Below are 72,089 nucleotides of genomic sequence, written 5' to 3' on the forward strand. Positions count from 1 at the left end.
TTTTACCTTGATCGGTTCGACATTCGATACGCTCGTACGCTTGCACAAGTCAAGCCTTTTCAGTGCAAATCGGGTTCTTGATTAAGTACGAGTTTCTTTAAACTGCATGTTTAAGTTTTTGAATCATTTTAGTATGTGAGATGAGTAGTTCAGTTATGCATGTTGGTTACGTGTTGGGTCAAATTGTGGAACAATATGCCTCCTAGACATGTGATTGACCGAGAGGGCCGTTAGGTTCGTGATGAGCAGCCAGTTTCCCCTTCATGTCCACCACCAGACCTTCAGGCTCAGATGCTTGCGGGCATGACCCAGTTCTTTATGCAGTTTGCGAGGAACAATGCTGAGGTAGATAAGAAGAGGATACTTGAGGCATTATATGAGCGATTTCGTAAGATGAACCCTAACGATTTTGGGGGTACGACTGATCCTAGGGTGTTGGAGGGATGAATTAAGTCCATAGAGGTGATCTTTACCTTAATGGAGCTGCAGGATGCTGACAGAGTTAGGTGTGCAACTTACTTGCTGAAGAATGATGCTCGATTATGGTGGGAAGGAGCATCTGTGTCGGTGAATCTACAGACTCTGACTTGGGAAGGCTTTAGGGAGGTATTCTACTCCAAGTGCTTTCACTGATGAGGTACGCTCCTGAATGACTAGGAAGCTTATAACGTTGAGGCAGGGAAACCGCAGTGCGGCGGAGTTCGCAAGGAAGTTTGAACAGGGGTGTCATTTTATGTCCCTGATAGCTAATGACACAAGGGAGAAGCTGATACACTTCATGGATGGATTACGACCAATCTTGCGTCGTGATGTTCGTATAGCTGGTCCTCCTACTTATGTCATTGCAGTGACTAGAGCTTTGGCGGACGAACAAGATCAGAAGGACATTGAGATTTACAGGTAAGGCAAGAGGCCTTTACAGGCACCTCAGAGACAGTTTCAACAGCCAGCTAAGAGGTCGTTTCAAACGCATAACAATGGCAAAGAACAACAATCACCACATAATAAGGTTGCTCCAAAGCCTGCTGAATATCCAGTATGCCCAAACTGCAGCCGCAAGTATGAAGGAGAGTGTCTATGGGGTTCAGGAAAGTGCTTCAAGTGTGGACCGCTGATCACATGCTTAAGAATTGTCCACAGTGGATGCAGCCGACTCAGGGCCGAGTCTTTGCGGTGTATGTTGAGGAGGCAGACCAGAAACTACACTCTTGATAGGTAATATAACTTATTTAGCACCATATTATTTGTTGGAATCTATTGTGCATGGTTCGAATTTTGAGTATACTAGTAGGATATTTTCAAAATTTATATGAGAACTTTAGGATGATGGATTTGACCTGTGCATGAGATTAAGTTTAGCCCTTTTCGTGAATTGTTGGGTTGAGTGTATGTTCATATTATCTCAGAGATGATCTATATAGCGGGAGTAGCCACAAATGCTCTATTAGATTCCGAAGCTACTCATTCTTTTATATCGAATGGCTTTGTGACTTATTTGGGCGTCAAGCCCACTAGGCTGGATGTGAGTTATTCTGTGACCATTCCATCTGAAGAGAAATTGTCTACTTCTAGTGTGGTCAGAGACTTGAGCTCGAGCTACAAGGCCACATAATCTACGCTGAACTTATTGAATTGTCGATGCCCAAGTTTGACATCATTCTAGGAATGGATTAGTTGTCAAAGAATGGAGTGTCAATCGATTTCGAATGAAAGTCAGCGAGGGCCAGACCTCTAGGTGAGGAGGAGTTTGTATTCGAGCCAAGTGGACGCAACATTATGCCGCGGATGATATCATGTCTCCAGGCGAGGGAGCTTATGCTTAAGGGATGCTAGGCATTCTTAACGAGCATTATATCAGCCCCTGATGCTACCAGTCAGACAATAGCAGACGTCTCAATTGTCAGAGATTTTCTCGATTATTCCCTGACGACATTGCGGGTATCCCACCTGAGCACGATGTGGAGTTTTCCATTAATCTTATGCCAGGTACCGTGCCAATCTCCAAGGCACCGTATTGATTAGCCCCAACAGAGATGAAGGCGATCAAATAACATATACATGAGCTATTGGATAAAGGATCCATACACCCTAATTGCTCACCTTGGGGCACACCAGTTCTCTTCGTGAAGAATAAGGATGGAAGCATGAGGCTTTGCCTCGACTACCGGGAGCTGAATAGAGTTACAGTGAAGAATAAGTACCCTTTGCCTAGGATCCAGGATATATTCGATCAATTGCAAGGAGCTTCGGTGATTTCTAAGATAGATCTTCACTCCGGATATCACCAGCTTAGGTGAAGGATGCAAATGTACACAAGACATCCTTCAAAACTCGCTATGGGCATTACGAGTTTTTAGTTATGATGTTTGGATTGACAAATGCTACAACGATCTTCATGGATATCATGAATCGCATATTTCAGCCTTACTTGGACCTGTCATCATATTCATAGATGACATCCTCATTTATTTGAAGAACCAGGAGGAGCATGGCCAGCATCTGCGTACCGCATTGCAAGTATTGCATAAGTTGTTTGCATAATTCAGTAAGTGTGAATGTTGGTTAGAGAATGTGGTATTTTTGGGACACATTATTTCTAAAAGTGGCATTGAAGTTGACATGTTCAAGGTAGAAACAAGTGAAGGAATGGGTCGAGCCAAAAAATGCATCAGAGATCCGCAGTTTCTTGAGCTGGTACTATAGAAAATTCATTCAGGGATTTTCCTCTATTGCATTGTCGTTCACCTCATTGACGAAGAAGAATGCCAAGTTCTTATGGAGTGCTGACTACCAGAAGAGTTTCGACAATTTGAATCAAGCTCTTATAACATCGCCAGTTTTAGCCATGTCATCAGGGCAAGACAATTTTGTGCAGCATTGCTGAGTCATCACATATGGATCCAGACATTTGAAGGTGCATGAAAAGAATTATCCGACTCATGATCTAACATTCGTTGCCGTAGTCTTTACTTTGAAAATATGAATACACTACTTGTTCGGTGACAAATGTCAGATATTTACTGACCACAAGTGTAGTAGCCCGAATTCCAAATTGGGTAATTAACGGAGTAATGGTGATTAAGAAGGTTTAAGGTGTAATTTTGGCTATGGTCATGATCGGACGGACCGAAGAGGGTTCGGAAGCACCGAAGAGTTCGGACGATCCGAAGTGTAGTTCGGTGAATCCGATCATAGGTGTCAAGTGTTGATCGACACGTCATTTTTCCATGCATGTTCGGACGGTCCGAAGTGTATGATCGGAGGATCCGATCATGAGCTGTCAAGAGCCAATGGACACGTAGCGTTCGGACGTTCCGGAGTGTTGTTCGGAGGATCCGAACATGGCCTATAAATAGTGCTCGGATTTCTCATTTGTGACTTGCCAATTCATGATTTTTGCCTCATAGTTGAGAGGATTTGGAAGGTTTCTAGGGTTAGTTGTTGGTCGAGCGATAGCCAAGAGCTGCCAGGAGTAGTAGCGTAGCGGCGCCTGAGTTTCAAGGCAATCGACATCAAAGGGCTGTCGACGGACGAAGGTAAACCCTAAACCTTTGGTAGTACTAGGGAGTACTGGTTTTGCTAGTCGAGCATGGTAGTATTGATTGAGTATGCTTTTGATGCGTAGGCTTGTGCTAGACCTGATTAGCGGTGTTGCGTAAGGCTAGGCTTGCTGTGATAGAGGTACGAAAGTACTATCCGAGATATCCTGGTTGAGTATACATTCATATATGTGTTGCATGAGTATTTGCTGCATTGTTATATGTCATATGATGCATGCTATTATGTCACGAGTTATGATGCATATTGCATATCATGTTGAGCCGTATCTCCTTCGAGATAGCCTTTACTGTTGAGCTGTATCTCTTTCGAGATAAGCTATATCTTGGGGCCGCTCAGCCCTGTCTTGTGGACGCATGGACACCGAGAGTACACAGTGGCCGACGGGTCGGGAGGGCTTCGGTGGTCCGGGACATTTTAGGTCCACGTCTGTCTTGTAGTGGATGCAGTGACCCAGAGGTTGGACCGCGCGGCACTATCCACTTGGCGCCTCTAGACTGAGCATTTTGAGATCCTTTGTGATTCCTGTTTCTTGACTACCCTGGTATCATATCATAGCATGTGCATTTCATATAGGTTTGTATACTCATACTTTAGTACTGGGCGTTCTTATCGCTCACGTCCTCGGTTTTGTTTATTCTTGGACACCCCATTCCCACGGGGCAGGCCTCAGGTTGGATGGCTCAGGAGGAGCAGGAGGAGGACGTTGAGTAGCTGGTTGGTTTAGTTTTCAGTGTTTTCCATTTGATTCGATATGGTTGTACTGGATATTTCATTTTGAGTTAGTCTAGACTTCGATTTCGATTGGGTTGTATAACTATTGTTGTTGGCCATATTTCCGCTGTTATCTCTGATTATAATTAATTAGGTTAATTGCATGCTTAGTTTTTGATTAGTAGGTGATTCTGGAACGGGTCACTACATTTATGGTATCAGAGCATGCGTATGATTTTGGGATATAGATTCTGTTTTGGGATTTCCGTTGACCATTTTACCATTTCCCTATTCTATCTTGTAGCGATGGCTGACCATTTTGATGACGGGAGTAGTCAGGGGAGTGTAGGTCGATGGGGTGATCAGGACGATCGTAGGCGTTACCGTGAACATCGTCATCGTCGGGACGGTCCTAGGCGTTTTGATTTGCATCGTTTTATTCAGATGGGGCCTAAGCCTTTAGTTGGTGGTGAGACTCCCGATGATGCTGAGGACTGGTTAGAGCGCATGGAGAGTTGTTTCCGTGCATTTCAGTGCACCGAGGAGCAGAAGATAGAGACCCTTAGCTTTCTTCTCGAGGGCCGTGCGCGCAAGTGGTGGCGATCGACTTCTGCGCCGATAGTCCAGTCCCAAGGTAGGGTGACTTGGGTCGATTTCCGTGCAGCTTTCATGCAGCTGTACTTTCCTCCAGCCCTTCGCCAGGCCAAGACGATTGAGCTCCTGAACCTTAAGCAGGGGAGTATGTCTGTTGATGAGTATCAGCAGAAATTCTTTGAGTTGTTACCCTTCGCTCCTCATATCAGTGGCAGTTCTGAGGCCAAGTATGATCATTTCCTCCAGGGCCTTAATCAGGAGATCTTTGATCGAGTCACTGTCTGTGATAATCCTACTTCTTATGATGGGTTAGTGAACCGGTGTCGCCAGGCAGAGATCAGTCTCCAGCGTGGTAGGGCTATTCTTTCTTCTTCTAGACCTCCGAGTACTTTGAGGCCTCGATCTCAGTCATTCAAGAAATCTGGTTCATCTTCTTCTGGATCTGGATCTCGATCTAGTGGTGTTTTCCGCTTTGGTAAGAAGAAGGAGTCTTGTGCGCATTGTGGGAAGAACCATCCATCGGAGCAATGCCGAGTAGCCGCAGGAGCTTGTTATCAGTGCGGAGAGATGGGGCATATTAAGAAGAATTGTCCTCAGTTGCGAGGTGGAGCAGGATCCAGTTCTGGATCTCAGACGACTGTTCAGCAGAGGAGGCAGGGTCAGGCAGTGGGTAGTTCGAATCTTCGACCTCGTGCCCAGGGTCAGGTTTTTGCGCTGAACCAGGATCAGGCTGCAGATGAGACGGAGAGAGTCATAGCAGGTACTTTTCATTTATGCGGTATTCCTGCTTTTGTTCTTATTGATACAGGAGCCTCTCATTCCTTCATTTCTGCACGATTTGTTAAGCGTCATAGGTTACCCTATGTTTCTCTAGACGTCATTCTTTCTGTTTCTACCCCGATGGGTCATTCGGTGTTAGCGAAGCGTCTAGTGATGGGTTGTCCCTTAGATTTTGAGGGTAACGAGTTGACTGCGAATCTTATGATCCTAGAGATGGAAGATTTTGATTGTATCTTGGGTATAGACTTATTGACTACCTACCGAGCTACTGTGGATTGTTACCAGAAGCTTGTTCAGTTTCGTACGACTGAAAGCTCTAGTTGGTTTTTCTATGGTGAGGGAGCGCGACCTCCGATGCCAGTGGTATCTGCTCTGAAAGCCTGTCGTGCTTTAGAGTCGGGCGGGGAAGGTTACCTCATCTATGCGATTGATTCATCCACAGGTAGTGTTGGTCTAGAGGATATTCCAGTAGTTTGTGAATTTCCTGATGTTTTCCCAGATGAGATTCCTGGTTTTCCTCCGGTTAGAGAGGTGGAATTTGGCATAGATTTAATGCCAGGGACTGCACCGATTTCTCGTGCCCCCTATCGTCTTGCTCCGTCAGAGATTAGAGAGCTGAAGCAGCAATTGCAGGATCTTCTTGATAAGGGTTATATTCGCCCGAGTGTTTCGCCTTGGGGAGCTCCAGTCTTGTTTGTCAAGAAGAAGGATGGATCGATGCGGTTGTGCATTGATTATCGCCAGCTGAATCGGGTGACGATCAAAAACAAGTACCCTTTACCCCGTATTGATGACTTGTTCGATCAGCTTCAGGGTACTTCTGTTTACTCCAAGATCGACTTGCGATCGGGTTATCATCAGATGAGAGTCAGAGATGATGATATTTCCAAGACTGCATTTCGTACTCGTTATGGGCATTACGAGTTTCTAGTTATGCCATTCGGATTGACGAATGCGCCAGCGGTGTTCATGGATCTGATGAACCGAGTCTTCCGAGATTTTCTGGATCAGTTTGTGGTGGTTTTCATTGACGATATCTTGATCTATTCCCACAGTGTGGAAGAGCATGCCCAACACTTGAGGATTGTGTTGAAGATTCTTCGCGAGAAGCAATTGTATGCTAAGCTGAGTAAGTGCGAGTTCTGGATTGATCGTGTGGTATTCCTTGGTCATGTGATTTCCAAGGAAGGAGTTTCTGTGGATCCCAGCAAGATTGAAGCAGTGCTGAATTGGTCACGTCCGACGACGGTGGCTGAGATCCGTAGTTTTCTAGGTCTGGCAGGGTATTATCGTCGCTTCATCGTGAATTTCTCTCAGATAGCCAGACCATTGACGCAACTTACTCGGAGGGATGTTCCATTTGAGTGGTCATCCAAGTGCGAAGATAGTTTCAGAGAGCTTCGTCGACTTCTGACTTCTGCACCTGTTTTGGCGTTACCGTCAGGATCTGATGGTTTCAGTGTTTACACCGATGCCTCCACTCAAGGCTTAGGGTGTGTGTTGACGCAAAACGGTCATGTGATTGCTTATGCTTCCAGACAGCTGAAATCTCACGAGGAGAAGTATCCCACTCATGATCTGGAATTGGCAGCTATTGTGTTTGCGCTGAAGATTTGGCGTCATTATTTGTACGGTGTTCAGTTTGAAATCTTTACTGATCATAAGAGTCTGAAATATCTGTTCACTCAGGCTGAGTTGAACATGAGGCAACGTCGTTGGATGGATTTGCTGAAGGATTATGATTGCGAGATCAAGTACCATCCAGGTTCTGCAAATCTCACAGCTGATGCGCTTAGTCGCAAGGTGAGAGCCTCTGCACTTCAGATTTGTGCTATGACTAGTGCCATCCAGGATAGTTGCTCGTTGGGGTTTAACTTCAAGCATCGGAAAGGTATGGAAAGCATTCGTGTTGCTACCATTTTATCTGAGCCCAATTTGTTCACTCGGATTCGAGAAGCTCAGATGTCTGATCTCAAGACTCAGAGATTAGCTCGGTTAGTTGGTGGTGATAGCAATTTCCATTATCAGTCCAATGGTCTTCTGTGCTTATCTAATCGGGTTGTAGTACCAGAGGATGACACTTTGAGGGACGAGATATTGTCTCAGGCGCATCGAAGCAAGTTAAGTGTTCATCCAGGAAGCAACAAGATGTATAGAGACTTGAGGATGCGGTTTTGGTGGAAAGGGATGAAGCGCAGCGTGTATCAGTTTGTCTCCAAGTGTCTAGTTTGCCAGCAGGTTAAGGCAGAGCACCGTCGACCGGGAGGATTGTTGTTGAACTTACCTATTCCAGAATGGAAGTGGGAGCATATTACGATGGATTTCATTACTCACTTGCCATTATCTTCGAGGAACAGCGATGCTATCTGGGTAGTGGTGGATCGACTCACCAAGTCTGCTCATTTTCTGCCGTATAATCGTGACTTCACTTTCGATCGTATGGCTCGATTGTACATTCAGGAGATTGTACGTTTGCATGGAGTGCCTGTCAGTATTGTTAGTGACAGAGATCCTCGTTTTACCTCACGGTTTTGGGGTAGTTTCCAGTCAGCTTTGGGTACTACACTGAGTCTGAGTACTGCTTATCATCCGGAGACTGACGGTCAATCAGAGAGGACTATCCGTACGCTTGAGGATATGTTGCGAGCCTGTGTTATGGATTTCGGACCCGCTTGGCAGGATCATTTGCCTTTGATTGAGTTCGCGTACAACAACAGCTATCATCGTAGTATTGGTATGGCACCATTTGAGGCGTTGTACGGGCGACGTTGTCGTACTCCATTATTCTGGGATGAAGTCGGGGAACGACAGGTAGAGGGACCGGAGTTAGTCCAGCAGGCTATAGATAAGGTTGCAGTAATCAAGAAGCGGATTAAGACTGCTCAGGATCGACAGGCTAGTTATGCGAACACAAAGCGTCGACCTCTTCATTTTCAGCCAGGTGAGAAGGTGTTTCTCCGAGTTTCGCCTTTTCGCAGGATTTTGAGATTTGGTCTCAAGGGTAAGCTGTCTCCGAGATTTATTGGTCCATTCGAGATACTGGAATGTGTGGGAGATTTAGCTTACAGACTTGCGTTGCCGCCGTACCTATCAAGTATTCATGATGTGTTCCACGTATCCTTGTTGAGACGTTATGTAGCAGATGAGTCGCACATCTTACATCCATCTGAAGTTCAACTTGATACGGATTTGTCTTACGTGGAGCGACCAGTTCAGATTCTAGATCGCAAAGATAAGGTGTTGCGGAATAAGATCATTCCTCTTGTCTTAGTGCAGTGGCAGCGTCGAGGCACTGAAGAAGCCACTTGGGAGTTAGAGAGTCGTATGCGTTCGGAGCATCCAGAGCTCTTTTGAGTTGTGCTTTGTATAAGTTTGTGTTTTCAGTTGTAATCATAGTATCAGTTGTATTCAACAACAATTGAGATGTATTAATGATGTTGTTATTTTGTTTTGTTCATTCTCTAAGCCTGATTTCGAGGACGAAATCTTTTAAGGGGGGGAGAATGTAGTAGCCCGAATTCCAAATTGGGTAATTAACGGAGTAATGGTGATTAAGAAGGTTTAAGGTGTAATTTTGGCTATGGTCATGATCGGACGGACCGAAGAGGGTTCGGAAGCACCGAAGAGTTCGGACGATCCGAAGTGTAGTTCGGTGAATCCGATCATAGGTGTCAAGTGTTGATCGACACGTCATTTTTCCATGCATGTTCGGACGGTCCGAAGTGTATGATCGGAGGATCCGATCATGAGCTGTCAAGAGCCAATGGACACGTAGCGTTCGGACGTTCCGGAGTGTTGTTCGGAGGATCCGAACATGGCCTATAAATAGTGCTCGGATTTCTCATTTGTGACTTGCCAATTCATGATTTTTGCCTCATAGTTGAGAGGATTTGGAAGGTTTCTAGGGTTAGTTGTTGGTCGAGCGATAGCCAAGAGCTGCCAGGAGTAGTAGCGTAGCGGCGCCTGAGTTTCAAGGCAATCGACATCAAAGGGCTGTCGACGGACGAAGGTAAACCCTAAACCTTTGGTAGTACTAGGGAGTACTGGTTTTGCTAGTCGAGCATGGTAGTATTGATTGAGTATGCTTTTGATGCGTAGGCTTGTGCTAGACCTGATTAGCGGTGTTGCGTAAGGCTAGGCTTGCTGTGATAGAGGTACGAAAGTACTATCCGAGATATCCTGGTTGAGTATACATTCATATATGTGTTGCATGAGTATTTGCTGCATTGTTATATGTCATATGATGCATGCTATTATGTCACGAGTTATGATGCATATTGCATATCATGTTGAGCCGTATCTCCTTCGAGATAGCCTTTACTGTTGAGCTGTATCTCTTTCGAGATAAGCTATATCTTGGGGCCGCTCAGCCCTGTCTTGTGGACGCATGGACACCGAGAGTACACAGTGGCCGACGGGTCGGGAGGGCTTCGGTGGTCCGGGACATTTTAGGTCCACGTCTGTCTTGTAGTGGATGCAGTGACCCAGAGGTTGGACCGCGCGGCACTATCCACTTGGCGCCTCTAGACTGAGCATTTTGAGATCCTTTGTGATTCCTGTTTCTTGACTACCCTGGTATCATATCATAGCATGTGCATTTCATATAGGTTTGTATACTCATACTTTAGTACTGGGCGTTCTTATCGCTCACGTCCTCGGTTTTGTTTATTCTTGGACACCCCATTCCCACGGGGCAGGCCTCAGGTTGGATGGCTCAGGAGGAGCAGGAGGAGGACGTTGAGTAGCTGGTTGGTTTAGTTTTCAGTGTTTTCCATTTGATTCGATATGGTTGTACTGGATATTTCATTTTGAGTTAGTCTAGACTTCGATTTCGATTGGGTTGTATAACTATTGTTGTTGGCCATATTTCCGCTGTTATCTCTGATTATAATTAATTAGGTTAATTGCATGCTTAGTTTTTGATTAGTAGGTGATTCTGGAACGGGTCACTACAACAAGAGTCTCAAATATTTCTTCACTCACAGAGCATTGTCATGCGAGAGATGGAATTGAACATGCACCAGAATGCCCAAAATAAGCTCCCTAACGCTAGACTAGACATGGAACGCCCAACCCCCTGAGGTGGATCCACAGGGGGCCGGTAGTTATGGTTGCCCACCAAATGGTGGGTAATGTAAACTTCCTCTTCATATAGATATAGTTTTGATTTGCTCCACATCATATGTGTACACCTACTATGGGTGCCGCTCACGTGGAACCCATGTTAATGTTTTTCAATTTTATTTTAAAATTTTAATTTTCTTTTTGAGTCTTCTTTGGGAGAGCTGGAAAAGGTTGATGACCAAGGAAGTTGAAATATTGAAAAGGGATTGTGAAATGTGGCGACGACGAGGGAGAGGGTGGCAGTCACAGAGAATGATATCGTCAACATATTTACCATATAACTCTAAGGTGAATGGACAAAACTTTAGAGCATCGCTTGCGAACTTTTAGTATCCCAAGGCATCTAGTGTTTGGGTTGGTACTTTCAGCTTATTTAATATTAGGCTCATGCTAATAAATGGTCCAGCAACACTGACCGTCATACACACATTTCTGAAGCAAAATTATATTGTCTCCTTGCCCAACTTTTTAAAATTGAAACAAAGACATTATTATTTGTCATCTTCTTTTTTATACAATGAATCTTATTAACTTATCAATTCACTCTATATCATTAATTATCATATCATTCACTTCAAACGATAACTTAATAAAAAATACTTTCGCGAAGATAATAAATATTCAAACACAAGATGAATCCATAAATAAAAATACTATTTTATTATATAATATTCGTATTAAAATTTAAATACTTCAAATCAGATAATTTAAAAATGGGTATTCTTCATGAGTGAGACAGTACCACATGACCTCTACTCCAGGTGCAACACAACCCTCGGATCAGTGCGAGCTCCACATGCTTTCATATAAGACTCACTCGTCTAAAAGCCGGCGGAACATAGTCTCACCCGTTATTCATAAATAAATTAAATCAAATCGAACCGGAAAAATGTCATTCCCATTTATGTGCTTGGCCCAACTTGGATTAAATCTAGTCGATTGACAAGAATTTTAGACCAAAATGGACAAGACTTTTGGGCCAGGCTAAAGTTTGATTCGGCCCATTTACATCAAACTCAGTACACCCAGCGCAGAGAATCTTTCCTCTCCTACACCGTCCATCTTTCTTAACCCCCGATCTCACCCACATCAACCCTAAACCTAAAATCTAATTTTCATATCCAAGTGTGAATTACCTTAATTTACTCGCGAATTCGTAATCTTCACCACCAATAATCGTACGTATATTGTTTTTGGTTAGAGCAGCGGGTCATGGATTCGCAGACGAACAATCTTTACGAGACCGCGTCCCAGCCGGATGAGGGGAACGATGCGTATACGTTCTTAGAATTCCACACGCAAGGCGAGGAAGATTTTGCTTACCCTGAATTTCAGGAGCTCTCGCAGCCTATTCGATTGTCTTCCTCTCTGTGGCCTGCAACGTCCGATTCTATTGCTGCTGCGGATACTGCTTTCTCCACTGAGTCCTCTCCGACAAACAAACTCCGCGGTGGAATTAGCAACAGCAACAACAATAATAGCGCTGCCAGCGGTAGTGGGAGTAGTGGTAATAATGGTAGTAAGGAGGGAGTGGTGGAGGCATTGGCCGCAGGGATGAGCGGGCTGAACTTTGAAGATACCGGTGATGACGAGGTTTTTGATTATGGGAAGGGTGATTTTGCTGAACATGCTTGCAAGTACTGTGGGATCACCAACCCTGCATGTGTTGCACGGTGCAATGTGCCATCATGTAGGAAATGGTTCTGTAATTCACGAGGGAATACATCTGGTTCTCACATTGTAAATCATCTGGTGAGTTGAAAAAAAATGTTGATTTTTTTTTTTCTGTGGTAGTGTTTGCTTATGTACAAGATCATATTAGGTCTCTGGTGTCAATTTTTTTTTTTTTTTTTGGAAATATCATGTGATAAGCTGTCTGGAGATGAAAGATTGCTGGATTGGTGTGGTTAGTGGTTTTGTAAATGAAATTATTGTTCGAATGACGGTTACGAAAGAAATTATAGGTATTAGCATGAATTGATGGAATTGTGCCAGGTGAATCGCTGCATTCAGTTTTTAAAGTTTCCCACTTGTATCTAAGATTGCAATGACTTTGCTTGCTTTATATTATCATGGTATATCTTGTAATCTATGTGTGTGGGTGGTGATCATTGAAAAACGTAAATCTATTGGGATATAATATTTGTAATGCAACTTGTTTCTTTGAAGGTGTTTGAATAATGTTGTTTGGTCACTTGGTGTTGGATAATACTCTGCTACACCTGCTTTATATTTGAAATATGAGATTCTATTTGGTTTAATTGACTGTAACCACATCTTAGAGTACCCACCCATATCTGAATCCAGGTATAAATTGTTGTTTTATTTCCTGGAAATTTTCATGGCCTGGGTAGTTGATAGTACATGTGCAGAAACATAAAATAGAATCATGATCAATGTATATTGGGTTTGAGCAGTGATATTTATTTTACTTGTTCTGTTTTTTTATGGGTTCTTGGTGGAGAGACATTTTTTAATTTATTGTTAAACAATACATGTACTTTTTCGGTATGTTGAGGGTGAATATAGTTTTTTTTAGCACAAATATAAACAGTTAACGACTATCAACTTCGGAGAAGCATTTAGAAACAATTTGCTATCTTTGAAATGATTGCAAAATAACAGTAGTGAGAAGTATTTATTTTTTGTGTATATTAATATTTTCATTTAATGAAATAGTCAATACATTTAGTTTTTTTTAAAAATCAATACATTTTATTAAAGTAATAAAACTTGTATTCATAAACTTCAACTTGTGTACAAAAGTAATAAAAAGTAGAATCAATAGTAGCCATAAATACCATTCATAAAAATCATGCAGAAATGAATATTTCTTGCACGCTTTGGCATGAAAATAAATTCGATAATATAAATCATAAACTAATCCAAATTTTTATATTTATAATAAATATTTAAAGAACCGGTGCAGAATAAAAGGCTGAAAAATGGTGGAATTTTGGTAAGATGTGAAAAATAAGAAATATATTTTAGCTGACTATCAAACAACAGAAACAACAGAAACTGGAAAAATTTATTTATCTTTTTGGGGTGCTTTTATTTTTTATTTATTTAGAAATATATGCTACAAAATGAGATTGTGTCTAATATTTATAGTGAATATAAAAATGGGTACTATCTAAGTGTTCTAATCAAACAATATATATAACCCTTAAAAGTAAGGATTTTTAATTTTGTGCTTGGTTGTCCGCAAATAATTGTTCCTTTGGCTTAATTTCCTTCCGTTCTTTTAGGTGAGAGCAAAGCACAAGGAAGTGTGTCTTCATAAAGATAGTCCTTTGGGAGAAACAATTCTTGAGTGTTACAACTGTGGATGCCGGAATGTCTTCCTTCTTGGATTCATATCTGCAAAGACAGAGAGTGTGGTGGTTCTTCTTTGCAGAGAACCTTGCCTTAGTTCTAATGCTTTGAAGGACATGAATTGGGATCTCAGTCAGTGGTGCCCGCTTATTGATGACAGATGTTTCTTGCAATGGCTGTTGAAAGTAGGACATATTTATTAATTGTGCTACGGGTTATGAACTAAAATAAACTGTTCAATTGTTTGTAAAACAGGTCCCATCTGAACAAGAGCAGTTGAGGGCAAGACAAATTAGTGCCCAACAGATAAATAAAATCGAAGAGCTTTGGAAGACAAATCCTGATGCTACCTTGGAAGATCTTGAGAAACCTGGTGTGGATGAGGAACCTCAACCTGTAGTGCTCAAGTACGAGGATGCATACCAGGTGATCTTGAGTAGATTGACTATATTTTTTTTCAGTTGATGATCTGAAATGGATGTTACTTGCTGTCGATGAAATGCCATGTATTTTTTTTGTCTCCACCTAATTCATTGCTATTAATTTTTCTGTCCAGTATCAAAATGTCTTTGCACCACTCATTAAGCTTGAAGCGGACTATGACAAGGTATTGTTACACATTTAATTTTTTCTCATTTTAGCTATCTACAAGCAATCTTACAAAGTGTGCAATTGAAAACTTTTTTCTGTCATGTATTGATTTTTCCCCTCCATGCATCATTTATATAAGGGTCTGAGGTTCGACTCTATTATACATCACCGATTGTGCTGTTTCTTTTTTTTTTTGTATGGGAATTAATTTCCTAAAGTGAAGAGGCAAAATTCAGGAAGAGGATTCTTTAAACATGTTCTCATAAAAAGAAATAAATTAGAAAAATTTGTTTGTAATGGTATGTCACGACTGATATAAATGTATCATCTAGCAAATATAATTAAATTGTTTTTAACACCATTATTCCATGTTTTCTTTTAATAAATCAGGAAAAAATTTGTGTTGTATATTTTCTTAAGTGGAACAAAGACACCAAAAACACAACTTACTGTTGGTTGATGGCAGATGATGAAAGAGTCTCAAAGCAAAGATAACATCACAGTTCGATGGGATATTGGCCTAAATAAGAAGCGTATTGCTTACTTTGTCTTTCCAAAGGTAACTTATTTTTTCAAAATAATTTTTTTATATACTGTTTTTTTATATTTATGCGAAGAATGCATTATTTTCTGTAGGAAGACAATGAGTTACGGCTAGTTCCTGGTGATGAATTAAGGCTGCGTTATCCAGGAGATGCATCTCATCCCTCATGGCAGTCCGTGGGTCATGTGGTTCGTAATTTTTGCCTAAACCCTCCTGCTTTTAATTTGTTTAACCTTTTTTGCCGAGTCTGTTGAAATAATTAGCATAAGATGCTATGCTGAAAACCCGCTTTGCTGTGTGGTTTTCGTTCTATTCAGTGATCAGTGGTATGACTTGATTTAATCACCCATTGGCATTGACATATATTTTCTTCATTATGCTGAAACTTCATATTTTCAGATAAAATTAACTTCACAAGAGGAGGTTGCTCTTGAGCTTCGTGTTAGTCAGGTATTTGTTGACTGTGGTCATAGTTATTTATTTTCACTATCAAATCCTTCTACAAGAGTTTGATAAAATTTGCTCTAGCAGGGTGTTTCTGTTGATGTGAACCATGGTTTTAGTGTCGACTTTGTTTGGAAAAGCACTAGTTTTGATCGAATGCAAGGGGCCATGAAAACATTTGCGCTGGATGAAACAAGTGTCAGTGGGTAAGAGAACACCATTCATCTGGTTGATAAGCTCCTTTGGTTGTATGCATGTTACACGTATAATATAATACAAGATACTAAAAGGAATTTCTATTCTTGTCTTCTGCAAAAACTGCCTAATAGGGAAAAGTTCGTACTTCAATTTGTTAATGTGCTGGGGTAAACTTGGAGGTGCACGGTATCAGATTCCCCTTCTGGGAACAACCATCCTTTTTGATGTTGAAAATTGGATTAAAGAGCAGCAATACATGTCAAGTGTCTGGAATTTATTGTCTTCTTTAAACTATTAGTTGTACCCTTCAAGTGTTTATACACGAATTTGATTTACAAAGCGACTCAATAATTTCTTCTTCTACCTATCAATTATGTAACAATATACTTCCGAGAGTGATCTGCTTTGATTTTATGCAAAATGATCATATATATCTTATCATTTTCAAGTAGCCAACTTGACGTTGGCTTTATTACCTTTAAGTTTTCCTATTTGTTTCACTTTAAATTTTGTTGATTTTTCTAGAGTGTTGATGTTGGCCTGATTGGAGATAGATTGCACATAAATTTAACTTTGATGAGATTTTCTTGAGATCAATTGGTGTTTCAGTACTACATGGATGATCCACGTCATTTTTTGTGGTCTCTAATTAGTTTTCTGAACCGCCGCACACCTTGCAGGTACATTTATCATCATTTACTGGGCCATGAAGTAGATATGCAGATCGTTCGAAATGCGTTGCCTCGCCGATTTGGTGCACCGGGTCTTCCAGAACTTAATGCATCTCAGGTATTGTCTCGTTGTTGCTAATTTATCTTTATATATAATTCTTTGCCCTACTGAACTTGGTTTTGTTCGATTTTCTTTTTATTCTTGGTTTTGGTTGCTTGATCGGTGATACCTATTAAATTACAGAATGGAGTGTTGATACGACCTCAATACAATATACGAAGAATAAAAACAAATGAAGGAAGAAGAATGCTGTAACTCAATGTATACTGAAGTTACAATTTAAAATCCAAATGAGAACACTCAACAAGACACTATAATCTGAGTGTTTCTACCCAGCCAAGGAAATAATTCCTTTTGCAAGAAGAAAGATCTCCTTGCCCTAGATAATAGATATAGCTAGCCCGAAACAGAAAATAATTCGTGAAATACTGCTCCAACAAACTCTAGTCTGGTGTATATAGTTTCTCCTACTTGTAATCCTTTCCCCTTACCCAAGTTAGCGCCTCTAAAATATTCTGGGCCAAATGATGATATTGACCATCGAAGCCCAACATCTAAAATATTATGGGCCGCCCCCTTGAGAAATATCAAGGATATAGCTAGAAACTTGAAATTATGTGGTTTCAGCATCCTTCCCAGTTGATTCTGTCAGCTCTATAGTCCTTGAAAACCCAATAACCTTCATCCTCGCTTGGGTTTGCATTCAAGCCCTGTTTGAAACTAGAAGAGTCGAACAAGTTGGTTATGTTCTTAGTTCTTATAGGAGACTGTTACGGACCTATTATCAGTGGGCCTAGATCCAAATAGCCCAAGAGTCATTAACCTTAGAAGAGTCTAGAAAGATAACAATAAATTATAATTGTGAGGTAGGGCAGTAAATGTTTTATTCTGTTTATTTCTTTGCTTGAGTGTCAAGTAGCTTGTGATGGGGACTAGCTTTAGCTAGGTTACAATGATTATCTCTGGGATATTTTTCACTGTAAATCTCCTTTACCGTTATATATAAATCGTGGTTGCAACAATTGGTCCGACATGCCTGATGTCGATTGAAGAGGAAGAAAAGATGGCAACCACAGAGCTAGACACGAGAATCAATGCATTGGAAGATAAGATGTTGAAGATAGTAGAGGATATGAATAAGATGGTGCTGAAAGTACATGAGGCTGTAATATCAATGATCAAAGCGGTGAAAAAGTTTGTAGGTATTGAGGAGTCGGTGGAGAAATCCCTGGAAATATTTGGAACTTGTAAAGGTAAGGAAGATGAGGATTTCACTGGTCGTAGGGAAATCTGATGAACAGGCTGATGAGAAGGAGAGACCTGTTATAAAATAAGTATATTCTAGAAGGCTTAAAGGGATGAACGTGGGGAAGGGGGACGAAAACTTGCCGGTGAAAGAACGACTGCAAGATGATGACGAATCAGACCAAGCTTCAGTAGGAGTCAAATGCACTAGTCTTAAGCGGAGCGAAGCAGAAAAAAGCCCCAAGGATCAAGATTATGGAATGGATTTACATGTGGTTGATGAGGTAGATCCAATTGGAGGGGCATCATGGCTTGTACCATACATCGGCATAACCAATCTTCCGATCAAACAATTAAGAAGCTTAATCTGGTACAAGAATCTATGGCATTGGAGATTGAAATGAAAATGGAGATGGAACAAATCAGAAATTCCACGATCAACAACAGCCTAAAGTTTATTGAGATGCTATGGCTTCAAAAGAAAATTTTGGTTAAGGGAAGCGAGCCACAATGGAGTTGATCTAAAGATACAGTGGTCGAAAATCCATGAAGGAAGGATTCTTGTTGTCGATGCAAGGGTGGGGAAGGATACGCATGATTGGGCTAACCCTGGCTGGGGTGGCTGGGAGAAGAAGGAAAAGACATGGGCTATTTTATTTTTAAGCCCCACAAGGGAAATTATGGAATGGTGGGAGCCCATGTCATCATTATAATTATCAGGGCCATGGAGATAAGTCTTAAGGTAGAGAAGAGTAGGGCTTGAAGGCCCAACATCAGGGATAGAGAGTTGGGATCGGATGGATATTTTCTTGACATGTTTGGTGACTGGTATGTGGGTTGGGCCTACATAGATATTATAGGCCAACCCGATAAGAGCACATCGAATTTGGCGTCGAGACCTAGCAGTTGGGAGGAGAAGGAGAATTTACAAGACACCGGGGTGAGGGGATCGTTCGACGGTGGATGTACGGGGAATCTCCGGCGGGCTGCCATGGCGGTATGGCATGCAGTGGTTCTTCAGAATCAGCCGTACCTCCGATAGTGAGGAAAAGGGTGAAAGAAAAGTAGATTGCTCCTCCAAATCCCTAGAGCTAAGGCTGAATTTGGTGCCACATTTTTGACATCAAAAGGCAGCCTGGTTCCTTGACTACAGATTTAAAAACATAGATGTGGTTTTCTCCATCCTCCAGTTTCCCTCCTGCTGCTAACACACCCGAGTGATCCCAAATCGTTTGTTGTTGTATGTAGAAAAAATGTAACATGCTGGATCCAATCTTTTAAGAATTTTCAAAAAATAGGCTGCCCTTGAGAATATCTAAAATAAATGGTTCGGTTTCCCGCAGGTTTTTAGAAGATTCCAACCTAACGTCATTATACTTTCCAATAATAACTCGTAACTAACCTAGAACACCCATCCTGATCCCAAACCATGAATAAAAAAAGGAACTCCTCATGAAAGTCATCAGCTTCTTATATAACTGCACCAGGACCACAATTAACGTGTTTTGTGATGTAAAGGAAATTTTATCATTCCTCGATCTTCCTCCGAGAGCAGCACATAAAGATGGAAATCCCTTTGTTGAAATTCATCTATTGATCCCATCTTCTGCTAGCCAAGAATCCCACACCTCCCATCTATCACAACTCTCACAAGAATCGACACTTCAAAGTTCAAACAGAGACTTTTCAACACCCATGATGCTCGACCCGCTTTGATGGGTTAATTGGGCTATATTCTTGTGATTTGAATTCCCAATACCATTCGATTGAACCCATCCTATATCCCCCCACCAGAGCCGCTATTGAGTGTTGGGCCGAGCTCAATTTTTCCAGATATCCAATCCCATTGCTGGCAGTATCTTTCTCCATCTCAGATCTCAATTCCAGGGCTGTAGCAAGTGTAATTGGGCCATGGGCCTTTTCTTCATTCCACTTTCCAATCCTGGTCTTAATAGAAAAATAGCCCACTTACTGTTCCTTGTATGCAGCCCACAGATCTCCCAACAGTCCGATGTGCCGGCCTTCTTTCAACACCTCCCACGCCTCCTGCTGCAATTTTTTGTGATAAATCGAGAAAATGGCCGTCACCTCAAGGCATGATTTGGTCTTGGACAGCAACCTGACGGCATCAATCCTACAGAATCTCGGAGATTCCGCTCTTCTAATGGCTTGTTTATGTTACAAACTTGATTGCCTGTTCCCTCTACTAATTGCATCTTCTTCCCTGGAACCGATTTGTTGCATTCCTCTTCACTGACGTTGTGGGTATCCTCTGGACCTTCTGTTTTGGAATCTTGTGTGGGCCTTTTTTCCTCTCACCCTCGTCTACACTCATACCCGACATTCTTGTGATCTGCTGTACCAATAGTCGAATCTCCTCTATCTCCTCCATTATCTCCTCCAGAGCTTGTAACCGCAGCTGCGTCATCCAGCCTTGCTCCTTCAATTCTAGTGCAAACTTTTCCAGTGCTTCAGGCCCTTGAATCAGTACATGTGTTAGTCGTTCTTCTCGCGATTTGGTATCCGGCAGGTCGGACCAATTGATACGACCACAATACAATATACGAAGGATAACAAACAAGTGAAAGAAGAAGAATGCTGTAACTCAACGTTTACTGAAATTACAACTAAAATTCCAAATGAGAACACTAAACAAGATACACTATAATCTGACTCTTTCTACCCAGCCAAAGAAATAATTCCTTCTACAAAAAAAAAGATCTCCTTGCCCTAGACATAGCTAGCCCGAAGCAGAAAATAATATGTGAAATAATGCTCTAACAAATTCTAGCCGGGTATAAATAGTTGTTACTGCTTGTAATCCTTTTCCCTTCCCAGGTTACCGCCTCTAAAATATTCTGGGCCCATATGATATTTACTATCTAAGCCCAACATATTTGGGCCCGTAACAAGTGTGAAGAAGAACATATTAGACATGATAATAGAGAAAAAAACAGAAACATAACAAAAAATAAATCCGAACAATGATGTGCATCTTTAACGAGTAGAACTCAGTTTATGATAGAATCCGTATGTGAAAGTTTGACAGGAAAGGCCTTTTACCGGTAAGCTTTGTTGAAGACTTGTTCAAATGATAGAATCCGTCAATCGTTTTTCCTTTCTTTTCTTGTTATTCTGTTTCTTTTAATTTGCGTTGTCCTTACCTGTCAATTCACCCAGGTTTTTGCTGTGAAGAGTGTTTTACAAAAACCTATAAGTCTCATACAAGGTCCTCCTGGAACTGGTAAAACTGTCACCTCAGCTGCAATTGTATATCATATGGCGAAGCAAGGCCAGGGACAGGTAATGTAATATGGTTTTTTGGAAAGCTGATGGTTTTCTTGATCATTACTTTTACCTTCACAACTCATCTATAGGTTTCCATGGCAGGTTCTTGTATGTGCTCCAAGTAATGTGGCTGTTGATCAGCTAGCTGAAAAGATAAGTGCCACTGGTTTGAAGGTCTGAATATTGTTGCATTCAGATATTATATTTTATATAGTGAGTAAAATCATATTTACTTACTTTGATGTTTGATTATTATACGTCCGTGTTCTTGTATTTTTAATGACAAGGTTGTCAGAATTTGTGCAAAGTCAAGGGAAGCTGTTAGTTCCCCTGTTGAGCATTTAACCTTGCATTATCAGGTTCGTTAATCCATGAACTGGATGTTGGCATTTGAAACTTTTTTTTCCTGCTAATTTGTTTACACATTTTTCCATTGTATGTTTGGCTGTCACCTATAATATACATTTTATAATTGTTCACAGGTTAGACATCTTGACACTTCTGAAAAGAGTGAACTTCACAAGTTACAGCAGCTGAAAGATGAACAAGGTGTGGTTTTTTTGTCTTCTTCCTTTTGTTCCCCTCACATTCTCTATTCTTCTTTACCACCTTTTGGTTGGCATGTGTTAGCAGTTGGCATTGCCAGATTTCTACTTTTGGTCGTCGTAGTTTTTTAAAGTAGAAACTTACTGGTATTATGTTTTAGTCTGTTTTTCTTGGTGATGGCATTTGAAAAAACATGTTAATAGTTGTAATGCAATTTGTATGCATACGTGTGTTCAAGAAAGATTTATGATCTGATGTTAAGTTACCTGTGAAGGAATAAGGCAAGTGCTTTACATGTAGAATTCACTTCCACTTTGAAATACAGTTATCATGGATTTAAAAGGAACAACTTTTTTAACACGATAAATGGAATTTTTATGATGTGTATGTGAGAGAAACAAGAAACTTAAGTGATTCTGAGTTAATTTTTAAAAAGGATAATTCAGTTTGACCTTTCTGCTCAAGTTGGTGTTCCAACTTCCGCTATAAGAACATCACTGTGACAAAAAGAAATCTTGGTTTAGTGCTTAATGAGGTACATTAGTTTTATGTAATGAAACCTGAACCCTTGTACATCTCACATTTGTGCTTTAGCCATGTGACAAAATATGCTATTTTATTAGTCTATTTCAGCAGGAAAAAAGTACATGTGTTTTAGGTAAACTTAATATGATAGAGGCCACACAATTTGTTTTCATTGGTGGACATCCAGTATAATTTTGAGTTATTATACTCTACCTGCTGCAAATAGGAATGGGGACATTAATTGTTTAGTTTATTTTTGTGCTTCTTGTTTCTATTATTTGCCAGATTAATATATCATCTCAAAGCCCATATACAGTCACTACATAGAATGTTCGATCCTGAGGTTTTACCCATGTTTTGTATATGTTCCAGGGGAATTGTCCAGCAGCGATGAGAAAAAATATAAAGCTCTCAAACGAGCTACTGAAAGGGAGATATCTCAGAGTGCTGATGTTATCTGTTGTACATGTGTTGGAGCTGGAGATCCTCGCTTGGCGAATTTCAGATTTCGCCAGGTAACTTGGGCAATGGAAACTTGGTTACTTTCTATGCATACATTTTCTAAGGCCATATTAATTTTATTATATTGGCCCTTGATCATGTGGTTTTAATTCTGAATGCCTTTTTAGGTGCTTATCGACGAGTCTACCCAGGCAACAGAGCCTGAGTGTCTTATTCCTTTGGTTCTTGGAGTGAAACAGGTATTCGAAGTTAGCTGCATAAGGTTACTCGATTATTCAAATAACTTTAATAAGAAGTCTACTATAGGTTGTTCTTGTTGGAGACCATTGCCAACTTGGTCCAGTCATTATGTGCAAGAAAGCTGCTCGTGCTGGTCTTGCACAGTCGCTATTTGAACGGCTTGTGCTGCTTGGGGTTAAACCAATTAGGTTGCAGGTGATTGTCATGCTGATCTTTGTTTTTGCTACGCCCCATTTCATGGAATCTTGTATGTACTCTTTGGCCTATTGTCTAGACTTAATCTGGGAAAAAGTTTAAGATAGCCTGCCGAGCTAAATTCACCGAATCACTCAAAAAAAAAACGGAATGAACTTGTCTTTGACACTGTTTCGTATCTCTTTTCCACCTTTTGTCATGCCCGCCCTTCATGCTCAGCTAGTTGGCTTAGTAAAAAGGTGATGGTGACCTCTGAATACTCACCTTTTGGATCCCTTATCCCTCTATTATAAAATTTATTGCCTTTGCCAGTTCTATTTTAAATAGAAACCGGAACAAGAACAGGAACAGGAACAGGAACAATTTGTCTAACAAACGAATAGTATATCTGTCCCAAAACGTGTCTCCAATTTTGTGTATAAAGTGTTTCCCTTCTATGTATCGTGTTGCTGTGCTCCTTTTCCAGCCTAGTCATAAGAGCTAAAGACAAACCAGGGGTATTTATTGAACTAGGAACATGTAATTAAAACACACGCGGCATAGTTGTCACTTGTCAAAAGCGCAGCAAAGCGCACAACCTGTGCTTAAGTATACGGCTTCCATGAAGTGCGTGCTTATGTGCGCTTCGGAGAAAAACAGCCTTTAAAAAAAAACTCTTAAAAGAAATAGTAGAGGAAACCATAACATCATGGGCGTCAGTTTGGGTTCCTCGAGTTTGGGTACTCAAAAACAGGGTAGCAATTTTACTACCTGAACCCTACCCGAGAAAAACCATTACACGATTTTCAGGACCCGAAAAAGTCGGGTAGTGTCAGGTACCGACTTTGGGTAGCTGAAATTTCAGGCCAAAACTGAGCGGCATACATGTGCTATTCCTTTGCAAAATCTGCACAATATTCTGTACTGCGAACATTTACATACATTAATGGACATAGGGAAATTAAACAAAAAAAAAAAATCCTCCTTTGCATAATAGCAAAAAAATCTGTGAATCTTCATCACATTGTAACCAACAAAATTGTAGCACGATAAATCGAGAGAGATAGCTAGGCACCGGGAAAATGAACGTATCTAAGAAAATGATTAAAACCGTATCTAAGAACTAGATCCAAATGGTGGAGAAGGGAAGCTAGGACTCGCGAGACAAATGGTTTTCCCATTCTTTGCTTCAATGCTCATACTTCGAGTTTGAGTGATGGACAGAGAGTTGAGAGAGGAGAATGATGGGCGTGGAGTTGCAAAGATTGGAGATTGAACTGTGAAGTTCAATTTGAAACCCTAACCAAGCCAAAGAATTGAAAGAGAAGGCGTTAATCAGCCGATGCACAGGAGTAGACCAAGTCAAATAGTCAACTAGGATTTTGGCATTTAATTATTACTTGTCATACTAATTTTTTTTAAAAGTGAAAAATTGTCGAGTACCCAAAAAATAACTGACACCAACCTGATTTCAAAATTTAAAGGTCGGGTAAAACCCAAGCCCGATTTCAAACTTTCGGGTTTGGGCAAAACCCAAAAAAAAACGACCCAATCCTAAAGGTTCGGGTACCCGATACTTGAACCCGAACGCCACCTTAGAGGAAATCATAACATCATGTAAAACCTGGTCGGGTCGGTTTGGGCACTCGATACCTGAACCATAACTCCTACCCCTGGAGGAAACCATAACATCATGTAGCCTTTTCCCCGCGCCGCCTCTGCCTTTTGCACTTGCGTTTTAGTATTTGATATTTGTATTTATTGTGCTTTATTTGTGTAAAGCATGAGCTTTGCTTTCTACCTAAAGCCCCGAGACACTTGGACACTTTAATGCGCCTTGTGCTTTTAATTACCATGCACATGGCTACGCTGAAATATTCAACTAGTGCGGCTTAGTTTCAGTTAATGGAGATCAACCACCAACTTGTGGAAATAGCATAATCGATCATGGACTTCATAGTTTTGCTTAACGATAGTAATTGTTTAAATATCCAGTAATTTTGCATCTGATTTATGTTGCATCAGCTTAATGATGCAACACCATGTTATTAGTGGCTTTATCTTGGATGGTTAGAACCTTAAAACCCTCGTTTTTGATCTTCTAGGTTCAGTATAGGATGCATCCTGCCCTTTCAGAGTTTCCCTCTAACAGCTTTTATGAAGGCACTCTTCAAAATGGAGTGACAATTAATGAGAGGCAATCACCAGGCATAGACTTCCCTTGGCCTGTACCAAATCGTCCCATGTTTTTCTATGTCCAGGTATATTCACTTGTTTAATTTAGTATGGACTAGAGTTGCTTAAAACACTGTTATGAATTCCTTTTATGCACATGTTACTGTTGGTTGTGGAAGAATTTCTTCGGTTTATGACATATGCAATGCAGAAGGGAAGTTTTTGTCATTTCCTTGCAATTTTATATAATTGGTACGGCATTTCTTTACTTCATGTCAGTAATAAACCTTCACATTTTATATCTTCCCATTGTTCTATGATGAAATTCTAGTTAAGATATTGAGCCATGTTCCAGTTGCAAATGTCTTTGCTGTTGGAAGTCAGGGTAGACTCGCATGATGCAGTTCATTTTTTTTTCGTGTACTTTCGAAGAGATTTATTAGTACCTTTTCGGTTGCTTCTATAGATGGGACAAGAGGAGATAAGTTCAAGTGGAACATCCTACCTAAATAGGACTGAAGCTGCAAATGTTGAGAAAATTGTGACTACGTTTTTGAAAAGTGGTGTAGTTCCTAATCAGGTTCAGTATAAACTTCTCCATCATTCAGGTTTCTTGTGTTGTTCTATCTTGATGTCGAGTTGTGATTATTTTTTCTTTCGGTGTCCTACAGATTGGTGTTATAACCCCATATGAAGGCCAGCGGGCATACATTGTGAATTATATGTCTCGCAATGGTGCTTTACGGCAGCAGCTATACAAAGAAATCGAGGTAAGTATAATATTGGGTTTTATTTATTTGAAAAAATTTGTCTGAGTCAGAAGGTGACTTGACATGTCCGGTTCAGGTGGCTAGTGTGGATTCATTTCAGGGAAGAGAAAAGGACTACATAATTTTGTCTTGTGTGAGGAGTAATGAACACCAGGTAGGGGCTTCACACGAAGAATAATCACTTCACTGTATATGTTATATGTATTTCAGCTCTGGGATTCTCTGCATAATTTCCAATATGGTGGTTGACTACAAAATGTTCTTATGCATCACGATTTGCTGGAGATGCCTATGAACCCTAAACTTTTTGTGCATGATACAATTTTTTTGATGGATATTCTCGTCTCATCTATTTTCAGGGCATTGGTTTCCTCAATGATCCACGCCGGCTTAATGTTGCCCTCACACGTGCTCGTTATGGGATAGTTATCCTAGGAAATCCAAAAGTTTTGAGCAAACAACCCCTCTGGAATGGCTTATTAACACACTACAAAGTATTTTTCCACTTTCATTGTGTTCTTAATGTCCTTATGATAAAACGTAGTTCCTACATTTGTTTATAGTTGCCATGACCAGGCTGTGGCTCCTTCAGCATGGCCACATTTTTGGTTAGTTTGGTGTTTTTTTTCTCACTTTTGAGCTTGGAATTGTCTCCTGGAATATATTTATGTGTTGCAACGTAGTATGCTTCTCTCTCTGAAAGTTTGGTTTATCAGGAACATGAATGCTTGGTTGAGGGACCTCTGAATAATTTAAAGCAGAGCATGGTTCAATTTCAGAAGCCCAAAAAGGTTGGCAGAGATGATGTAACAATGGCCAAATATGAAATTTAATACTTGCTAGTTATATTTTTGGACTCCTTCATATGGGTTATGTTGTTGATGTGGTACAGATATACAATGATCACCGACTTTTCTATGGTGGTGGAGCAGGCGGCGTCTCCAATGATACTTTCGGATCTGTTGCATCAAGCCCTGGTGCTGATAGGAGGGGTGCTCGCTCTAGGGGTATGTTCCTATTAATGAAGTGAATTAACTGTCTGAATTGGTCTTTTTGAATGCTTCTCTCTAGAACTCCCAATAAAAGTTTGAACTTTCAAACAGCATTCTCAAATGCTTTATTGATGGTATCATTTAAATGAAAATGCAGATATCTTCCTAAAATTGGAGCTCATAAAAGTTTTTTCTTAATGCAGGTCCTTACATGTCGCCTGCACCACCTAATGGTGCTCATAAACCTGGTGTTCACCCTGCTGGTTATTCAATGCCACGAGTGCCTCTCTCCCCATACCACAGTGGCCCTCCTTCTCAGCCTTATGCCATTCCTACCCGTGGTGCTGTACATGGACCTGTTGGAACTGTTCCTCAAATGCCACAACCTGGAAGTCGAGGATTTGGTGGTGGGCGTGGGAGCATCAGTGCTCCTATTGGTAGCCATCTTCCACATCAGCAGGTCGGGCAATCCCCTATTGGAAGTATTGCATCTAACTACAATTTCCCAGCTATGGAGAATGCCAGCAGCCAGCCAAATGCTGGTGGATTATTATCTCAGCCAGGATATGTTTCCAATGTTAGTGTTGTTTCCAACTTTATCATGTTTCTCTTCTGAGGAGAAAAATGTGTCCGTTCTTATATTCTAATTTTCTGCTATTTGGATTGATGAAACTCAGAGATTTTTCTTTTTGCACACTATAGATGACAGGTCAAGGACCCAGCCAAACATTTAGCGACCGATTCTCAATGGGTGGCATGTCTCAGGTAGTTTATTTAAACGGGAATTTGTTGATTGATTGTGTGATTTTTTTTTTATGATTTCCTTTTATTTTTTGTTGGAATTCCATGCAGGATTTCTTGGGTGATGATTTTAAAAGCCAGGGATCTCATGTTCCATATGCTGAATTCTCTACTCAGGTATACATTCTTTGTATGTGTAGTTTTCGTCTACTCTCATTCATGTATATTTGCTTAAATTGCTTGTCAACGCTACTTTTACGGTGATTTTCATCTCTTAAATATTTTTTATTGATATTCTGATACTTTTTATACATCGATCTGTTTTGCTGCGTAGGCAACTCAGGGTGGATATGGTGTTGACTATATCACACAGGGTGCTCAAGGTGGATTTCCTGGGAGTTTTTTAAACCAGAGCTCTCATGCTGGATATGGTCGTTTTGCAACAGGAAATGACTTCATGTCTCAGGTTAGAGTTAAAATTATGTAGATTTTCCCTGGTTTACGTGGCCTTATGTTTTCTAAATATGTTATCCCTTGCCTAGACGTTACAAGTTATTTTGTTAAACTAAGTCATTATAAATTTAAAATAGGATCAATTTCATTTTACCCCTGAAAATATTGTTAATACTGATCCCCTTGAAGTATTTATTGCATCATGTTAACATCCTTCAGCTATATATATTACCCGCTTGACGTCATTTTGCAGTCTGACCTATCAAGAACTAACCTGGTTAAAAATTTTAAAATATAGAAAAATTATGATTATAATAAAGTAATAATTGTTGCTGTTGTAAGAGCAGAAGCATTAATTAAACAAAATTTATTATGAAATCACTTATAAACTAATTTAAATAAATAGTAAAAATTTACATTCTGTTAAGTATATAAATTATCTTGATTCTTGCCCAATAATTTTACTTTAAATGAGTTATTTATTTTTTTGATGTTTGATCATAAATTTGATTACCCTGTTATAATTGTAACTGTAATTGAGTAATACTTTGATTACTTTCAACTAAAAAATATCAAATGGATGATTACTAGTGTTCAGAATGGCGAAGTGATAATTATCATTTCAAGGAGATAATGTGGATACTGTATATAATTGAAGTGGGATTAAGTGAGACAACTAATAGTGGAGACTGGAGAGGGTTAAATGGGCATTAGTCAGTCATAGGTGATGGGTACAAAATGAAACTTATTCTTTATAATATGAAATATAGTTTTTTTACGAGCTTAATTAACTTGGGAGTTGGGACTAAACCGTATTTAAATTACTATGCATTAAGTGGTCAAAGTTGTTATTTTTCTCCTTTATTTTCAACGATGAAAAAATGAAATCTTATACCAGAAGAAGTGACTTTGCGAAAGATTAAGCTAGGGCCCTTCCACATTGAATTCACTCATCTGTCATAAAAAAGGTAGTAGCTATTTATGGAAATTGGTTTGCCTATTATTAACTAATGCTACAATCATTATGTTAGTTTCAAACACCATGGACTATTTGTATCATTAAACACTCGAACAGATTGATATTTATAACATCTGGTTGTATGTTGGAGAGGTCAAAGTGCCTAATGTTAAATTTAAGGGGTAGAAAATAATCTTTTAGAAAGTTTGAGGGAATCAGGTGTTTATTACAGATAAACTACTAATTATCTATTTTTCTAGCAACATGTTCTATGCTTAGTTTCCATTTTTTTGGCTCTATTTGCACCAAGATCATTTTAAGCAGAACCAGATATGGCATATATTGATTTTATTTTTCAGTTCATTTAGATTATGAAAAGGTAAGACCTACATTTTGTAGTTAGCGGGTGAAAATAATTTCACATTTGAAGTTATAATAACAAAAAGGGAAAGGCATTGAAGGTACATAAGAAATTGGTTGTTCCACATGTCCAACCTTTTAGAATTTCTCTGATATCTTTAACATTCTATTGAAGTAATGATTATGTATGGGTTCATGAGTAAATAGTACCTGCCTTTCCATGAGAAGAAAATTGCTATTTAATCGTGTTAAAATTTTAAAGATTGAAGTTTATATGTCTTTGGATGGTATCAGTACTCTGAGGAGGTTTTAGTGATAAAGATTTTATCGACGAAAGTCTTTCCTACTTATATTTCTATTAAAACAGTGGATATGCAATTTTTCCCCTTTTTCTTGTCCTTTGAAGTTCAACACCATCATTCTCCAGGAATACATGGCCCATGGTTCTCTTGGACTATTTACACAGGCTGCGTTTAACGAACAATCTCAAGATGATTCTTCTCAAAACCTCTACGGAGGGGGTAATGCCCGTCCGCTTCAGACTCAGGTATTTGTTTATTGATCATTAAATTGATTAATTGCAGTGAAAAATAATTTAACAGACTGATGATTTATATGCATGTCCATAAAACACTTCTGATCATAGCGAAGCAGCAAATATTTTTTTAACAATCCTTGCAACTTTGTATTAAGCTTTGCTGAATCATGTACAACGATGATTTTAGTAAAGGAGGCTTCACGAGTAAAATGGATCTATTTGATGCATTTTGGTGATGGAAATTAAACTTCAAAAAAATTCCACAATTTTTTTTATTTATTTTATCTTCCTTTTCCATACCTTGTACTGTCATATTTGGTCAGTGAGCTTTCCCACTTGTTTCTTTACAGAGTTTCCTGAATCCCCTCTATTCGCAACCATTAGCACACTACAATGCTCAACAGCCGAACATGCAAAATTCCCAACAACAGCATTCATCCCAGCCAGGTCAAGCCTCCCAAAATCCGAAAATCCACTAAAATAAGTCACGCGCTCGATGTATGAGAGTGACGTGTTACGTTCAGAAATCTGGTTTGTGCCATCAGGTGTATTCTCTCTCACTAAAGTCGCTGTCTGAAGTTCGATGAATATATTAAAGTTTTTTGATGATATAATCCACAAGGATGACTCTGAACTACTGGATTGCACGAGTTTGAGAGGATGGTCACTTTAGGCATACACTACCTTCTGAGCATGCACTACCTTCTGAGGTGGAGGATCCAATAACCATGAAATCTAAGAGTGGTACGCAGGTGGCACGCTGTGATGTAGTTAAAGAGGGTTTCTGAAACAGAGCAAGTTTATTGAAGTAGCGGACAGTGGCAATTTTATAGAGAACTGCTATAGTTTTGTACCGCGTGCAATGACAGGTTCTTACCTTTATCTGGCCCTTGCATGTGATCATGCTCGTTGGAACTTGATGATGGCGATAATCCAAAGTGTCAACGAGTGTAATTGCTGCTGTCTCTAGGTGTCTTCGGATTGATGTGTGAGACCGATATTACTTTAAACTGGTTTGCTTTCAAATCTCTGTTTTGGTGTTCATTTGGGCAAATGGCCGGTGAATTGTAATTGCTTCCTAGACACTGGAAATACTTGTATTTTGAACAAAAGTGTGGTATCTTTGGATGTGAATGTCTTGAGATTGTTTTGGTCCTTTCGGTATGATGACTAAATGCAGATCCACAGAAAATGTTCGTCTGACAAACAATGAGAAGGATATTCGAATTTCATTTCCTATTGCTCGTATTCCACTTGAAAGAACAGTAATGAATAATTTATTTATAAAATGGAGTATATATGCCTCAAAATTGGACGGTGAATTATCACTTCGAATAACGTGTAGGATTGAATGGCTAGTTGATAGAAAAAGGATTTGGCTAGCACTAATTCTGCGATTCAGATTTTATAAACCATGTAACATCTGAAGTCACTCCAACATGGATAGTTGGTTTTCTTCAACAATTATTCTTGATAATTATATTTATTGCAATTCATGAAAATCAAACAAATAATTTTGATTCTGACGTCAATTGTAGGATCGAAATTGTTAAATTAAAAGAAATAGTTGTTTGTAACGATGTAATCCAAATTTTTTAAAACATAGAATTGAAACGTAAACATCACGTTTTCATCGTTCTTTCAGTAATAGGAATTATCATTCTCCAACATAACATAAAATTCATATCTGCGGATCACGTTGTAATTTTATCGACTCAGAGAAAAAAAATCGTAATTCTTTGTCAACCTTATGCAGATACTTTAGAACATTGTTTCATTTCAGTTTTTTTCTTCCTTTGTAAATTCGGTTTAATTGGTGAAATGGGCTTGCAAGTCCTCTGAAGTTTTAGCTACTGATAAATATCAAGTAAAACACATGCGACGCAATTTTCGAATACAAGAATATGGGACACATGCTTTCCTATCCTTACTTTTCTGGATTTTCGTTTTTTTTTAGATGATGATTGATGTTTTGGCAAAGAATAGAATATAAATAAAATGTTTGGAAAAAGAATTGGTGAAAATTGGACAAGACTTGTGAAGAAAATAGATGTACGTGCATATGGCCAAATCTATAAAAATTTAATTTCGTATCTTATTTCTCTTTACTTTCAGAAATTCCTTTATTTCAGGCTTAAGAAAAAAACGGATTCTTTAATATTAGAGAATACTAGTATTTGACCCGTGCTATACACGAAATGATATTATTAAAAATTAGTGAAAAATGAATAGATATATAAATTGAAAAAAATAATATAATTCTAAAAAATAAAAAATAAAAATTATGTTTTCGCAATTTTTTTAAAAAAAATTAAATACAACACATGTCGATTAATTTTTTTTGGTTAATAATCACTGTCATATATCAAAATTTTAAGTTTGTGTTAGCCTAAGGCAATGACATGATTCTTATCATGTTTTGTGTATTGACGTCGTCCATCAACTTTAATACATATTTAATTCTTTAATTTTCGAGAATCTATATATTATTATTTTTTAGCATGTGATTAAAAAAATATTTTTAAATCACATTCAATAAAATTAATGAGAATTGCTTTTTTTAAAAATTCAATAATTTCGTCTAAATCCACATTCACAAACAATTTGGTGACATGATACGTGTTTGACACATTTAATGATAATAATAATTGTTCCATCAATATCTTTATAATATACACAACAACCTATTATTATGAAAGAAAAATGAAACATGCGATCATAAATAAATTATGTATAAATCAGAAAAGTTATTTTATTAATATTTACTATGTGTATTTCAAAACAATATCAATAAATTTTATAATGTGTCTTCTAATAAGATGCGTACTTTCTCTAGAATTGGTTTAATCATTTCCATTGCGGGACATTTTATACTATCATGTATCCGTGAACTTTGTAATATAGAAGAAAATTATCAAATAAGACATGCCAAGGGACAAAAAATTATTCATTAGATGCTTTTGACATAATTATACCATACATTATCTCTTTCGAATTATGGAAATCTCGAATTGCATGCATTGGGTGTCAAACATTTTTTTTATTATTGAGGGTAATATACATGTTTATTGAGAGTAATTTAATGTCAATTTGAAACTCTCTTGAATCTGTCTCTTTTAATTTTCTTGTGATATATTATTTGAATTTTTAATAAGACAATTCAAGATATACAATATACATATGATTTTGGAAGAAAACTGTAATGCATTAATTATTTCAAATTAAGGTAATTTCGAAATAATATGCATTTGACATAAAAAATTATATGATTATCAAATGATAATTTAATGTTCATTAGAAAACTTGTTGTAATGATAATTTTAATACTCAACCAATTTTATTTTTAGAAAAATTAAATAAATTAATTAAATATTTTGTTTCTTTTTTAGTAATTAATTTGGGCAAAATATTACTTAAAATAGCAAATTATATTTTTGAATAATTTATCTCATGAGTGATACCGAATATTGCAATCATTTGTATTTTAAATTTATTTATACAGTTTTTAATTAAATTGATTGATATAGTCAATGCAAAAATTTTAATATAGTTTACATTTTTTAGAGTCTAGTCACAATTTGAGTAAAAAAAAAAAACATATAATACATAAATTACATTTGAATTAATATAAATATTTATTAAGTTTAAAAATGAATTAAATGAATTGATATAATCAATGCAAACAATAATTGAAATGATCATTTATTGCAGTACACATATTTCAATATTCATAATATATCTTTCTTTTTTTAGAAATAACATTTTGGCAAGAAATTACTATTTTAGGCAAAAAAATCTGCTTATATATATATATATATATATATATATATATATATATATATATCAAATTTTTTTAGGAAAGATTCAAATTGATGAATAAAAATTCATATATATTTTACAAGTTATCAAAAATCAAAGTTAGTAACGCGTTTAAATTAAGATATCTATCTATATCTATATATATATATATATATATATATATATATATATATATATATATATATATATATATATATATATATATATATATATATATATATATCTTAATTTAAACGCGCTACTAACTTGGATTTTTGATAACTTGTAAAATATATATGAATTTTTATTCATCAATTTGAATCTTTCCTAAAAAAATTTGCAACCAATCGAATTCTTAAATCTAGACTCTTGATCCTTGTGCGAAAGTGAAACTAGTCTAGATATGCACGTCCCTCCTAATAATATCCATAAATGTCTGCATATATTTATACATGGCCATAAATTTTTATATTTTAATCATCATCACATCTTAATTTTGTGAAGATGACGTGATTCCTTTTAAGATGGGAGATTAAAATTCATTGCTATGTTTCAATTAAAACGAGGGATAGATCCATTAACATGAAAAATGTAGTTGCTAATTCAGATATTTCTAGACACTTTATGTATACAATATTTTGAAATTCTAAATTTTGTTCTGTTTATAAATAAATCATTATTTTTTTTATTTTTTTTCCAATCTACATTGATTGAAATATGAATAATATATTATATAGACTTATAGCGTGTTTGACAAAAATTATTTTAGACAATTATATAATAAATTATTTTAGAAAATTATAAGTTGTAAGATTTTATTTTGAAAAAAATTTGTTAAGATGTTTAATAAACTTAAAATTAATTATAATGAAAACTTCAATAATTTTCACCATATTTTTTCATTCCCAAGCTCATCTTATCATCATTCTCTCCATACAATATATATAATATATATATATTATGTGAGACGGTCTCACGGGTCATATTTTGTGAGACAGATTTTTATTTGGGTTATCCATGAAAAAGTATTATTTTTTGAGTAGTTCTCTTATGAGACGATCTTACGAATCTGTATCTTTGAACTTAGTTATCTAATTTCATTAATTTATTAATAATTATTTTTTTTAAAAAAAAACCATTTTTTATCATAAATAATTAAAATCCAATTCTAATTATTTATTTTATATGAAAAATCCACAATTTTGTCAAACATTACTTTCAATAGTAAATTTAATCAAATTTTCACAAAATATCAATTTTAACCATAATTTTGTAAAATCAGAAAATCACGTCGGACAAAAAAATTCGAGCATGTGACGTAAAAGGGTTGCCCGAGAGTCGGGAACCTCGCCCGCTTCCCACTACCAAAAGAGCTCGGGCAACTGTCAGCTAGCAACTTCCCCCTCGTGCGAGGCAGTACACTACCCTGGGTGAAGAACATAAATTGTTTTTTTTAAAAAAAATCCCGCGCTGCCAATCCCGCGCTAGGCAGCGCTACCCAGAAATATTTCGGGAGGCGAAGAAAAATATTTGCTTTGTTTTGTTTTGTTTTCTAAAATCCAATTAGACGATGAAATTTCTGAAGTTATTTTTAAGCGGTTAGAAATAAATAAATCAACATTATTTAAAAATAAACAACAAGAATCATACTTATAGAAAACTCAGGCTCTGATACTTCTATAGGAGTTCCGTTTTTTTTTGCACCCAATGAGAAGTAGAAGTTCAAAATTTTGTGTTTTGACAATCAAAACTTCTTGGGAAGACATATGATTCAATTAAGTATTCATAGAGTATTTAGATGTTTACCTTTATGTATCTTTACGATTGATCAACTAGATATCTCCTTACGATTGATATAGCAGATATAGTCTTTCTTATTTATCCTTACGATTGATCAACTAGATATCTCCTTTCTTCAATAGCCTAATTAAGTCTACGATCGTAAATTGTGTTTCTCGTGTAGATCGCACTAGAGATATATGCGAAATTTTCACATTGGGAGTAACTGCCGGAAGACATTTGTCCGATGGACAGTGCGGGGGCGGCATACGGTGGTGGAAGTGGTGGTGTTCTGTAGTGACCCGTTCCAGAATCACCTATTAATCAAGAACTAAGCATGCGATTAACTTAATTAAAAACAATCAGAAATAAAGGCGGAAAACTGTCACCAAAAGATAGTTATACAACCCAATCGAAAATCCAGGACAACTCAACTAAAATGAAATATACGGTACAACCATATCGAATCAAAAAGATACCGAAGAACTAAACCAACCAGCTACTCAACGTCCTCCTCCTCCTCCTCCTGAGCTGTCCAACCTGAGGCCTGCCCCGTGGGAATGGGGTGTCCAAGATAAACAAAACCGAGGACATGAGCGATAAGAACGCCCAGTACAAAAGCATGAGTATACAAACCTATATGAAATGCACATGCTATGATATGATACCAGGGTAGTCAAGAAACAGGAGTAACAAAGGATCTCAATATGCTCAGTCTAGAGGCGCCAAGTGGATAGTGCCGCGCGGTACTCCTCTGGGTCACTGCATCCACTACAAGAACAGACGTGGACCAAAAATGTCCCGGATCACCGAAGCCCTCCCGACCCGTCGGCCACTGTGTACTCTCGGTGTCCATGCGTCCACAAGACAAGACAGGGCTGAGCGGCCCCACAAGATATAGCTTATCTCGAAAGAGATACAGCTCAACAGTAAAGGCTATCTCGAAGGAGATACGGCTCAACATGAAATGCAACATGCATCATACAGCGTGACATAATAGCATGCATCATATGACATATATCAATGCACCACATAATCATGCAACACATATAAGAATGTATACTCGACCAGGATATCTCGGATAGTACTTTCGTACCTCTATCACTGCAATCCTAATCCACTGGAAAACCAGACAAACAGGTCTATTCCAAGCCTATTCATCAAGTGAAAACCATCACTAAAACTTATCTACCAGACTTAACTAGATAATCCTGAAATAATAATGATACAATTCCAAACCTTCGTCCGTCGCTAGCCCGCTGATGCCGCTAGCTCCCAACTAGAGCACAGCTCCGCTACAAAGCCAGTAGCTCCCTGCTAGTGCCTGAACCTCGGGAAAGACTAGAAACCTCTCAGAAACGACTAAAACGCTCTGGAACGCTCTGAAATGGCGAGTAAGAAATGAAGCCTCGCACCTCTATTTATAGCCAATGTTCGGACGATCCGATCCACTTCGGAAGCTCCGATCCGGTACACTTCGGACGCTCCGAACCCACTTCGGACGATCCGAACCTTGCATGCGTTCTACGTGTCCAGCCACCTGTCTCGGACGATCCGAACCCTTGCTCGGACGATCCGAATTCTGCATGTCTGCCACGGGTCCATCCACCTGGCTCGGACGATCCGACATCTGGCTCGGACGATCCGAACCATGATCGGACGATCCGAACCCGGTTCGGTCCTTCCGATCCCACCGAAAATAATTAATCCAATAATTAACTCAAATTAGGAATCGGGATACTACATTCTCCCCCCTTTAAAAAGATTTCGTCCTCGAAATCAGGTTTATAGGATGAACAAAAAAGAGTAACAACATTGTTATTATATCTCAATTGTTGTTGAACACAACTGATCTTTGGATTACGGCGGAAAACACACACACACATCCATAGTACAACTATAGTACAACTCTAAAGAGCTCTGGATGCTCCGAACGCATACGACTCTCTAGCTCCCAAGTGGCTTCTTCAGTGCCTCTGCGCTGCCACTGAACTAAGACAAGAGGAATGATCTTATTCCGCAATACCTTGTCTTTGCGATCGAGAATCCGCACTGGTCGTTCCACGTAAGACAAATCCGAATCTAGTTGAACTTCAGAGGGATGCAAGATGTGAGACTCATCTGCTACGTATCGTCTCAACAAAGATACGTGGAACACATCATGAATACTTGATAGGTACGGCGGTAATGCAAGTCTGTAAGCCAAATCCCCCACGCTTTCCAATATTTCAAATGGACCAATAAATCTCGGAGACAGCTTACCCTTGAGACTAAATCTCAAAATCCTGCGAAAAGGCGAAACTCGGAGAAACACTTTCTCACCTGGCTGAAAATAAAGAGGTCGCCGCTTGGTGTTCGCATAACTAGCCTGTCGATCCTGAGCGATCTTAATCCGTTTCTTGATTACTGCAACCTTATCAATAGCCTGCTGGACTAACTCCGGTCCCTCAACATGTCGTTCCCCAACTTCGTCCCAGAATAATGGAGTACGACAACGTCGCCCATACAACGCCTCAAATGGTGCCATACCAATACTACGATGATAGCTGTTGTTGTACGCGAACTCAATCAAAGGCAAATGATCCTGCCAAGCGGGTCCGAAATCCATAACACAAGCTCGCATCATATCCTCAAGTGTACGGATAGCCCTCTCTGTCTGACCGTCGGTCTCTGGATGATAAGCCATACTCAAACTTAGTGAAGTGCCCAATGCTGACTGGAAACTACCCCAAAATCGTGAGGTAAAACGAGGATCTCTGTCACTAACAATACTGACTGGCACTCCATGCAGACGTAAAATCTCTTGAATATACAAGCGAGCCATACGATCGAAAGTGAAATCACGGTTATATGGCAGAAAATGAGCAGACTTGGTGAGTCGATCCACCACTACCCAAATAGCATCACTATTCCTCGAAGACAATGGTAAGTGAGTAATGAAGTCCATCGTGATATGCTCCCACTTCCATTCGGGAATAGGTAAGTTCAGCAATAATCCTCCCGGTCGACGGTGCTCTGCCTTAACCTGCTGACAAACAAGACACTTGGAAACAAACTGATAAACGCTGCGCTTCATCCCTTTCCACCAAAATCGTGTTCTCAAATCTTTATACATCTTATTGCTTCCCGGATGAACACTTAACTTGCTTCGATGGGCCTGAGATAAGATCTCTTCCCTCAAAGTATCATCCTCTGGTAGTACAACCCGATTAGACAAACACAGAAGACCATTAGACTGATAATGGAAATTACTATCTCCACCAGCCAACCGAGCTAATCTCTGAGTCTTGAGGTCAGACATCTGAGCATCTCGAATCCGAGCGAACAAACTTGGCTCAGATAAAATGGTAGCAACACGAATGCTCTCCATACCTTTCCGATGTTTGAAATTAAATCCCAACGAACAACAATCCTGGATAGTACTAATCATAGCACTGGTCTGAAGTGCAGAGGCTCTCACCTTGCGACTAAGAGCATCGGCTGTGAGATTCGCAGAACCTGGATGGTACTTAATCTCGCAGTCATAATCTTTAAGTAGATCCATCCAACGACGTTGCCTCATGTTCAACTCAGCCTGAGTGAATAGATACTTCAGACTCTTATGATCAGTAAAAAATTCAAACTTAACCCCGTACAAGTAATGACGCCAGATCTTCAGCGCAAACACAATAGCTGCCAACTCTAGATCATGAATAGGGTACTTCTCCTCGTGAGACTTTAACTGTCTAGAAGCATAAGCGATCACATGACCATTCAGCGTCAACACACACCCTAAGCCTTGAAAAGAGGCATCGGTGTAAACACTGAAACCATCAGATCCTGACGGTAACGCCAAAACAGGTGTAGAAGTCAGAAGTCGACGAAGCTCTCTGAAACTATCTTCGCACTCAGATGACCACTCGAATGGAACATCCTTCCGAGTAAGTTGCGTCAATGGTCTAGCTACCTGAGAGAAATTCACGATGAAGCGACGATAATACCCTGCCAGACCTAGGAAACTACGGATCTCAGCCACCGTCGTAGGACGTGACCAATTTAGCACTGCCTCAATCTTGCTGGGATCCACAGAAATTCCTTCCTTGGAAATCACATGACCAAGAAATACTACATGATCAATCCAGAACTCGCACTTACTCAGCTTAGCATACATTTGCTTCTCGCGAAGAATCTGCAACACAATCCTCAAGTGCTGGATATGCTCTTCCACACTGTGAGAATAAATCAAGATATCGTCGATGAACACCACAACAAACTGATCTAGAAAATCCCGAAAGACTCGGTTCATCAGATCCATGAACACTGCTGGCGCATTTGTCAATCCGAATGGCATAACTAGAAACTCGTAATGCCCATATCGAGTACGAAATGCAGTCTTGGAAATATCATCATCTCTGACTCTCATCTGATGATAACCCGATCGCAAGTCAATCTTGGAGTAAACAGAGGTACCCTGAAGCTGATCGAACAAGTCATCTATACGAGGTAATGGATACTTGTTTTTGATCGTCACACGATTCAGCTGGCGATAATCAATACACAATCGCATCGATCCATCCTTTTTCTTGACAAACAAGACTGGAGCTCCCCAAGGTGAAACACTCGGGCGAATATAACCTTTATCAAGAAGATCTTGCAATTGCTGCTTCAATTCTCTCATCTCTGACGGAGCAAGACGATAGGGGGCACGAGAAATCGGTGCAGTCCCTGGCATTAACTCAATGCCAAATTCCACCTCTCTAACCGGAGGAAAACCAGGAATCTCATCTGGAAAAACATCAGGAAATTCACAAACCACTGGAATATCATCTATACCAACACTACCTGTGGAGGAATCAATCGCATAGATGAGGTAGCCTTCCCCGCCCGCCTCTAAAGCACGACAGGCTTTCAGAGCAGATACCACTGGCATCGGAGGTCGCGCTCCCTCACCATAGAAAAACCAACTAGAGCTCTCAGTCGTACGAAACTGAACAAGCTTCTGGTAACAATCCACGGTAGCTCGGTAGGTAGTCAAAAGGTCTATACCTAGAATACAATCAAAATCTTCCATCTCCAGGATCATAAGATTCGCAATCAATTCGTTACCCTCAAAATCTAAGGGACAACCCATCACTAGACGCTTCGCTAACACCGAATGGCCCATCGGAGTAGAAACGGAAAGAATGACGTCTAGAGAAACATACGGTAACTTATGACGCTTAACAAATCGTGCAGAAATGAATGAATGTGATGCTCCGGTATCAATAAGAACAAAAGCAGGAATACCGCATAAACAAAAAGTACCTGCTATGACTCTCCCTGTCTCATCTGCAGCCTGATCCTGGTTCAGCGCAAAAACCTGACCTTGGGCACGAGGTCGAAGATTTGAACTACCCACTGCCTGACCCTGCCTCCTCTGCTGAACAGTCGTCTGAGATCCGGAACCAGATCCTGCTCCACCTCGCAACTGAGGACAATTCTTCTTGATATGACCCATCTCTCCGCACTGAAAACAAGCTCCCGCGGCTGATCGGCATTGCTCCGATGGATGGTTCTTCCTACAATGCACACAAGAAACCTTCTTCTTACCAAAGCGAAAAACACCGCTAGACCGTGATCCAGATCCAGAAGAAGAAGAACCTGACTTCTTGAAAGACTGAGATCGAGGGCTCAAAGTACTTGGAGGTCTAGAAGAAAGAATAGCCCTACCACGCTGGAGACTGATCTCTGCCTGGCGACACCGGTTCACTAACCCATCATAAGAAGTAGAATTATCACAGACAGTGACTCGATCAAAAATCTCCTGGTTAAGACCCTGAAGGAAATGGTCATACTTGGCCTCAGAACTGCCACTGATATGAGGGGCAAAGGGTAACAACTCGAAGAACTTCTGCTGATATTCATCAACAGACATACTCCCCTGCTTAAGATTCAGGAGCTCAATCGTCTTTGCCTGACGAAGGGCTGGAGGAAAATATAGCTGCATGAAAGCTGCACGGAAATCGGCCCAAGTCACCCTACCCTGAGACTGGACTATCGGCGCAGAAGTCGATCGCCACCACTTGCGCGCACGGCCCTCGAGAAGAAAACTAAGGGTCTCCATCCTCTGCTCCTCGGTGCACTGGAATGCACGGAAACAACTCTCCATGCGCTCTAACCAATCCTCAGCATCATCGGGAGTCTCACCACCGACTAAAGGCTTAGGCCCCATCTGAATGAAACGATGCAGCTCAAAACGCCTAGGACCATCCCGACGATGACGATGTTCACGATGACGCCTACGATCGTCCTGGTCACCCCAACGACCTACACTCCCCTGACTACTCTCGTCACCAAAGTGGTCAGCCATCGCTACAAGATAGAATGGGGAAAATGGTAAAATGGTCAACGAAAATCCCAAAACAGAATCTATATCCCAAAATCGTAAGCATGCTCTGATACCATAAATGTAGTGACCCGTTCCAGAATCACCTACTAATCAAGAATTAAGCATGCGATTAACTTAATTAAAAACAATCAGAAATAAAGGCGGAAAACTGTCACCAAAAGATAGTTATACAACCCAATCGAAAATCCAGGACAACTCAACTAAAATGAAATATACGGTACAACCATATCGAATCAAAAAGATACCGAAGAACTAAACCAACCAGCTACTCAACGTCCTCCTCCTCCTCCTCCTGAGCTGTCCAACCTGAGGCCTGCCCCGTGGGAATGGGGTGTCCAAGATAAACAAAACCGAGGACATGAGCGATAAGAACGCCCAGTACAAAAGCATGAGTATACAAACCTATATGAAATGCACATGCTATGATATGATACCAGGGTAGTCAAGAAACAGGAGTAACAAAGGATCTCAATATGCTCAGTCTAGAGGCGCCAAGTGGATAGTGCCGCGCGGTACTCCTCTGGGTCACTGCATCCACTACAAGAACAGACGTGGACCAAAAATGTCCCGGATCACCGAAGCCCTCCCGACCCGTCGGCCACTGTGTACTCTCGGTGTCCATGCGTCCACAAGACAAGACAGGGCTGAGCGGCCCCACAAGATATAGCTTATCTCGAAAGAGATACAGCTCAACAGTAAAGGCTATCTCGAAGGAGATACGGCTCAACATGAAATGCAACATGCATCATACAGCGTGACATAATAGCATGCATCATATGACATATATCAATGCACCACATAATCATGCAACACATATAAGAATGTATACTCGACCAGGATATCTCGGATAGTACTTTCGTACCTCTATCACTGCAATCCTAATCCACTGGAAAACCAGACAAACAGGTCTATTCCAAGCCTATTCATCAAGTGAAAACCATCACTAAAACTTATCTACCAGACTTAACTAGATAATCCTGAAATAATAATGATACAATTCCAAACCTTCGTCCGTCGCTAGCCCGCTGATGCCGCTAGCTCCCAACTAGAGCACAGCTCCGCTACAAAGCCAGTAGCTCCCTGCTAGTGCCTGAACCTCGGGAAAGACTAGAAACCTCTCAGAAACGACTAAAACGCTCTGGAACGCTCTGAAATGGCGAGTAAGAAATGAAGCCTCGCACCTCTATTTATAGCCAATGTTCGGACGATCCGATCCACTTCGGAAGCTCCGATCCGGTACACTTCGGATGCTCCGAACCCACTTCGGACGATCCGAACCTTGCATGCGTTCTACGTGTCCAGCCACCTGTCTCGGACGATCCGAACCCTTGCTCGGACGATCCGAATTCTGCATGTCTGCCACGGGTCCATCCACCTGGCTCGGACGATCCGACATCTGGCTCGGACGATCCGAACCATGATCGGACGATCCGAACCCGGTTCGGTCCTTCCGATCCCACCGAAAATAATTAATCCAATAATTAACTCAAATTAGGAATCGGGATACTACATGTTCAGTTGTGAATACTTCATGTAGAGGTGGTGATCGACTTTTGTGGGGTGAGATAGAGAGAGTTTTTAACATTTAATATGTAACTTGTGTCGTATGGTATGAATTCAACAATTGACAATGTTTATCATAGTCTAACCTGGACTCTCCTTTCATAAAACTCTTATCAAGTTTTTCTCTGTTGAGAAACACCTATGTGTTATTATATAACTATGTAGTATTTGTCAACTTTTTACAATACATGTAATAGATAAATAATTATCAGCTCGTCTGATAGCGCCCATCCGATCATTGTAAGAGCATCTAGTATCATCAACTCATTATCCATTAGGCCTGTAAAAACCAAAAGTTAGCTTACGGTACAATCTTTTCAATCATACATCCCGATCGAATCTAAGGCCATTGATATATCAAAATTTACAAATGAATTTGATAAAGATGAGATATATCTTGGAGTAATAATAGTGATATCAAATGTACAACTAGAGAATCACCTTCCACTCGAGAAGTGATAATCACTTGAAAAGTCCGAGAGAGGGATGTTCAGTGATTCATCTTATGATCAGCCATATATGAATGGACATCTTCATGCTCTTACCAGTGAAACCTGGTGTTTACATCACATGTACTAGTCTCGATCTCGAGTGACCTTATTTTAATCAACTAAATCAACTAGGAACATATTTAGAATATACAGTACACACTTACGAATTTCATGATCAACCTTGCGAAATTAACCTCATATTATAAAGTATATTCAACGTCTTTATCTATGCAGTTTGCATGAGTATACAGATAAAGTAGACGTATAATTGGATAAAATCGTAAAATATTATTAAAATAAAAATTGTTTTACACTAAAGTTAATAAAACTCAATCCACAAGTTGACTTATCGGACACTTACTCTAACATAAATAACAATCTCAACCAGAGGCGTATCTACAGTAAGGGCTGGGATGGGTTCAAGCCCAGCCAAGATTTTTGTTTTATATATATATATATATATATATATATATATATATAGCCATAAGCCCATATATTACAAAATAAGAAAAAAAAAAAAGTAAAAAAACTCTTTTCACAGTTTAGGCGTGGAAATTGGAATTCCTCTCCAATTATCAACCTCCTTCGATCTTTTTCGGGTATCTCCTTGGAGTAAAAAAACTCTCTCACAGCCCCTTGTTCTTTTTTTTCCCCCAATTTTCTCCTTCTTTCTTATACTCTTTTTACCCGTGACTTTTAAATTCTTGTCACTTGTCAAATATCTTTCTATTAATTTAATTAATCTTTTTTAAGCATAATTCTTCTTGATTCTTGCTAGGTTTCGAGTTTAGATTATTTGTGGTTGATTGATTTATGTTTTTCCCAAGATTCTGGTAGTTTCTAGTGTTTTTGAATATGAGTTTGGTCTATTCTGGGTTCAAAATTAAAAACTTGCAATAAATTAATGGTATACTTTTATGAAATCTTATCACCATGAATTATCAGTTTAGTGTTTTTGATGTTTGATTACTCAAAAGATAAACAAAATTGTTTTTTTTTTCAATCTTTTAATTTAAATGAAGAGTATTCTTTTAGGTGAAATAAAATGACGTTTATAGGTTTTTTATTTATAGATGAATCAAAATGTAAAAAAGAAGCATTACTGATTATTTCATCCAAAAAGACAATGTTTGGCGTAAGTTGTATTTTTTTTTGTTATGCGTACTCTATTATATAATTAATATTTGAACTTTTGAAAAATATTTATCCAGATTTGATGATTATATTGCGAAAATTGTGGTTTGTACTTGATTTTTATTTCATGTGGAAAATATTGTATTGGTTTCTAGATTAATTTTTTTTATTTTCTAGTCCCCCATATTTTGAAATTCTGGCTACGCCCCTGATCTCAACACACACACGCTCCCACACACACACAAAATATATATATATATATATACATATATATATATATATATATATATATATATATATATATATATATAAACCTGTATTAGGCGTGATAAGCGTGATCTTTGCACGCCTAATAGGACAACATGTTTATTGTCATATTAGGTATGCGAAGATACAAAAAACTTGTATATATAATACTAAAAATATATATATTGACTCACGCTTATTACACAATGTGTTCAAAATTATTATTAAATCAAATATATAATTAATTAATAAATAAAAACTAATGAATTCTCTGTCCCCAATAATTTATGTGACGCATGACATTGGACCCATGCATTTACTAGTGGACCATACACTAAGGACTTATGATTAAACCAAAGATTCAAATCTTTAAAAAAAATCCAAAAGGAAGAATGTCACTACACAAATTATAAATGTTTATTTTAATAAATTTATTATGTCGTTTTCATGGCATGCAATGAGCAAAACGTGCTTCAATATTTTATTATTTTATTTATTAATTATTAGAAATAAATATATTGAATAAATATCCAACCGCCGACGCCAAATGTGGGGTTCGCATTACTGGTTGGATTTGACTTTTACGCAGTAATATTATATTTAATTTAGTGCTTTATTTATTATATGTTCATAGAATTTATTTATTTTTTACACAAGTTATGCAATATTTATACTTTATTATATTACAAAAAGAATTTAGTAATATGTTAAATTAATAAATTAAATAATATAAACTCGATTTAATAGTTACATAAATGGGTATTTGGAGAAGTTGACTAAAGCCAGAGCTGAGAAATAAATGAATAGTGGCGGCTATTTCTTCTTGTTATAGTTTTTTTTTTTTAATAAAACGAAACAGCAACATTAAAGGTCGGTGAGTGATTTATACAAATTAATAAGAATGTGTGTGTATATATATATATATATATATATATATATATATATATATATATATATATATATATATAAATTAACGATGAATTCGAAGCATAGAGATTTGAGACAGTAATTATTTTATTTAGGTGTGAAATTGAAAAAATGTATGATAATTTAATTTGGACAGAAAATTGAATAAGTATTTTAGAAAAAAAAAATTGAGTACGTAAGAGAATATTTAATTGAATTTTTCATATACTTAACCTTAAAATAAGATATGAGGAAATATTTTTGGAATTTTTCAAAAAATTCTCAACATAACAAACATTAGTTATTTATTTTAGACAATGATTACACAAAATCAAATTACAAACAAGGAACGTCAGCCTCACACTTTTACATTGAGAACTCTTTTGAAACGTGTTCTATTTAAAATATGCTACTAGATTTATATATATATATATATATATATATATATATATAAAAGCTACTATTCGAAATTTATATTTAAATTCATATCATTGAAAATTTCACTTTTTAAAATGATAGCAATCAGTTAACTGATAAAAACACTATGGTTTAAATAAAAGACAAATCATCAAACTCCAACTTACGTTTTAAAATAATGCAAATATGAAATAAGTAAAAACCTCACAACCATCAACATACCAAAACATAGCGTATAAAATAAGCATGCCCACTCCTATATCAAATCGTGATGTGCGGAAAACATATGGTTATCGGGTTCATGTGCGCACATCCAGCCCCGCCTACTCAGACTTCAGCACCTCCAGCCTCTTAATTGACATGCTCACCTGCATAATTTACACCTAGTGAGTCTAAAAACTCAACACATCTGTAACGTTATAGTAAATACATATACATAACAAGAAACAGTGAAAAATACTGTAAGAAAATACATTTCATGATTGTAAAAATCGTATGGATAATCATAACTTGTTGAAGCATAAATATTTTCATAACATATCACTTCATATCAGCATATATGTGTTCGTTTTTTAATTTAAATTTTGTTCATTAGTTGCGACTTTCGTTTCATCGTGTCAGTCGATGGATCCATCTATGTGTAACCGTGGTACCCGAGGGCGGGGACATCAGCGACAACATTACCCGTCCATTGAGCCATGGCCTTACATGTCATTGTGTCATCGTATTAGTCACAAACAACTCTCATATTTCAAAACATGCCATCATATTAATCACTTAATAAAATCATACGTATACGTAAATTTTTCTTAAAATAAAGCATGCAGTGTATTTTTCATATTTACATAAAAAGTCATATACATGATATCATAAACGTTTAAAACATGAACACTCGTGTTTGGAGCGCTGCCAAGACTACTAACTCGACTTGAAGACGACCACGCTTAAACCATGATTCAAAGATTCATAATCAAGCTTCACATGACCTAATCTAACCCTTACTGAGCTTTGTCATAACGACGTATCAGTACCAAACGAGACAATAGCACTTAAACCTTGAGCTCCTAAAACCCCGGACCAGCGCCTAGGCACTAACACTGTGGCGATGTGGCGTTTGATTAGCGCCTAGGCGCCACGGCATCATCGATGACCAAGCGCCGCGGTGCTAACCCTGTGACAGAAAAACATCCAAGCCCTTCTATGCCACCTTCTGCCCTACTCCCAACTAACCAGAGCCAGCCTCGAACCATTGTTACCTAGGACCAAGATCAAGCCAAGGACACCCTATTGAACCGAACTTAACCTCACCTACAGTCCCACACACGCACCTTGTCCGATCTTGCCAAGGAGTGACACAACTAGCCCTTAACCCTACCCATTCCTTCTACCTTCACGTCCAGCTGCACACGGCCATCTCCTAGCCTAGTAACGGACCCAATAAGGTCTTATACAGGGCTGGAATCAAGCCATGCATGCACGGCTGCACCAACCATTTCCCTCGATCTAGCCACGAAAACCCTAGGTCCTTAACCCAAAACCAATCGGCCTTCCCTCAAGCCGACCACGTCTCGACTCCAGCCCTTGTCACCTTCACTCTCGAACTATGCAGCCCCCTAGCGTCTCAAAATCGGCAGCCCCTTATACAAACACAAGAAAGCGTGAGTTATGAGTCAAGAAATTGCATATTTCATGTCAAACCTTTGCAAAATTTCACCACATGATAAATCAATGGAGTTCTCATGCAAATACATATATATATCAGCATATAAATGGCGTGAATGATGAGAAAAAAAGATACAAGGCGTGTCTTTGAATATAAACGCTCGAAAACTTGAAGACCTTTGTGTAGAACGCGCACCGGAGAGACGCGGAGGAATTTTTCTTGAAATCTTTAGAGAAACTTTGAGATGGCCGTTGGTTTTTCGAGCCAAGATAGCTGCTGAATAAGGGAGGGGGCGGCCACCTAGAAGGGATTAGGTTTAGGGTTTATCTTTTAGGTTTAAGTTATAATATATTACATTAATGGGCCCTTAATTAAAAATTAAAGGGTTAAAAGGTAAACCCAACAAGCCCAAAAACATTCTCGTAAAATATTTTGTTTAGGCACGATTTGAAAAATATTGTCCGACCCTTCAAAAAGTCCTCTGAAACGATAAAATTTGCGTACCTTAAAATATATAATCCGGCGAGTAAAAATACACAACCAAAGCTCATTTTTCAAAAATCGTGATTTAATACACGAGATATTAAATAATTAAAATAATTGTTCAATAATAATATTTTTCTGCTTATCTCAGGTCTCCGTTACTCGTTCGAGCGCGAAATGCAACTTAAACCCTAATGCATGAAACTTATAAATAATAATGAAATAAATCCTTCCCTTGCAATAATCATGCATGAAGTGCATAAAAATCATTAAACACCTATTTTAAAATAAAACCCTAGATTGAAGGCAGTCGGGTTACGTAGTTCTAATTTCCTATCAAAAATGAATCTTCTACGGTCATATGTCGATGGTGTCTTCGAGCTCTTTTCAAGCCGAAAACAGGTTACTGAAAAATAACAAAATATGGTTGGCCTCACACTTGTATATCTACCAATGTTGGTATAGATCATCGCAACTTGAATAGTGATATGGTGGCACAAACGCTATTGGGAGTTGTATGATGTTATCCTTCGTACGAGATTAATTTTATATCATGAAAATGTAAAAGATAAATATGGATATCAAATCTTGTATACGAAAACATGACGAAGTTTGAAACACGCGGTGGAAATTTCTTATGGTACATGGGAGAGCTCAGTGCAAATACTTCCAAAATATATGTGTGTCATGTCAAAATATAAACAGGGAACAATTGTGGAGTAGAAGCATCTCAGATCAAACATCGAAGCGATGTTCTGGGCATACAATATACAAACGTAAGATGTTGATAGTTTTCACTCTGGATGCGAACAATCAGATTCTACCGCTAGCATTCGCCATTGTGGATGAAGAAATGCCTGATTCCTGGAAATGGTTCTTGGAGAATCTTCGTCGATATATTGTTTGTAGTGAAAATGGTGTGTACCTAATTTTTGACAGACATAAAGGAATTGTGCGAGCAGCTGAGAATCTATCATATTTTCGACCTCTTCATGGTGTGCATCATTTTTGTTTGAGACATGTCTGCACAAATTTTATTCTAAATTCAAATATGTGCATTTGAAAGATTTATGATTGGAGGCAGACACACTACATCAAATTTGTAAGTTTGAAGCAACAATAGAGACAATCAAGTACAAAAAAATTTTGGCGCATAGATATTTTGATGGAATTGAGCCAGAGAAATGAAGTATAGTTGGAAACATGGGGGTGATGACACCAATATGCCAGAGTGTTTAAGCAGTGTATTAAATGGAGTTCGTATACTTCCTATATCTGCAATAGTACACTTGACCGTTTTGAGCTGCGTACAGTACTTCATTGAACGTGTGATAAGATGTAGTCGTACGATTCAGAAAAATCAACTATGGTCAGGATATGCATCTCAGAAGTATGAGGAATGGTAGAGAAAATCTAGTGAACATCGTGTTGCCACATATGATGTACGAGAGCAAACTACTTCGTTCACGACTAGAGGAAGGCCAAGTCATGCCAACATATGCAAGTTGTGAAATTATCAACCAGCGATTGTTAATGTGGTAAATGGAGATTTTTGGCATCCCACGTTCCCTGCAATTTGCACCGCTAAATAGTACTCGTGAGATCCCACAACACTTGTGCAGCCGTGGTACAACATGTCGAGTACTTAGCAATGTATGGGGGAAGATTTCAACCTCTTGCATATGAACAATACTGGGATCCACCCGAGTTTGAGTTCCACCACAACTTGGTTAGACATGAAATAAGAAGAGTTGGTAGGGACATAACAACTCGATTATGAAATGAGATAGATAGGCCAGTAGTTAGAGAAAGACAACAACGAACTATGCATATGTAAAAATGTTTTTAAAATTTAAATTCTTATCAATGAATATGTATTTTGTATTTATGTTGATTAAAAATTAATTATAACGAATATTAAAATTCGGGTGTTTTTGGGTGCTGGTGCGCACCTACAGGCTGGGGCGGGCGGAAAAACATGCTAGGGTGCACTGCACTCGCTCAAGGGCGTTGCGTGCCTGCGTGCTGGGGCGGGCAGAACGGACTGCTGGGGCGAGCTGCTCTTGCTAAAGGGAATGTTGCGCGCTTGTGCTTTGGGACGGGCAAAACGACCCGCTGGGGCATGTCTGTCTCTTCCAGGCGCCGCTGGGCACACCTACTTTGGCCTGAAAGCTTTTCCTTGGTCCTTCAACACTTGAATGACATTATGATGACCCTAAACATAATTTTCATGCCCTTGTTATTATAAAAAAAAGTCTTGTATTTGACGTTTTAAAAATTAAATCAATATTTTATATAATTCGAAAATATATAAATTTTAATTATATAATTTTAGTGCAATATATAATAATTTAATTGTTACAATGATACAAATATCTTCATGTTCCAATTAGAAAATTCTCAATTATAAATTTTTGATGGATAAGTTCGGGAACCTGCAAGAGTGCTTCAAATACAATATTCTCAATAAGCTTCAATAGCTCGTGTTCTAAGAATGTGTATATCGATGAATTAAATCGAGTTTGGTTAGAAACCAAGCGAAAAATACTCGAAGTAATCCATCGTTAAGAAAGATGATACATTTTCAAGACTTTTAGCTTGTGTTAACTGATTAACTATTTAAGGGGATTCATTTCGAGCTTGTATCAGTTCAGTTATGGTGAGAACTGAACTGATATCAGCTGAACTGAGCAAATCAGTTTAAAACAAAAGTTAAGAAGTTAAATACACAAGATATGTTTATAGATGTTCGGAGAGTTCAAATGCTTCTACGTCACCACTTCTACCTCCTCCGGTAGGATACACTAGAAGACTTTGATTTATACAACACCTTGTACATACCCACTCAGCTTAGGACTTACTATACTGCCTAACTTAACTCTTAGTCTGGACTAAATACAAGGCCTTCCAGCAAACACTTGTTTAACGTCTGTGTGTCAAAGACTACATAAACCTGTTTTACGTCTTTGTGCAAGACGGAATTTGAGTGGTGGTGTGTGTGTGTGAGAACTGATCTTTGAAAACTACCCAAAGTATTCTCACACACTGAGGGAAATATGCTTCTAAAACTAAGCTTATAACACGTTGAAGTGTTCCCTCTAGGCTGATTGCTTATTCAAAGCTGATAATCATTATGTGTGCCCTCTCTGTATTTTATCTTTTCACTCGTCAACTCTCATCTTCTTCTTCACTCAGCTTCAACTTCTATTTATAGCGTTTAGCTGAACGTACAGTGAGACTCAGTGAATGAATCCATTGCAGTTTGAATTTGTTCCCCCAAATATATATCTAGAACATTTGGTTTTAAGCGCTGCTGCAACGTCTCTTATTGTACCTTGATCATACAATATCTTTTGTACCTTTGTGCACAGCTGGATTAAGCTTGTCGTATCTGCAAACTGGTTCGCTCCTAACTGATGATCTGAACTGGTCAGTTGAACTGGTCTTGAACTGGTGAGGTGAAATCAGTTGACTCGTCAGTTGAACTGATTTCACTTATTCAGTTGAACTGGTTAGTTGGATCTTCATCAGTTGAACACTTCATCAGCTGGCTGGGCTTCTGAAGGTCTTCTGTTGAACCACGTATCAACTAGACAATCAGTTGAAATGCTCTTGATACTTCAGTTGTACTGGTTCAGTTCGATCAATCAGTTGGCACTTTCAGTTGGCGTCTCGATAGCTTCGATTTAAGCTTGGTAACTGATTAGTTCGAAGCTTGATCAGTTTCAGTTCATGCGCACTTAGGTAAACTCATTAGAACAAATAAACATGTTTTGTTAACATCAAAATCAAGATTGCGAACATGAAATGTTCCAACAATTTTCAATCATAAGAATCATCATCAAAATTACAATGATACAGATGACTTTTGGTTCCACACTCAGGTGGGTCGTCTCTCTACGCAATCTAATATCTTGATTAATAACATTTTTCTCATCTGAACAACCCAGAAAAATGATAGGTGAAATAACATTTCTCTCGGGTCGAATATCATGACAAGTTGTTGTGGACCTACATTAATAAGATTTGTAAAACTTTGGATATTTGACCAAATTGGAGTTTGATAATAATGGTGAGCAAACAAATGTTGGCCAGCACCTGATGATTCAAATGACTCTGTATTATCAAAAAAAACCCATTGGTCCTGATGTTCCTGAATTATCAAAAACGCCTGATGGATCAGATGACCATGTTTTACCAAAAAACCATATGACCAGATGATCCTATGTTAAGGAAAGAACCTGAGGGACCAGATGAGCATATGTTATTGAAAATACATGAGGGAACATATAAATTTCATTTCTCTTATAAATGTTCTAGTTAAAATGCATTGTGTGTAACTAAACGCATTTTTTCACCTATAATTTAACAAATATGATTACATATTGAAAATTTTAAAAATAATTATAGATTATATTTGGGCAACAAATTAAAATATTATTGTGCACCATATGGAGCATCTGGAAAAATAACATCGGGTTGACTTGGAGTCGCAACAACTGTTAATTCATCTCTGTCGGAGTTAACCAATTTAATCCTGCTCTATGCACATATCTACTACTAATAATAAAAACATATAAAAATACATATATTGTATTAAATAATGAAAATAAAATATTTATACATGCAGGATATATAAAGGTCCAGCTATTGTAGATTTTTTTATACGTGTTGCATTGCACAACTCGTGGTATAGGAATGCTAAAATTGCACTTCCCCAACATAAATATTTCACACGGTCAATATCATGCAGTAGTTGCAAAAACATGAGTCTAGCCGACCCTCCCTGATAATCTGGGAACAATATTCCTCCAATAATCATCAACGCTACACAGCGAGTATATTTCACGAAATCTACTTCCGAACTATTATCATCAATAAGGGTAGAAATGATGTGAGGACCTGGACTTTCGAATCAAATAACGTAAGAAATAAAACTCGATGTTTAAGCTAAAAATTATTAATTAAAGAAACTCGACTATAGAATTATACTTTCAGCTTTAAAAGCTTGAGGGATTAGCTTAAAAGAAATCTATGTATTGAGAAACCACAATAATCTAAGCGTCGTCACCCGGAGGAAGAAACCTCTAGCTCATGAAATCAAGTTTTAGCTCAAGGAAGCTCATTGATTCATGTCCTAAAGGAGCCAAAAATTCAGATATGGGAGAAATTAAAAGTCGGATATAATTAAGATATAAGGAATTTCCCTTGAGTGCACCAAACCAAGGTGACCCTTGGTTGTGGATAAACTTTGACCACTTGGAGGCTACTTAGGCCATCAATCTTGGGCACTTGGAAGGCCACATTTTCGGCTAAATGGAGGGGATTTCATCAGCCATTTTCAGCCTATAAATATCACCATACATGCTGAAGAAATGTACCAAAAAAATTCTTCCAAACTCACTCCAAGTTTCGGCCAAGAAAAGGAAGGCAAGTCGCGCCTATTGCATTCAGCATCTAGGCATGTCCAAGTGCTGCTAAACCGACTTAAGGTTTTGTCCAAAGGCTCGAAAATTTTTTGTCCAAAAGCTCGATCAAGTGCCGTCCAAGGCTTGTTCGAAATACGGTTTGTGTTCGGTGAAGATTCGTCCAAGTTCAAGCGAGTTTCGAATCACCTATTGAACAACGGTAAGTGGGCTTATATATAGGTTTTAAACATTTATGTATGTTTTAAATTGTGATCGAGTGACTTTTGTTTGCTTCTGTAAATATTGTTATACGGTCTGTTATGCATTTTTTTACGATTCGTTCTGTCCTTTTTGTTCCAATTCACTCTGTTCGATATTTTTGTTTCGTCCCAAATGATAAGTTATTATTCGAATAATGGTGCATCGAGAAAGTCTGTAAAGAAAAAGGACCCAGAAAGAATCTGTCTATGGGAGAATTCCCCATAAGGAGCCCGGATGTAGAAAAGGCCCCAGAGGGAACCTATTTACTGGAGAAGGCCCCAGAAGGAGCCCAAGATCAAAAATAGCCCATGATCATTATAATGTGTTTTGTCTGATAAGATCTAATAGGTATCTGTTCTGATACATTTTGATCTAATAAGATTTTTGACATGCTCTGTGTCTAGTTCAATTAGCTCTTCATTATGTTTCCACTTCCTGAGTATTTTCCAAACACTCATCCCCTTTACATCCATCCCTATATAATAATGAGGAACATGTGAAAGAAAGGGAACATAACCAATTCTGGGCTGGTGAAAAACTACATAGACAAGAAGACCAAGTCCTTGAGTTCAAGATTACTACTTATTCGTATTAGTCTTCGCATTTTTGCGTTTTCTTTAGTAAGAAACAGCTTCCGTATTATTTGCATTTTTATATGTAAAGACACTGAATTTTTGGTTTTGGTTATTTGCTACAAGGCTTATTGTTTTCAAATTAATTGATTAACAATGCTGGATGTCACCGACGCCTTGATCTCGGGGCGTGACAACTGCAGTGATCGTGTAGTGCAGTCATAAACAAATGACCACTTTTAAAATGCGATGATGGTGTCGCAAATCCAAACAAATCAAGACATATATGTTGTCAATTGTATGTGAAACATCTATTTCAGTCATCGAGTCACCATCAATTGTTAGACCGCATATTATCGAAACATTTTATAACATCACAGTCGCTTCACCACATCTAAAATGAAAAGTGTTGTCTCACGTTGCCATTCAATAAAAGAAGTAATCAAATGATTGCCAAACACTCGAAAAACGCATTATAAAATCCCAAAACCCCATATGATTTAAGTAATCAAATGGAATTGATTTTTTTTCTTTATTTTCAATTAGGAAAAAAAGACAAGAATTGGCCACCGACAATAAACGAAAATGGATTTCGTTTGATTTCTACCTAATCAATTAGTAATTTTCTTACTCAAAAGGCTAAAAACTGTTTTAAACAAAAAAAGTTAACCAGAACCACATACTTTATTTGATTATAAAATGTTTAAATATCAAATTATTTTAATCGTCCAATAAAATATTTAAATAAATAAAACAATTAATTTTTTTTATTTATTATACCTAGTTTTCAAATACCTTTTAACTAAATAAATCTCAATGGTTAACTACATTATTATAACACTTGACAATCATAATGACATAATAATTACAATTCTTCGACTAAGAAAATATCCAAACCCAGAACCGAACCTGATCCGGAGAAGATTTTTGCTTACCTACTTTCCTCATTCACAGAATTTCAAACCCAAAATTTCGTTTAAAAGAAACTGAATATCTTATTATTTGAACTGATTAGATATTTACATTATATACTACAAACTAGCAATATTTAAATGATCAGATGTTTCAAAAAAAAAATGATCAGATATTATATTAAAATAAAAAATTTAAAAATATTTTTTATAATAATTTTTCATGACATGAGCTGGTAGCTAAGATAAGCTCTACATTTACTTAAAATATAATTCTATAATTTTATATTATAAGAGTACTTTTAATGTATCACAAATTATAACATTACTTTCAAAAGTAATTGCTCTGTCTTTCGGGGGGGTTTTAAAAAAATATATAATGTAAATAAGTATTTAATAAAATATTGCAAAATTGGGAAAGTTGTGAAAATATAACAATCCGCGAAAATAAACTCTGGATTCAAACTTTTTTTAAATAAAATAAATGGCTGTCACGGATTCTGAGAATCCGTGACAACGTGACCATCTTCCCCCCTATAAATTGCACCGAGTATTCGGCATTCCTTCTTCAATCCTTCAGCGCAAATCTTCAGCATTCTTCCGCGCAACTATTTATTTTTTTCTTCGCTTCGTGGTATTTTTTGTTGGCTAGAATTATTAGAATCCGTGACTCTCCTCTCCTTATAAATTGCGCCGATCATATGATTATCAGAATTCCTAATTTGATTTGAGAGAATTCTGTCGAATATCAGAATCTCAAAGAATTGCGTCGAGTTTTAGTAATTTAGAATTTGATTTGGGAGAATTGTGCTGAGTATCAGAATTGGTAGAATTGCACTAAGTCTCAGTCGAATCTATGTTTTTTCTTTGTATGTTGAATTTTTTGTATAATATTTCTGATAACGTTTGTAATTTATTAAAGATGTTAAACAACGTTTGCTGATTCAAAGTTCATATATTTTTTAATTGTATTATTTATGTTGTGTTAATGTAATTATAACTTTATTCGGTTGCATTATACTATTGAGTATAATTTTGTTATATTTTATATTTTTAATATTAATTATATTATAAAATTACTAATAGAAATACTAATAAGAAAGTAATAATAAATATAAATTGCTGATCTTTGAAAAAAATTTCAAAGTTCGTATTTTAAATGTAATTATATTATATTATTTAAATATGAAAATGAGTTAATATTAGGGACTTTTTCACTGTTTAGTATATTAATTATAATAATAGAATAAAATAAAGTAAGGAAAAAATAATTGTAAAATTAATGTATCACGCCTACTTGGTAGGCGTTACATGTATTTTCCTTTCTTAAAAAAAATAATATAAATGACTCTTTATAATTATTTCAAAGTTGCGTGTGTAATGCCCGAGATTTATTTTGCTGTTGATCTGCGATTATTGATTTTGAATCATATGATTATGAAGGACCCCTACGAGACTTGATTTGAGTTTGCTTGTGATATTCGATGTGAGAGGACATAACACCTGCGCATATGCGCGAGATGGGCAGAGGACCTCGCGCATATGCGCGAGCTGTGCGGGAAGAATTGTGCGGAGACAGTAGGTCTCGCACAGATGCGCGGAGGTGGTGCGCGCATATGCGCGAGCTGCCGAGAAGATTATGTTCTGAGACAGAGTGTCTCGCGCATATGCGCCGAGGAAGCTACGGAAAATGGAAACGAGAAAGCTACGGAAAATCCTTACGCTTTTTCATATTTTAGATTTTGATTTGCGAAAGATCCGTCCGTCTGATTTTGGATCCGAGTGCGGTACCGTGTTCCTCGTAACAAGGACTTCACACACACGTAAGTTTTCTTATGTTTTGATAGGATTTGAAAATATGGTATTGAAAGAATCAGATATGCTTGATATATGGTATTCTTGATATATTAGACATCGTATAATCGAAACCGGACTGAAGAACAGATACTGCATGAAATTGTTATGATTTTTCAGAATTGAATTGATTGAGAATATACAGATTTGATATCAGATTATGTTTGTCGATCGATTATAAGTTGAGATTGATATTTGTATTGCTGGGTATATTGAGATGGTGCCGTTATACCGTTGAAACAGAATTAGATTGAGTTCTGATTGTATCGAGTATTGATTTTAGTGGTATATTGATATTGTACTCCTCGATATTGTCATTTCCAGATTGAGTATTGACAGATTCGAATTCGAGACTTCGACAAAGCCAGAAACCGACGAAAGAAAGGTATAAATCAATGTTAACCGGGAGATTGACTCGAGTTAGATTCGACTTGAGTTTCCCTAAACCACATACTTGTTTGTTATTGTTTTAATATCTTTGTATTACTTGAATGAATATGCTTATTCTATTGATTTATAGATAAGCAAAGAATAAAAGATAGATGTCGAGAACGAGTCATTGGCAGATGTGCCAAGTCTTGGGCAGAGGTGCCTAGACATTGGATGTTTGGTTATATCGATGTTGCTTAGAAGTAGATCGACTTCTATTTCTGAGATTCGATATAATATACCAACGTCCGGGAAATGGGATCCCTAGAATAGACTAGATCAGAGTCGAGTCAGAGATATGAGTTTGATTTACAGTTTTATATCATTTCATGTTTCATATTGATACATGTGATTGACACTGTGATATGCTTTCTTATATGCTTTTATATGATTGCATGTTTACGTTGTTTATATTGGGAATATTATTCTCACCGGAGTTATCTTCCTGTTTTTGTGTTTGTATGTGTGCATAACAACAGGTGGGACATGATCAGGGTCAAGAAGAGGATGAGATATTACAATTAGCGTGGAGATTCGGACCCAGAAGTAGAATAGGCTTCAACACTTGATATATAGTAGTTGAACCCTAGTTTGATTTTAATGTAATTGTACAAGACTTGTACTTTTATGTTAATGTTTATATCAAATTAATTTTATTATGTTCCGCACTTGTATTAAAAAAAAATTAGATCAGTTTATTAAATTGATCAAATTATTCCCAAGAACGATTAAGAAATGAATTAGCGTCCAGGTCCCCACAACATGCCTCTACAGTACATGTATTAAATTAATGATAATAATAATAATATTTTTTAAATCAATGATATATTTTGAATTAATTTACTTAAAATGTTTATTTTAGAAATTAAATTAATTTTTAAGGTAAAAAAAATTGTATCACATGCTTACGTCGGAATTTTTTTTTGAAAAATATAACTTTATCTTGTAAAATTTTCATTTGTTTCTCTTTATTATAATTTATTTATTTGAAAATTTATTGATACTCTTAATTGTTAAAATTGTTAATATAAGAAATTGATATCTGTAAAAATTATAAATACACGTGTTTAAAAATTTAAAATTTTAATATAAGTCATAACAATTTTTTTATTATTATAAAAACAAACATTTATATTATTAAATATAAATTTTAATTACATTGATTTGACAATATATACTTTAAAAATAATAATAATCTTGTAAGCGATTCTTGAAATTTAATCCAATATAAAATATATATTTTATAATATGTGTAAGAAACTCATAATTAAATTTTATTATAATTGTATACATTATGTCAGAGTTTTCGATGCAGACATGGATACTGTGAGGGCCTTACTTTACGTAGGTGCTATGTCATTATTGAAGATGGTAGGGTTGAATATAGTATTCTCGCAACCAGGCCTATTAAAATCCCTTGGTCTACTACATTTTCCCAACCGGTGATTTATGTGCATCGAAAGCTGGAGATCGACCCATCAAAATTCTGCATCAAATTGTCAACGAAATATTGTTATAGCCGGTTGTCTCGTTACATTGAAGAGCGTGTCTAAAACCCAACCAAGCTGCGCAGCGCTGTTGTAACGTATGTTTGTCGTACGCGGTACGTATCTACACAAATGATAGGCATGCCATCAATATTCAACCCCCAAATAAGGGCAACGTCCTAGGGTGATTGTTGTTTTGCCAACTGTAAGGTGAAATAAGTGTGTCTCACGACGTCATCTCTCAACGATGACTGTAAGCAAATGATTATCATAATTTTTTATAGGACCACACTGAATTATACCATAGAAACCCATGCGTGCTAGACATAGGCGGACACGAAGGTGAATCCCAGCATTATGCAATCTCCAAAGGCATTTATCCGACCGGGGTGGAGAAATTAGTGCATCCATATTTTCAGCGTTGATATTATTTGATATGTGTCCACCCCGCAAATACAACATATTATCCGTATTTTCAGCCATCTTGCAAACACAAAATCATGATATAACAAATATTATATTTTGTATCAACACCATGTAACTAAATATTTTATATTTAACAAAATTATTTTGCATTTTCGGCTTTAAATAATAAAACGTAAATGTTGTTGATGAACTGGTAAATGTGATTAGATTTTTTTTAAAATAAATAATAATTCATAATACGTAAATAAAGTAATTACTATAAATGATTGTATTTAGGGATGTAAATGAGTCGAGCCGAGCCGAACAGTAGCTGGCTCGGGCTCGGCTCGTTTAACTATTTTTTGGCTCGGGCTCGGCTCGAGCTCGTTACGAGCCTTAGGTTTGAAGCTCGGGCTCGGCTCGTTCGGAAATTATGACGCTCGGGCTCGGCTCGAGCTCGGCTCGTTAATGGCGGTTCGCTAATAGCGACGAATTTTGAGTAAAAGCGTCGCTAATAGCGACGGGTATTGACAAAAACGTCGCCGATCCGTTTCATCGTCGCTATTTTAGCGACGGTATGTTAAATCCGTCGCCATTAGCGACGGGTTTTATAAAACGTCGCTAATATTGCGATGGTTTAAACAAAAAACCATCGATAATTATTTTTTTTTAAAATGTTATAATTATTTAAATCTGAAATAAAAATATATTGTACTGTATAATCGAAAAAAAATTAACAAAATTTGAAAAATGTAATCATATTATTAATCTGAAAATAATAATACAAGTGTTTCATACAAAATGAATCAGCCATGTTGCGCTCCATCTCCTCCTGTGATGTTGATTTAAAATTAATCAAATTGAATTTTCTTAATGTAACGTTGATGAGAATAACGAAATTTAATAAACTTACGTGGAGCAGGCGGGATCGCGTGTCAACGAAAGATCCATCTGCATGTCGATGTGTGTGAACGTATAGCTCCCAGGACGTTGGATCTCTGCCATGTCGTGCTCGCTAAAATAAATTCAATAATCGTAAAACATTAACATTTATAATTAATGAAATATATATTTTTTCCAAAGTACAATTCAATAAATGTCACGAACATCGTCGCTCGAATATTGAACCTCTTCTGTTTCACTTTCAATTCAAATCAATTTCGTTGTCGTACATAACATTAACATCGACTAGATTTTGAGACGATATGTTAAACCCGTTGGTCCACTTTCGTTGTTTTGAAATGCATCGTTCGCATCAATTTGATTATGCTCAGTATTTGGCTCAACATCAGTGACATAAGCTCGTCTACGTAGAGTACTCACATGCATCCAATCTGATTCTGTTCTCTTCGTTGTAGGATAAGTCAAATACACAACTTGCGAGGCTTGCGTAGGAAACACAAATGGTTCGTAGTATCCAAGACTCTTTTTTCGATTGACATCAACAATTTTGTACTTTTTATTAGGAAACACAAATGGTTTGTAATTTCGTCTAAATATGGTTTGTTCTGACATTTTTTTCGATTGTAAGGACAACAGATATATCTATTTAATAAACACTCAGGATGACTAAGTGCAAATGTTACAAACGACTCTAAACGCGACAATTTATAGACAGTTTGCTAAAACCCTAAACCCTAAACCCCAAACCCCAAAACCGTTGCCATCTAAAACCGTCGCTTATATTAATCGGCGACGGTTTATTCATAACAGTCGCTATTATAGCGACGGTTTACATCAAACCGTCGCTATATAGCGACGGTTTAGTAAAAACCGTCACTGATATTTCCGTTTTTTTCGCTTATCGACCACTTAAACGAGCCGAGCTCGAGCTCGAGCTCACGAACCTATTATCGAACATGTTCACGAGCTAACGAGCCGAACATCAGTAATCTCAAGCTCGGCTCAACAAAATTGTCGAGCCCAAAATAAGGCTCGGGATCGGCTCGATAAGCTTAACGAACGAGCCCGAACGAGCTTTTTAACGAGCCGAGATCCGAAAAGCTCGCGAACAGTTCGATTCATTTACATCCCTAATTGTATTGTCTTTACTAAATAATAGTAACATATATTTTTTTTAGTAAGATAATATTATATGATAATAATTTTTAAAAAAATTATTTAACGAATAATAAATAAAACTAAAACAAATTTAATTTTGCTATTATTATTACACTAAGCTAATATTAATAATATTATTTGTTTCAATAATAAATATTTTATTTATTAGATTGTAGTAAAAATAATTTAAAAAATTTAAATTTCATTTAAGTATTACAAGTGAAAATCAGTATATCCAACCAAGTATTATTTAGATTTTTATTGTATAAATTAATGATACATGTTCAGACAGTAAATGTCGAGTAATCTCTCCTAGGAAAATATATAAAAATAATTGCTCCAGCTTGTATTTTTCATATGCAATGTATATTATTTATTACGAGCGATTAATAAAAAAAAATTGACTTCCATTTATACAAATTATCACTTAATAAATTTTATAACATAAATTTGACAGACACCGCATCATGTACAAAGATTGTGCAAGATGACGTTAAAACATGCGTAATTTTGAAAATACATTTACAAAGACAGTGGGAGGTTTCAAATATATTTACTAAATAATAGTAACATGTAGTTTTTTTACTGGAATAATATCATATGAAAATAATATTAAAAAATATTATTTAACGAATAATAAATATTTAATAAAACAAATTTAATTTTGTTATTATTATTACATTAAACTAATTTTAATAATATAAATTGTTTCAATAATAAAATTCAGTCAATCAAATTTATTTCACTCAATCAACGAACAATAATAAATATAATGAACAAAAATAATAATGTTACCTCTTAGATTTCCTCGTATGAAAATAAATGATTAAATCAACGAACAATATAATAACATGTCAATGATAAATATTCTTACAAAAAATACATTATAAAACAATATTAATTCAACAATAATAAAATAAATTAATACTAGGGGTGAGTATGGTACGGTACTACGGTACCATATACCGTACCCAAAAATATCGGTATAGAATTTTTCCATACCGATACCGGAAATTCGGTATACCGCACATTCGGTATAGCGAATTTTCGATAAGAAAAAAGTTCATACTAGTACCGTACCGACATCGAAAATTTTGTCAGTATACCGAAAAAATGTCGGTATACCGAAAAAACTTTTCAAAAATGTTTTCGGTATACTGACATTTTTTCGGTATACCGAATTTAAATTTTTTTTAAAAAATAATAATAAATTATTTTCGGTATTTTGGTATATATGGAAATACCGAAAAAAAAATATTCGGTATCGATACCGATACCGATAGCGAAATTTTCGGTATACCGATTTTTTCAGTAAGTTCGGTATTTTTTTCGGTATGATTTTTCGGTATTTCGGTATTTTTTCTCACCCTTAATTAATACTTGACAATTCTCGATAACAAAAAATAATGAGCTTAACGAACCAAGAAAAATTATAGCCAACAAATGGAAATATGGAATTTGCACAAATGAAAATACCGAAGACGAAAGAATGTGTCACCGATAAGCCAACAAATGAAAATGCCGAAGAAGAAAGAATGGAAGGACAATCAGCAACTCGGTACAAATAAATAGAAGGAGGTCATGTGTGGGGACCCGGACGCTAATCATCTTCTTAATTATCGTTGGGATTTAATTATCAGTTCTGATAAACAGGGTCTAAAAATTTTTCTTTTTAAAATGTAAATGCGGAAGGTAATGGAATCTAAATAATATCTATTTCTGTACAAAACTACAATTCAGTATAAAGATACAACAGTTTTTTAACTAATCTAAGGTTCAACTACTAAGTTCTAGTAATAAAACCAATCTACAGTAAGTCCGGAATCACCACGCTATCTAGTCCAGCCTCTTTCTCATCTTGACCCTGATCCAGCCCCACCTGTTGTCATGCACACATACAAAACAAGACAACAGCCGGATAACTCCGGTGAGAATAAATCCCAGTATAAAACATGGTAACATGCATATACGTAATCAGATCATGAAATATTCTATCATGCATGAAATTAAAGCAATAGATTTCATAGTCTATGAAATTAAATCAAAATAAGCATGCAACTCAAATCAGCTAAACATGCCATTCAAATCAACTCATATCAACATGCTATCATAACTGAAAGCAGTAAACATGGGTTTCATAGTCTATGAAACCATCTCTGTATACACATGCAGTTCTAGTCAAATCATGTCTAGACTCGACTCCACTATAACTCTAGGGATCCCGGTGTGAATAAGACGTCAATGGCTGTCACCTACCCTCCCAATCGGGGTGACTGTACGTCTTATTCCTAGACTTCGGTCTGAGTTGTATCGAGTAATCTACAATAGGAGGGTGTCTGCTCCTACGTAACGATACACCGAACGTCTAGAAGTCTGACTATCTGTCAAACTTTCCTATCTCAAATGCAATGTATAACAATCTGTAAACAAAGCATGCTCATTTCAAAAGATTTGAATATAAATTCTATAAACAAATCATAATCATATCAGAAGACAAACAATAATCAAGTATGTGATTTTTTTTTTTGGGAAACTCAAATGAGATCTGATTTGAGTTATGTCTTCCCAGATATCACATGAATTATACCTTTGTCGTCCCTGTCTGACGAAGACGAAGTCTGGTATTCAACTCTGTTCATCTCAAATCTGAAATGACAATATCGAATACAACGTATCAGTACATAACTCAATACACAATCTGTTCTGATCAATACTCAACTCAGTACATAATCTGATCAATATCTGACCAATATAATCATGAATCTCAATCAATATCATATCTGATCAATCTAAATCAACTGATGTTTCAACGGCATAACGATACTGTCTCGATAACCCCATCAGTCTAAACATCACAGATATAATATCAGACTTCGTAATCAATAACAATACCAGTCATAATCTCAATAACAATACAAGTCTGATATGAAATCTCAGTCAATATCTTTCGAAAATCATAACAATTACAGAAACAGTCTGTTCTTTAATCTGACTTCAATTCTATAATATCTACGGTAGTAGAAACATCATATCTGATTCATATTCAATTCTGACAATATCATAAATTCAAATCTTATCTAAACGTAACAAAACTTACGTCCAGTTGTAGCCTGCGTTGCTAGGAACACGATACCGAAATCGGATTCAAAATCTGATAGACGAATTTCTCTAAATTGAATTATAACTCACGAATCAAAAGTTTCTCCCAGCTTCCCATTTCCTTCTGAATAATGCATAAGGGACGAGTTGCAAACATATATATATATATATATATATATATATATATATATATATATATATATATATATATATATATATAACTACTCGCGCATATGCGCGACATAACCCGCGCATATGCGCGAGACCTACTGGTCTCGGCAACCAACACTCGCGCATATGCGCGCCATTCTTCCGCGCATGTGCGCCACACCTTCTGCCATGCTCGCGCATATGCGCGCAACTCCGTCGCGCATGTGCGCCAATTCTTCTGGATTTCTACTTTGGCTACTGGACACCTCGCGCATATGCGCGCCCACTCGCCGCGCATATGCGCCAAGTGTTCTGCCTCCTCCGCGCATGTGCGCCTATACATATCACGCATATGCGCGAGGACAGAACTTGGCACCATTTGTCAATTCTTTTCTTGACTTTCCCGGGTCTGATTCGTTCTGTCTATAATCGTCTCGATTAGTCTATAAATCATTTCAGATTAATCTCAAATTACGGTAATAAAATCTTGGGCATTACATCATGAATTCTAAGAATCTGTGACCGACTGCCACGGATTCAGAATCCATGAACAATTTTTTTTTTAAAAAAAATATGAATCCGGAAATTTGATTACAGGATTGTTACATTTTTACAACACTCTCACATTTGCTATATTATATTAAATATTTTTTAAAATTATATTATTTTTTAAAAAAAAAAACCTGTCTTTCGTATATTATAATATGATATAGACTATTCAACAATAAATAAAAAAATATGAGATGGTATAATGAGTCGATTTTATGAGACATATATTTTATTTAAGTCATTCATTAAAAAATATTATTTTTTATAATAAAAAAATTTAATTTTTATTGTAAATATAAACATAAGTAACACTACGAATAAAGATATATATTATTGTCTAATGAAATATTTATTCATATCTATACAAAAAGAAATAACTCGTAAATATCAATCATACATATATATTAGCGTATATTTGACACGCGTCTTTGCAAAATAATGTTTGTATATGAAAGAGATAACATCGTGAACCAATAGAGTCATCGAGTGGTGGCGATTGAATCGGCAGCTGCCACTCGCTTTCCCTTTCTATCTGTGGACTCCACACTCGAATCCCTACTCACTTCAAATTCACACCAAACGCCCCTCAAATTCCACCATTTTCTTCCTCTCTCTGCTCTTTTCTTTATTGTCTCCTCCGCCCCCATTCCAAAAAACCTCTTATTTTCTGCTCATTGATTGCATTTATGGAGTGAGTGTTTGATTTATATATCTTGTGGACGCTCTTTTCATTTTCAGCCACCATGAATCCTTGGACAGCTACCGGTAATACTGCTACGCTAGCGGCGGCGGGTGACGGGGAGGCTTCGATAATGGATGCTTTCATGTCATCCTCCTCCGATCTGTCTTGTTTTTGGCCTTCGCAACAACCCTTTTACGCCGCCACGCCAAACCCTCCTCCACCGTCCACCGACCACTCCAAGCCCACCTCCTCCGCCCAGATTTTCAACCAAGAAACGCTGCAGCAGCGTCTTCTGGCCCTGATTGAGGGGGCCCGAGAGAGCTGGACCTATGCCATTTTCTGGCAGTCTTCCGTTATTGAATATGGCGGTCCATCTGTTCTGGGTTGGGGAGATGGATACTACAAAGGGGAGGAGAACAAGGTCAAGAGGAATACTCTGTCTTCCCCCGCGGAGCAGGAGCACAGGAAGAAGGTAATAAAGGAGCTGAATTCTTTGATTTCGGGCTCTCAGGCTTCGCCCGATGACGCCGTGGATGAAGAGGTTACTGATACTGAGTGGTTTTTCCTGATTTCTATGACTCAGTCCTTTGCCAACGGGTTTGGGCTTCCGGGTCAGGCTATGTACAGCTCTAGCCCGGTGTGGGTGACTGGAACTGAGAGGCTTTTGGCCTCCCACTGTGAGCGGGCCCAACAGGCACAGGGTTTCGGACTTCAAACTCTGGTGTGCATACCATCTCCAAATGGAGTCGTGGAGCTTGGCTCCACTGAACCCATTTTCCAGAGCTCGGATCTCATGAACAAGGTCAGATTCTTGTTCAACTTCAATGGAATGGAAATGGGTTCGGGCTCAGGATCGGGCTCTTGGGCCTTGGCTGAGAACGATCCTTCAGCCTTATGGTTGACCGAGCCTTCTTCTTCTGCTGTGGATACAAAAGATTCATTCAATAACAACAATACTAATGTTCAAGTGAGTTCAATTCCTTCTAGTATTACTAGCAATCAAATTGTGTTTGGTAATGAAAATCCAAGTTCCAGTACTGTAACTGAGAACACACGGCATCAAAATCAGGGATTTCTTGCAAAAGATTTGAAAATTTCAAAATTCGGGCCCAACGGGACGAGCAATGTCAGGAATGGGGAGATTCTTAGTTTTGGTGAGAGTTCTACAAGGAGTATTTGTGGTGGAAATGTGAATTTGTTTGGTGCTCAGGAAGAGAACAATAACAGTAGTACTTCTAAAAACAAGAAGAGGTCTCCGGTTCCGAGGGGTAGTCATGAAGAGGGCATGCTATCATTCACTTCGGGTGCGATTTTGCAAACTTCAAGTATGGTGAAAACCGATACTAATGGTGGGATCGAGTCTGATCATTCAGATCTTGAGGTATCGGTGGTGAAGGAGGCGGAGAGTAGTAGGGTCGTTGACCCCGAAAAACGACCAAGAAAGCGAGGGAGAAAACCAGCAAATGGCAGAGAAGAGCCTTTGAATCATGTTGAGGCGGAAAGGCAGAGGAGGGAGAAGTTGAATCAAAGGTTCTATGCCCTTCGAGCTGTCGTACCAAATGTGTCGAAAATGGACAAAGCTTCACTTCTCGGTGACGCCATTTCATATATTAATGATTTGAAGGTGAAGCTTCAAAATGTTGAATCGGATAAAGATGATTTGAGGTCTCAACTCGAATCGATGAAGAAGGAATTGGTTGCCAAAGGATCGGTTACATCTCCAATGAGCAACGATCAAAAGAAGTCGAGCAGTGGTGGGATCACGGCCATTGATATGGACATTGATGTTAAGATCATCGGTTGGGATGTGATGATACGAGTCCAATGTAGTAAAAAAAATCATCCTGCAGCAAGATTGATGGTAGCTCTTAAAGAGCTGAATCTAGATGTTCATCATGCCAGCGTATCGGTGGTGAACGATTTGATGATCCAGCAGGCAACAGTGAAGATGGAGGGTTATTTTTTTTCTCAAGATCAACTTAGGGCTGCTTTGACATCAAAAATTTCCGAAACTCGGTAGAGTTTCTGAAAAAAGCTCGTTCTTGGATCAGTTTGCAATTAACTACCTCATCGATTCCCCTCCCATGAAAAAAAGGCTCGTTTCTTGATATACGGGACTAGAGTTAAGCTCGTGCTCGGGAGTTAAATTTTGAGCGTATGATACTTCTTGTATCTTTATGAACTATGTGTAAGCAGTTCTTAGGCGATGAGGGAGCTTAGTTTGAGTTAATTTCTTACATGTAGTTCTTCTAATGGTCTCATGGTTTAGAGTGTAGCCTCAATGTACATAGCTATGAAGTCCGACAAATGTAGGGGTTGTCTATGTGATTATATATGACTTCAATGTAATATAAATGTGTGTTGTTGCTTCTTTGATGATGGATTTGGCCATTGGAGGTGTTTGTTTTCATATATATTACAACCATCAAATCACAAGTTTAAAACATCTATAATAATTTGAAAAAGTCTAACATAAGATAAAGGTTCAACATACTAGTCATAAGGTTCAACATACTAGTCATCAAAATCAGTGCTTTAAAAGCATATTAAATAGTTTTAAAAATGTGCATAATAAAACTTGTGAACTACAAGGTTCTCGGATTTGTACTGCAGCTAGTTCGAACTTGTTTATTGGTCACCGTCTCTCGTCTTCTCAACTACATAATATGCATCGATCAAGTCTGGTGAGCTTAATGATTCAATGTGCATAAACCGTGAATAACAAGTAATACGTGATAAAAATCCATGTAATTTTAACATAGTTTGTATATAGAATAAAAAAAAAACATAAATACGTATAACGCGACTTTTTTGCATAAACATTTTCATAAAATCATATTTTCATACTCGTCATAATAATAGTAATTGTAAATCATTTTGCTTTGATTTCTGTTACATGCAAGTGACCCATAACATAAATCATTTGATCAAACTAAATTACAGTATTGGGTCGACAGAGATCACCACAGCCCTTGGACTGGATATCCACTGTCTAACATAACATAATTCCTCCGAAGAGGTTGGAGAGGTCCCCGGATACATTCTCCTGCTTCCAAACCCATAATATAATTTGGCCACAAGACGATTCGCATACCTAAAAAAAAATTTTTTTGCACGTCATACATATTTACGAACATCGTGAACCTGGTTGGATCATCCTTGGACTTGCTGCCCTAACATACTAAAATGTATACCCAAAACAGCCCCTGAGGTGCATTCGGAGACGTATGACTCTCGAATTAAATAGAACCACTTAGGATGTACCAAGCGACTCGGGGCTCGAACCATACATAAAATACATCATAACCTATTGTCCAAGGCCCTAGACCAGCCTCGAACCCCGTACCATGCACAACAAACAATCTATACACGAGCTGCCCAAAGAGTGACGCAATGTCACTTCCTATCGATTTTAACTCGAACCAAACCTGAACCAAGCCTTAGACTTGACCCTTAGACATATCTTAAGCCTCTGGTCCAGCCCCTAACACGCACCACAACCCCTTGAATCCCCACAAAATCGTGCACCCTAGTCGCGCCTCTCCATATGCGTGCAAGCTGATGTTCTCGACTCCAGCAGCTATCTCCACCCAACTAGATACTAACCAACCATTAACAGACCTACCTCGGGACCCTAAGGCCCTGCCTACACCCTGGATATGCACCCTGGTCCAGCCTAACCACCAACCCGTCGCCAAACCCGCGACCATCACTTTATGCGCGCGGCTGCGCTTATTCCATCTTATGTATCACCAGGGGCCTATCGGCTCATCCCGAGCCACCTAATAACATCTAATCACATCCTAAAATATAACCATAGATGGAATTAAGCCATAGGTACTGCCCAATGAAGGCGGCGATCAAAACTCGAAGAAAACGTTGAAGTTCATGCCATATATATCGAAATGAGTTTTAATCAAGTTCTAGCACACATATAATTAAACCAATGAGTTTTCATGCATTTATATAAAAATATAGTATCTAACATGATCGATGCATAAAAGAAAGGTTTAGACATGCAGTTAGTTTAAAATGCAAGAACAAACGCATGGGAAAACGGAGGCCGAACGGAGATGAATTCTTGCGTCTAATGGCTTGAAAAGTGACTAAATTAACCAAGGATTGTAGTGTGGTGGTTGGCTTAAGCTTTCTGATGGGAGGAAGTTGAAAAAACGAATCTTCCCTTAAGTGATCCTCCATCTTTTCTTCTTCCTCAAATTGAAGCTAGAATTGAACTCTCCACTGCAAGAGCATTTTAAGGTTGTAAGTATTCACCTATTGATTATTATTTTTCATACGTAGACAATCATATAGAGTAACTTTCAATTATATGCTTAAGTATAAAGGTAGTGATTCAGTTATTGATGTATTTTATAGCATAGGATCAGGGAACTTTATTTTACCAGTGTTCTTATGCTTGGAAAGTAAGTTGGCATGTTCTTAGTAATACATGAGTAATATTATGAGTTTCAGATATTTATTACCGAATAATGTTATATGTACTTTGTTACTACGTTGATTGATGAAAACATATCACATATACCAATTTTATGTATTATAGATTAAAGATCATGAATGTTTAAGAGATGTGCTATGTCATGAACATAAAAATGTTATGAAATGAATGCAACCGGTTATTATATGATATACGAGCTCGTTGACATCAAGGGTGGTTTTAAGTCCACCAACCCTATTGGCCAATATATGCTCATTGATCGTGGGGTTGTCACAGGGCACCCGGACGGTCATCAAAGTAATAGCTATATAATAAAACAAGCACGGTAGTAAAGGTCAACTAATGGGGCTCGAGTACAAAAAAGAACATGTTTACATGTGATGAATGAAATTATGCTATGAAATGATTTAAGAATTCATTGTTGATCACGACTTTGATATGTTTGTTCCGTCTATGCATATTGATATATATAAGTGACAACTTGTTGAGTTTTATAAACTCACGTAGCTCATGTTTATAGGATCAGGTAATGAAGGTGAGTGGGATGTTGGTTCACCAATGGATGCTTCTGAAGTGTCTTACCTCGAAAAGAACCTGGACATGCTATTGTCATGGCTTCCGCATATATGTATTATAGTTGATTTTAAGTTAGGGTTTGAAATAAGCTTCACGTTGTCAATGCCTATATAGGTAACGCTGAAGGTATGTGTTCGTATATAGAGTGGATTGAGAAAAATTATGGAAAAAATATTTTTCTTGTGATCATGTTGATGTAGATATGTTTATGTTTGTATAAGTAAGCTGTGGAATTTATGTTACACGAATTTAACTATTGCTTGGATTATTGGATAGTC

At 37.6% G+C, this 72,089-nt stretch overlaps 2 protein-coding genes across 2 annotated transcripts; both read left to right on the forward strand.

Moving 5' to 3' along the window:
• Nucleotides 1-11,849: 11,849 nt before the first annotated feature.
• Nucleotides 11,850-31,204, forward strand: LOC140812114 (regulator of nonsense transcripts 1 homolog). The gene is made up of 29 exons (XM_073170318.1): nt 11,850-12,522; nt 14,022-14,273; nt 14,344-14,514; nt 14,645-14,695; nt 15,146-15,238; nt 15,316-15,411; nt 15,623-15,673; nt 15,755-15,873; nt 16,546-16,654; nt 21,023-21,145; nt 21,233-21,304; nt 21,418-21,489; nt 21,613-21,679; nt 22,574-22,716; nt 22,831-22,902; nt 22,970-23,098; nt 25,183-25,338; nt 25,719-25,832; nt 25,924-26,022; nt 26,099-26,176; nt 26,382-26,516; nt 26,739-26,813; nt 26,915-27,029; nt 27,218-27,591; nt 27,717-27,779; nt 27,867-27,932; nt 28,090-28,221; nt 29,954-30,073; nt 30,415-31,204. Exons 1-29 carry the CDS (start codon nt 11,983-11,985, stop codon nt 30,541-30,543), a joined length of 3,816 nt encoding a protein of 1,271 aa, XP_073026419.1. The 5' UTR covers nt 11,850-11,982; the 3' UTR covers nt 30,544-31,204.
• A 35,408-nt stretch (nt 31,205-66,612) lies between these two features.
• On the forward strand, nt 66,613-69,159 carry LOC140811425 (transcription factor MYC2-like). Its single transcript, XM_073169280.1, has one exon. It carries the CDS (start codon nt 66,841-66,843, stop codon nt 68,797-68,799), a length of 1,959 nt encoding a protein of 652 aa, XP_073025381.1. The 5' UTR covers nt 66,613-66,840; the 3' UTR covers nt 68,800-69,159.
• The last annotated feature ends 2,930 nt before the right edge of the window (nt 69,160-72,089 follow it).

This window comes from Primulina eburnea, chromosome 14 (genome assembly GCF_022965805.1).
Source record: "Primulina eburnea isolate SZY01 chromosome 14, ASM2296580v1, whole genome shotgun sequence".
NCBI lineage: Eukaryota > Viridiplantae > Streptophyta > Magnoliopsida > Lamiales > Gesneriaceae > Primulina > Primulina eburnea.

Bases quoted from the DNA above. Each gene is read 5' to 3' on its own strand.
- LOC140811425 (XM_073169280.1), top strand. From the start codon at position 66,841: ATGAATCCTTGGACAGCTACCGGTAATACTGCTACGCTAGCGGCGGCG.
- LOC140812114 (XM_073170318.1), top strand. From the start codon at position 11,983: ATGGATTCGCAGACGAACAATCTTTACGAGACCGCGTCCCAGCCGGAT. The intron at 21,490-21,612 runs GTTCGTTAATCC...AATTGTTCACAG, and splicing joins ATTTAACCTTGCATTATCAG to GTTAGACATCTTGACACTTC. The intron at 26,517-26,738 runs GTATTTTTCCAC...TTGGTTTATCAG, and splicing joins GCTTATTAACACACTACAAA to GAACATGAATGCTTGGTTGA.